The sequence below is a fragment of the Telmatherina bonti genome (genome assembly GCF_933228915.1).
Source record: "Telmatherina bonti genome assembly, chromosome: 11".
Lineage (NCBI taxonomy): Eukaryota > Metazoa > Chordata > Actinopteri > Atheriniformes > Telmatherinidae > Telmatherina > Telmatherina bonti.
The window spans coordinates 12588610-12649557 of NC_136629.1; the positions used below are offsets into that span (position 1 = coordinate 12588610).

At 43.7% G+C, this 60948-nt stretch overlaps 4 protein-coding genes across 5 annotated transcripts in view; 2 read left to right on the plus strand and 2 right to left on the minus strand.

Moving 5' to 3' along the window:
- The window catches only part of zswim8 (zinc finger, SWIM-type containing 8), a 50681-nt gene extending 43616 nt beyond the window's left edge, over positions 1-7065 (plus strand). Inside the window, exons 21-26 of the mRNA XM_079249291.1 lie at positions 1253-1750; positions 1848-2025; positions 2155-2328; positions 2417-2536; positions 4095-4273; positions 5452-7065. Of these exons, the coding sequence (XP_079105417.1) occupies positions 1253-1750; positions 1848-2025; positions 2155-2328; positions 2417-2536; positions 4095-4273; positions 5452-5655 (1353 nt within the window). The 3' untranslated portion in view covers positions 5656-7065. The remainder of the gene's footprint in view (positions 1-1252; positions 1751-1847; positions 2026-2154; positions 2329-2416; positions 2537-4094; positions 4274-5451) is intronic.
- A 4470-nt stretch (positions 7066-11535) lies between these two features.
- Positions 11536-17404, minus strand: LOC306762184 (barrier-to-autointegration factor-like protein). 2 transcript variants are annotated; one of them, XM_079248601.1, is made up of 4 exons: positions 17270-17404; positions 17092-17180; positions 13154-13284; positions 11536-11796 (listed from the first exon to the last, which is right to left on the minus strand). In XM_079248601.1, the coding sequence occupies exons 3-4, from the start codon at positions 13277-13279 to the stop codon at positions 11650-11652; spliced, it is 273 nt and encodes a 90-aa protein (XP_079104727.1). In that variant the 5' UTR covers positions 13280-13284; positions 17092-17180; positions 17270-17404; the 3' UTR covers positions 11536-11649. The 2 variants fall into 2 exon arrangements, with proteins under 2 accessions (XP_079104727.1, XP_079104728.1); XM_079248602.1 differs by having other exon boundaries at positions 13154-13323.
- A 1341-nt stretch (positions 17405-18745) lies between these two features.
- pygb (phosphorylase, glycogen; brain) lies at positions 18746-36590 on the plus strand. Its single transcript, XM_079249121.1, has 20 exons — positions 18746-19095; positions 20578-20679; positions 20906-20984; positions 24419-24522; positions 24597-24728; positions 24804-24915; positions 27768-27850; positions 27924-28067; positions 28149-28241; positions 28371-28517; positions 29427-29590; positions 29679-29793; positions 29864-29965; positions 30038-30185; positions 31617-31675; positions 31757-31898; positions 32040-32247; positions 33123-33257; positions 34506-34572; positions 35546-36590. Exons 1-20 carry the CDS (start codon positions 18853-18855, stop codon positions 35708-35710), a joined length of 2544 nt encoding a protein of 847 aa, XP_079105247.1. The 5' UTR covers positions 18746-18852; the 3' UTR covers positions 35711-36590.
- Positions 36591-36772: 182 nt separating this feature from the next.
- abhd12 (abhydrolase domain containing 12, lysophospholipase) lies at positions 36773-60482 on the minus strand. The gene is made up of 11 exons (XM_079248974.1): positions 60188-60482; positions 48989-49110; positions 44664-44769; positions 44335-44485; positions 42481-42526; positions 41816-41948; positions 40554-40591; positions 40030-40135; positions 39056-39173; positions 37125-37252; positions 36773-37051 (listed from the first exon to the last, which is right to left on the minus strand). The coding sequence occupies exons 1-11, from the start codon at positions 60358-60360 to the stop codon at positions 37015-37017; spliced, it is 1158 nt and encodes a 385-aa protein (XP_079105100.1). The 5' UTR covers positions 60361-60482; the 3' UTR covers positions 36773-37014.
- Positions 60483-60948: the final 466 nt, after the last annotated feature.

Sequence of the window (60948 nt, forward strand, 5' to 3'; positions counted from 1 at the left end):
ATGGTGGGTGTAAAACCAGAACAGGCTGTAAACATGATGGGTGTAAAACCAGAACAGGCTGTAAACATGATGGGTGTAAAACCAGAACAGGCTGTAAACATGATGGGTGTAAAACCAGAACAGACTGTAAACATGATGGGTGTAAAACCAGAACAGACTGTAAACATGATGGGTGTAAAACCAGAACAGACTGTAAACATGATGGGTGTAAAACCAGACAGGCTCAGAACCTCCTTCATTTCTGTCCTGTGAAGCTGAAGTAGCACAGCAGAGGAGAAACATGGTTTAGAACTGCGTGAGCACACATAAGGCTTAAAGCTGTTGCTTCACAATTTGTCAGTGACGAGTCGGTCTTGTCGTTTCTGTTACTGTCAGAAATGTTGGGCTGAAGCTTGTTTTTAGAATTTTTTTGGCTCTAGAAGCCTTAATCTGACATCATCTCAACGTGAAAGGGGTCAGCGAGAGCGGAGGATGACACGCTTGGGATGACAGGCTAGGATCTGAACCTGGGCCAGCTGTGTTGAGGAGATGTTTCCTCAGTATGTGGGACGGCATGCTGCCCCAGAAAACTGGACTTTGCAACTGGGAAATCTGCAAAGTGCCATGATGACGATGTGACGGGGTCTGCAGTCAAAATGAAACATCCTGACTGAGTGATGACGCTGGAGACCGAATAGGTTCAATAGGTTGTCGTGTCATTTTTTTTCCATGAATTGTTTAAGTCCCAAAGCTTTAGTTGTGTAAAAATCTGGAAAATAGGTTTCAGTGCGGAGGAAGTAACTCCAGTCCCCCTGCAAACCCTTCATGTTGCTGTTCAGACCTTCAGGATCAGAGCAGCTTTTCTCTTTGCTGTTTGGCCAACAGAAACATCCATCCTTTAGTTGGAGTCGTGCTTCAAGAAATCAGATCAGACTTTTACCTGCATTTAAATGGGATCAGATTTAATCAGCATTCAGGCCTGAGTTAAACATCTGACCTGCAGCTGCAGGAATGAAGCGTCCAGGTTTCCTTCACAGATTAAACTCCTGCACTCATGAACAGCAAACTCAGGGATTTTGACCTCATTTTAATAAAAACAGACACTGCAGAACATCCTTCATTTTCATGTATTATATTGTGCTTAATATGCAAATACGACATTGTCTAATTAATTATACACTTTGATTCAGTGGAAATGAGATGAGCTTGCAATATAAATTTAAAACTTTTAAGAGACTAAATTTTCCTTCCCTGTCTTTCCTGTTGTTACCAGGACAACGTGATGCTGGAGAAGGCCTGCATGGCTGTGGAGGAAGCAGCTAAAGGTGGAGGTGTGTACCCCGAGGTTCTGTTCGAGGTGGCTCATCAGTGGTACTGGCTGTATGAGCAGTCAGTGGGTGGGGGCTCCAGCCAGCAGCGGGAAACCACTGGGCGCTGCGGGGCCAACGGGGGTTCAGGCAGGAGGCCCCCAGATCCAAGCTGCATTGTCCTTGACAACGGAGGCAACATGGAGTCTGCGGGGATGGCGGCGGTCACCGCCTCCGTCACCGCAGCAGCCGTTGTCCCCGTCATCTCCGTGGGCTCCACAATGTACCAGTCCCATGCCATACCCGGGCAGGCCATGGCTCATCCCCACAGCCAGGGTCTCCACCCCTACACCACCATCCAGGCTCATCTCCCCACCGTCTGCACCCCTCAGTACCTAGGCCACCCTCTGCAGCACGTCCCTCGGCCCACCGTCTTCCCCGTGACCGGAGCTTCGTATCCGCAGGTCAGAACTTGTCCTTGGGTTCGTTCAGCATGACGGTTTGCCGGTGCAGGTTGCCTCAGCTGATCTGGTGTGTGTGTGTGTGTGTTTGTGTCCTCAGGGAATGCATCCAGCCTTTATAGGAGCCCAGTTTCCATTCTCAGTGGCCACCGGCCCTCAGCCTCCTCTGGCAGCTACCGCCGTCACTTTCCCTGGTGTTCCGGTCCCGTCTATGACTCAGATCGCCGTCCATCCCTATCACACAGAGACGGGCCTCCCCCTGAGCACCACAGTAGCAGGTCAGTACTGTGCTGGTTGTCAGCTAAACCGTTCAGTACCAAGGACTGTGGAGTCAGTGTGTGTGTGTGTGTGTGTGTGTGTGTGTGTGTGTGTGTGTGTGTGTGTGTGTGTGTGTGTGTGTGTTACAGTGGGCAGCGTCCACTCCAGCCCAACCATCCAGGCCATACAGGCTGCATCTCTGCCCGCCATCTCCTCGCAGCCTGCCTCCCTGGTGAGCACGCCTTTCCCTGCAGAGGATGAGCAGCATAGCCAGCCCATCAGCCAGCAGGGCCTGCACTACCTGCACTCTGCCTACAGAGTTGGTGAGGAGCGTCATGTCCTCGTATTTTCCTTTAACTTATGCTCTCATAGCGCTGACTGAACACATCTCTGATGGTACTTTGTGTGAAGGTATGCTGGCGTTGGAGATGCTGGGCAGGAGGGCTCACAACGACCACCCTAACAACTTCTCCAGGAGCCCACCTTACACCGAAGACGTCAAATGGCTGTTAGGGCTCGCCGCAAAGCTCGGTGAGTGTTTCGGATTGTGGTGAGATTCTGAACGCTGACGGAAACAGAATATTTTGTTACAGTTGTGCTCATATGTCTTCATCCCCTTTCATTAAAGAAAAGGCTGAATTTACAACAGTCACTCAAATAACTGGAGACTTAAAAAAGGAACAATAAATTTGCAAAAATATATTTAATAATATAAGACACTGTTTTTTTTATTTGAGTTGAAGAAAGAAAAAAAAAAACCAAACAAACAAATGTGTCCTGGACAAATTAGAGACTTTTCTGTTGAACAGTGGGACAAAATACCTGTCAACAGGTGCAGAAGTCTGACTGAGAGGAACAGAAAACACCTGACTGGAGCGGAAACATTAAAGGATTGTTCAACTAAATATTAGTTTATGAGTGATGGAATATGTAATAAATTATCTTATTTATTTGCTTTTTAAAAAAAATATTTCCATTGAACTAGAATTAGAAAATAATGTAATGATTTTCATAAAAAAAAAATGTTATTATTACTTTAGTCAATTTCATCTTATTTTACAGGCAGCTGTTTTTTTTTCCTTTTTAATGAAAGGGTATGAATAAATATGAGCACATCTGTATGCACTCATACTGGAGCACAGCAGAGGGGAGGTAATATGTCTCGTATAAAACAATAAAACATTAACAACCCACTCGAGTGACTCGGTTAAGTTTGGTGAAATGGAACACCAGCACTGATAGAGAAAAGTACAGGATACACACGTGTGTAAGGTTTCCACTAATATGACCTAAAGTATCTGCGGATCCCAAAAAGCCAGGTGTAAATGTAGATAAAAACAGTATTAGATGATTTCCAAATTGCACCAGTTCGTGTTTTATTCCCAGTAGAGCCTAAACAAACCAGGAGCTGTTCTGGAATCTGAGCGTCTAAAAAGTAGCTCCAGGTTGATGTTTAGCTTTGTGTAGCCGCTTTTATCTCAGACCACTTTAAACGAGCCGCAGTCCAGAGGAGCAGTTTCTAGATCCGGATCACATCTCACGTGTATTTCAGGGAGAACTGTGTTCACAGACTGATATCTGGAGTCTTTCTGAGTCCATGCAGTGGTTTCCAGTACAGAATCATGTTGGTTTTAACGAAATGCTGCCTGCAGACGCCAACATCACCTGCATCCCGCCCCAAGCACACAGAGATTCCTCTGAGTCTTTTTATAGTTTGTACACGATAAACGTGGAGGAACAGCTTTTTCGAGGCGTGTTGCTGTCGGGGTAACAAACGCTGGAAAAGCAAACAAGGTTACCTAGCAACAGGTCGGTAACATCGATGGGTTGAAAAGGAGTATTTCAGCAGCCGAATTACTCTGAGACAAACTGGGTGGAGTTCTCTCACAACTAACTGGGAATTTCCTCCAATAATGTCTGAAATGAGGTGTGACTGCGTAACACAATGAGAATGGGGAGCGTGTGTGTTTGGACTTCAGGTTCATGTGTGGAGCGTCTGGATGGAGATGTTTGCTGCTGGTAGTAAACTGGACTGGACTGAACCATCTGCTTTGTTTTAACCGTCACCTCTCCACTTTCATCCCATCAGGAGTGAACTATGTCTATCAGTTCTGTGTCGGGGCAGCAAAGGGAGTCCTCAGCCCGTTTGTCCTGCAGGAGATCATCATGGAGGCTCTGCAGAGGCTGAACCCCGCCCACATCCACGCCCACCTCAGAACGCCAGCCTTCCACCAGCTGGTGCAGCGCTGTCAACAGGCCTACCTGCAGGTGCAGCACTCACACCATTATGTGCAGAAATCTGTGACGTCTGTAACCCACATACATCTGTAAACTACTAACTACTTCCGTAGTGCAGCTGCTGAGGACAAGAAGCGATTAAACTGAATTAATCAATCAATCAAATCAAAGATACTTTATTCATCCCTGAGGGGAAATTCAAGGTTCAAGCCAACTCGTCTAAGGTTTGACATACAGACATGTAACATTAATGACAAGTTTACAGAACCAAACTGAAGCTTAGGCCCCACAGCCAGTTTTAGCGGCGTCGCCTTATAACAGATAAGAACAGAGATACATTAGGATCATAGGGGTTGAGGGACAAAAGGTCATGTAACTCCGGGCCGCGTCACTAGATGACGCAGTCTGGAGAGACAAGGAAAAAACCTCATACACTTAAACACAAACTCAGACAAGACACACACACACAGTCCAGGGAGGCGGTGAGTCATGTGGGAGGGGACCGGGGGTGGTTGAGGAGGGGGGACAGAGCGTCTATGAACATCTCTTCTTCTGTTCTCGGGGGGGGGGGGGGTTGCGCCGGCCCAAGGCCGTTGAGAAGCCGAATCCAGATATGATTGTTGTTTGGGTTCCAGGTGAGGAAAACAATTTGCCCTCAGCCTTGAGTCCATAGCCGATCTCAGGCTGGCAGCTCCAAACAGCCGAATCGGGGGGGGGGGGGGGGGGGGGGGGGGGTCAATTTCCACCAATCCTAGCAGACATCCTCTCCATGTTGTTATCGATTCTGCGTACCAGCTCTGGGACCGACACAAGATGACCAGTCTGGGCTAAACTGGTATCCTGCTTACGGTCGAGTCCGGTCAACGCAAGAGTCTGTGCACTGCAAGCTCGGCCTATTTTGTTTCAGAATTCAAGCAGCCTGCCACGGGTCTGAAGCAGGATTAATTCATTTGATCACCTCAGAAATACGTGAGGGCTCTGTCCCTAACCGGAGCAGAGAGGGGGGGGGGATCTGGAAATCTTGTTTGCTCATGATGGTGGGACATAACGTGAGACTGAGTTCTAAACTCCACCCAGCCTGTATTTAAACGTGTCAGTGTTTACGGGGATGAAGACGGGCTGGCGGACACGCATCCGCTCCGCTGGAGTAGCTTTCCAGGTTCTGGCGTTGGCTGGACGTTCACTCGTGTTCTGTTCCCTCTCTGCAGTACATCCACCATCGGCTCATCCACCTGACGCCTGCGGACTACGATGACTTCGTCAACATCATCCGCAGCGCTCGAGGGGCTTTCTGCCTCACGCCTGTGGGCATGATGCAGTTCAATGATGTGCTGCAGAACCTGAAGAGGGGGAAGCAGACCAAGGAGCTGTGGCAGCGCATCTCCCTGGAGATGGCAACCTTCTCCCCCTGAGCAGCGTCCTGAAGGAGAGCACGCCGACTCCAGCACTGCTCCACTGATCCAGACGCAGTCGTGATGTCATGCTCTGTCAGGGCTGTGTGGACTCTCGCTGCCATCAGCTTCGGTATCCCTGACCCACAGAACCCTTGTTGATGTGTTGGTCCACTCAGAGGTCACTTTCCTGATGCTTTGTTTGTGTATGAGAACACTGTACTCTTTTTCTTTCTCGTCCCCTAAACAGAAGACTGACAGGGATCGTGCTCACTTGATTTCCAGTGTTTTCTATGTTTTGTTATTTTAGTTTGGTTTAGAATGAGACGGCCGAGTGCGAGTCGCTTTCATGCTGCAACATTCCAGTCCAGAGTGGTCGGTGCTGCCAGCCCTCTGTCATCAAACGCTTGTCACCACGGATGTGAAGTTTTGCAGTTTGGGAAAAGAAAACATATTTAATATGAGACATTTTATTGTGAGAATGATCGAGGATCTTTTAGCATTTTGTTGAATCCCTTTTGATACATGTAAATGACTTCAGCTTGTATGCAGAGAGGAAAGCGGTGTGGGGGTGTCGGGTGTGCTGTTGTCATATGGGATCCTATCTTCCATTTTATTTGACCAGCTGGATGACATGAACAAAACTCCAGACCAAGACAAACGGTCACCTGACCACCGCGAAAGGCTCCATCAGCTGGATCATCACCGGTCTGGGATATCATTAAGAATCTTTTATGTTTTTGTTTCCAACCCTGCGAAGGAACGCGACTGCGAAGGTTTGCTTTGTCCAAGCAGATGCTACAGTTCAGCTCAAGTTGTCTTCCCTTGTTCCACAGATTTTAACAGCGTTTTTTGGGAAAATATTCTGCTTCACAGGAGATTTCTGGGCATCTTAAAGAGGAAACCACAGTTATCAGGTACAGAAAAATCCCAGATCAAACGACATGCAGTTTAATTTGACCAAAGAGTGAGTGAAGACAGAAGTTCCATACACAGCTGGTCTTCACAGCATCCAGCACAGCTTAGTTGGACTGCATCAGCCCATGCCAAGTGCACCGGAGCCCACAGGAAGCAGACGTCAGGCCCAGCAGAGGCGCTGGGTAACAAGCACCTCGCTGCGCTCAGCAGCACTCGGATTGAACCAGCAGGTTCCAGCGGTTCGGAAACGCCCTGGTAATGCATGGTTCCCAGTTCTCACCTGACATCACAGGTGTGTGTGAATGGCGCCTTTCTTCAGTGTGGTTCGCTCTCACCCTGGTGCTGATACTACATGATATGTTAATGCTCTCTGTCTTGGCAGCTGGTGGTGTTCAGAGCCCATCTGATTGGCTCTGGACCTCACAGGAGGAGTTGACTTTGTAGAAAATGTACTGTGATATTTTTGTATTCCTCTGAGTGTAGCTTGATTGAAGGGTTCTAAATGTACTTATTACAAAAGATTCTAATTTAGAGAGAAAAGATTAAAAAAGCAATACTAAACTTGTAGAATTTACTTAATAAAGATAATTTCAAACTCTGAAGTCGCCTGACTTTTATTCTTTCTTCCTGCTGAGACTGGGATGGAGACGCTGAACTGACAACACAGTTTTAATAAATGGACATGAGTGAATTGAACATGATTTTAACTTCAGAAAGGATTTGATAAGAATAAACTTAACTGAAGTAAATTCACTCAACAGGAGGAAACCTACAAACCTGTAAGAGGAATAAAAATGTGAAAGTTGAACACAGATCAGTCGGTCTGATCTGTTACTCTGAAGTTACTTATTATTTCTCCTCATAATGAGCCGGAGATTGCTATCACATAACCCGTTGCTGACCTCTTCTGACAAGGTGTAAATCTTTTGGCTCCAAAGCACCTTTTCCAGTGTGGATATTCATACACATTTCAGACCAGTATTCCCAGTAAATCCTGCCGCAACATAGATGACATTCCACTTTTACTAAAACCACTAAACAATAGCTTAGTGAAGGAAAGGTGGCAAATGGATTAAAGTGGCTCTATTATGCACATTTCAGTCTAATATATTTTAATATGCAAGTCCAGAAGGGCAAGAAATAATCAGGCATTTTTCACAAACCTCTTCATTTTGTATTGATCCTCTCAGATCAGCCTCTGCAAGAAACAAGAGAACAGAGAAAGCTCAGCCCCATGTCCTGCCTGCTTTCCTATGATAAATCCAAATCTAACATGGTCTTTCTTAAGATCTAGAAAAGGCAGAAATTTAGATAAACAAAGGAAAAGATCATCCCAAAATACACTGATGAAAATACAAACATAAAAACATGTGATCTGTGATTTCAGTGTGAATGAAACAGAATATAAAATTCAGTCAAAGACAAAATGACTGGAGAGGAAATCAGATGATGGAAAAATTCCATTGATGACCTTAAAATAAATCTCCTTGGCTTTTGCCATGGGAAGATTTAAAAAAAAAAAAAAAAAAGATCTTAAGTATATTAAGTCCTTAAAAAAGAAAAAAACAGAAATCTGAGCAAAGAGAACGGATTTAGTTCTTTGTTAAATATTTCTCTAATTGTGAAGTTACTCCCTTTTACCAAAAGCGAAAGAGGATTTGGGGTTAAACCATTCTGATGCAGATGAGATATCATGGTAAGGATTTGTTTAGGAATGCCATTGAGAACTTTTTAAAATTAAGTTTAGTCAATGATTTTGAATTTGGCACTAAATTCCTCAAACGGGAGCAGCTTGCCATTGCAGTCCAATAAAACAGACCAACTGCCTTTCTTCAACCAATTTAGTGTAAACAGAGATTCACGGTTATGTCAATTATATCTGCAGTTCCATATTGGCATATTGTCGGGACTAAAGTTATGTTTGTAAACAATTTTCCAATAAAAAAAGAGTTTGTTGATGAAAACAGGAGAGTTTGGGAGTATTTTCAGGTTATAATCACAACTAAGGAAAATTTAATGCTGTCTAGTTTCATAAAAATGTTATTGAGAATGTGAAGCCAAATTGGTAACACTTCTAAATCACAAAATTTGCTTCGTTTTTCAGAAACTACTGAGGAACGAATAAGAGACTAATGATTCAATAATGATGAACGAAGCATCGTATTCCCGTCACATCGGATTGATTAGCTATTGATTAGTGGATGATTACATAATGATCAGTTAATCATTATAAAAACCCGATCAGAGATGAATGATTCAATTATGATTACCGAAGCTTTGTATTCCAGTCACAGTGGATAATTAGCGGATAATTACCTAATGATCAGTTAATCATAAAAAAAAAAAAAAGACAAAAACCCGATCAGGGACTAAGTAACGATTTATTAATGCTTACCTAAGCTTTGTATTCCCGTCTTGTATTTGTTTTTGTTGCCTTAGACATGGTTTTAACCAGTTCATTTTGATGGTGCCATGAACACAAAGTCAGTTGCTTTAATACCGCCTGCTTCATAATTTTGGATCATTTTGCTCTTTTTTTATACGATTAAATTGACCTTTCTACCTTTAAAGTTAAAATTTGCTTGATTTATTCGCTTTATTGCTTCATTGGGTATTGATCAGGACTGAGCGGCGTAGATGAAGCAGGAGTGGACTTCAGTCTTGGTAAGTAATGTCCGACCAATAATAGATAAATCTAAGACCAAGAGTTGAGATAAGCTTTTCATTGATTTATCCAAGTTTTCCCTGATATTAGGACTGGTTAATAGATTCATTTCTTTGGTAATTTGATACTAAATTGTTGTTTTTACTGAGATGGAGTGAATGGCTGACAAGCTGCAATCATGAATAAGTAAAAGTTCACGTTTATTGACATTCAATTTTAAGACGCTTTTGAGAAGAACTGTTTCAAGGATTTTTGCGCTGCTTTGGTTTTTAAGCTTCAAAAAGTGTTGTTTGTGCTGTTTTGGTTTTGAAAAAAATTAAAACATATTTCAAAAGTAATTCCCCCCTGATATCATCTAAATTGAGCAAAAAATGGTCTCAATTGTTTGTGCTGCATTAGTGCTGCTTTGGTTTTTAAGATAAATTCATTGTGGGACAACAACGTCACGCAGCCTCCGATATCGTCCAAATTCAGTAGTCAGACAAAGGAACCAGAAAATAGTGACACAGAATCAGAATTAGGATTTTCTCCTGCATAAATTATCAAGAATTCCAGCTTGTAGTTCAGTTTGTCAAATGGACACAGTTTATTCCTGAAGAGGTGGAAGGGTTCTTTAAAAAAATAAAAAAAATAAAAGAGGACTAGACCATTTTGAAGCCTGGCGTCTGGACTCATATTAAAAATGAGCATATCTGGAAAGAGGATAAAAGCCACTGTACATTTGTATTTAAGAGAGCTACGGTCTATATTCATCACAGACAATATATGTAGCCTTCACCCAACTTCCTAAATTACAAGCAATGCAGATACATACCATAAAGTCCATTATTTTCCAGTTAACGGAGTGTGTTTCAGTGACAGAAACGCAGCTTATGCTAACATGGTTAACATAGCTTTAAAGGACAAGCGTGTTATTTGTCCATAAATTTCACAACAATAAACTTTATAAGAAATAATGAGTACTTGGCCACATCTGGGCTGCTCAGGCACATCTTTGTATTTTATACCAGCAGCAATATCAGGCCAAACTAATGCAATTTACTCGTTACTAAAAACAGATTAAGGAAATTTAAACACTCACTCGTTTCATGGATGCACTTGCTCTCGTAACAGGAAAACTAACAATCTAGTGGAACTTGACTCCTCATCTTTACTAAGAAGGCAGTTCACGTATACCTGCACAGTCCTCCGCAGCTGCCACGGAACAAGTTTGGGAAAATTCACCAGAGAAACGGCAAATTAACCACATAAAGGGCAGCCTTCCTAACACACTCACTAGATCAATATAATAATCATTTAATGCAATGATCATCCAATTGACATTTGTTATCTCTTAAAACCAAAGCAGCACAAATGGAACTTTTTGCAGGACAAACGATTGAGACAGAAACCAGCAGTTTGTTCTCCAGGACAGGTTGCGGCCGGTTTTCGATGCATCAGTCGAACCGAACTTTCTTCTCATGGGGCTTCGAGAACTGCAGTGGGATTGGTCGGATGTTTTAAGTGGGCGTGGTTAATTTGGACTAGCATGAAGAGGACAGCTGCAGCTTCTGCATTTTGGCTGATAGGATTGAACAGATATCTTTAAGCAACCGCTGATCAAGATGGTGAGAAAGCATGAATATTCTTACAACACGGCATTTAAAGACACAGAACCAGTTGCACGCACAAGCCACCCTGCTGCAGGAGAAGTTTCTCGTTAAAAATGAACCAAACCAGATGAAAAAATTTTTTCCTTGGTTTTGCAGCCTTGCAAGCACAAAGTTCAAGCTTCTTATGGAAGATTTTAATGGCCAACAATAAAACATGTTAAAGGTAGAGTATCTAAGATTTTCAATATTTTCCAAATAAATGAATAAAATAACTACAATCATAATTAGATAGTTTTTTGAACATGTAGGTTCCAGTCTGTCCATATTTGATGCGTTATTAAATTACAAGTTTAATTAATGACAAAGACCCTTCTTAAATGTTTGCATACCAGTCAAAAAAAGTGCTTGTTGCCATTTGTCATTAAACTTGTAATTCAATAACGCATCAAATATGGACAGACTGGAACCTACATGTTCAAAAAACTATCTAATTATGATTGTAGTTATTTTATTCATTTATTTGGAAAATATTGAAAATCTTACCTTTAAAGTCAAATACCATCTCATTTATCAACACTGTCAGCCTGAACAGGTCCAACATGCTAGTTGTACCATTCATCAACCCTCAGTCACCACGGTATAAAGTTTTACCAGGAAACAGCTGAGACAACGTTTTTAATTCATTTCAACACTTAAAGCATGATTCTAAAAACAGGCAAACACCGGCAGTGACATCAGTTGTCCAGCAGGAGAACAAACCAACAACCGAGTCAGAGACAGTGAGCAAGCTGAGGAACGGTGGGTGGAGGTGGAATGTCTAATGGGGAGGAAGGTGGGGCTTCAGAGGAAGGCATCGCACCATTCCTTCAGGCACTGAGCGCACGATCCGGCCTGGCGAGAGTTTGCTCCGCTAGCGTCTTTCAGCCAATCGGTGAACATCTCACTGTCTTTCTTCAGCAGAAGGAACTGACCCAGAACCACGGAGGCCTGAAAACAAACAATAAGATAAACAAACATCACACAAGCAAGGAAAAAAAGATCCAACATGAAAACCGAACACGGGAAGCAGTTAGAAAAACCGAGAAGAGGAACAGAAAGGGGGATTTATCCAGGCAGGTTCACTTCAGAGCAGAACGTCAAAAGACTTAAAACATGTCGGTTTGACACCGGGATTGTTCATTCACATATGAGACACTTGTGTGTACACTAGGGTGGCTATTTATTCATATGAACGTGCAAACAGCTGTGCAGACAGCAGAAAAGATGGACGGAGCCTCTGTGACGTCACCCATAGGTTTCTGAAGAGCTGAATGGATGCTCATTGGGCGGTTCCTACTGTCACCATCTTGGCAGCGTCACGCGTGTCGTCTTGCCAGGAAAATACAAAACTGGACAAAGAGGTAGAGATAAGACGGAGGCTGTGAGTGAGGAGTGGATGATTGACATCTAGCGAACTCTGACCTGCCTGTAGCTAAGAGCTAACCGGCTAACGGAGGTGGGCGGATTAAAGCCAAGTCACGCCGTTACCTGGCTAAAACCCGCAGTTGCTCTACAGCAGGGGTGTCCAAAGTCAGTCCTCGAGGGCCGCTGTCCTGCAGGTTTCCCATGTATTCCTGTTCCAACACATCTAGCTTCCACTAAATGGATCAAACAGCCAATGACGTGCACAACTGATTAAGCTGTACAACTAATTAATTTAAATCAGGTGTGTCTGAGCAGGGATACATAGAAAACCTGCAGGATTCTGGCCCTCGAGGACCGGAGCTGGACACCTCTGCTCTACAGTCTGCCTTCTCCTCTGCTTGATATTGGTACCTGTCAATCAAAAAAAACATAACCCCAATTATGCCAATCTTCAAGATTAAATTACTTTTAAAGGGATAGGCTAATAAAAAATTCACTCCCCCCACAGTTGTCATGACCTATGAAACCTAAAATAGATTTTTGAACCAGGCTGTAAACATGTTTATTTCTGCTGTGAAGTTGGTCTTTTTAACATGGGAGTCTATGGGGATTTGCTCCGTTTTGGAGCCCCTAGTGGATGAAGGGGAAACTGCAGTTTTATACACTTCCGCAAAGGCTTCACTTTTAACCACCGGAGGTCGCGGGTGGCTGTGTACTATCAGGGCCGAGAGCCTTCCATTTACATCCCCAAGCCACCACTTCTTTCCGCTGGAAAGAGATGAAATAAAGGCATTGATGAATGAGGGACACCCTAAAACAATTCCTGGAAAACTGAAAAGAAAAATCCAGTGAGGACATAAATAACAGAAAAAAATCGGTCACTTGACTCCTGAAACGACATCAACAGCATCTTAGAGTTTGTTTCAGGTCTTGTGTGCACCTTGTCAAAGCCCTGGTCCTCCAGCTTCTGCCCCAGAGCCTCTCCAATACCCGACAGGGCCGTCACTGGTTTGTCTCCCATCGGCTCTGCGACAAAATCCCGGTGCTTCTGCGATGTGGTCGACATCCCGGCTGCAGGAAACAGTCCCAGGAAGTTATTTCTGTCTTTATCTATCCATAAAGATGGAAAATAAGAGCTCATTTGCATTTATTTTGAATCAATAAAACTTTTTTTTTTTTTTTAAAGCAAGAGAAAACATGAATAAAGTCACATTAACCACATTACATTTCTTCTTTTATAACATCCACAAACTGCAGTCATGTAATCCGCTGATAAAACTTTTTTTTTAAAGTTGTTTCAAAGGAGCCAAATTTAATCTGTTTTAACCTGAATGGAGCGGATTAGAATACAATCAGATCTAATCAATCAGAATTAGAGCAGCTAAAACCTTCTGCAGGAGGTAAAGTCTTTGCTTCCATGAGAGAATACAAAAACAAATGTCAGTGATATCAATTTAAAATGAAAGAGTAAAAGTCAGAATAATGCAGACTTTACTTCCTGAATTACTGTAAATGAGATTCAGTAGAGTAAGCCCATTTTCTTTCATCAGAGCTCGTTCAAAATGCACAAACGTGTGATTTTAAACATCTTAACATTAATTTATGTTTCAGTTACCAAAAAAAAGGAGAAAAGCATGTCAAACTGTGACATGTTGTTTGAGTTCATTTCTCCCAAAGTTATTAAAATATTCTCGAATAATATTTAACAATTTTGAAGGGAATGAAAAAATCAATATTTTATTCTGAAGCTTTCTTTGTTTGTCAACTATTTTATTACAAGAAAAAGTATGACGAGGACTTTTTGTCTGAACTGGCCCATTCCACTGAATGGGTGCCATTTCCGTCCCAAGGAAATTATATGTATAAATGTGCATAAAATTAATCTAAAAACACATTTTCTTATTCAGAAAAATGTTTTGTACGATGGCCTAATGACAAATTTAAGATTTGTGCTGGTTCAGATCTGCCTTGAGCAAATTAAATCTAGCTTTTCCCATCTGTCCTCTGTTCACACTTTGGAATAAAATACAATATATAATATATATTATATAATGTATCAATAATTCAAATTTTCTGTTAGCTTTTTTTATTTTTAATTTTTTTTAAATATTCCATCTATGCTTCACAAAACTAATGTTTTCAAAACTAATTCATATGCTTTTGATAAAAAGGCACATTTTAGTTGTGTCCCTGGCTTTTCACTCAGTCCTGTTACCAAGACATATTTCCCTTCGTCAATAATTTGGCACAATCTACAATCTCACACGTACAACAGGAAGTTACTTCAGTTAAATCTTCTGAATGCGATGAAGAACAAAAGCAAGTTCTCTCACTCATTCTTCTGGATATTTTAATCTTTTTTTTTTTTTTTTTACTAAGGGTGGCAAATCAAATCGGAAAAATTTTCAAATTAAATAATCCATCACAAATTTTTGTCATTTTTTCGTTTATATTGATCTTTTTCCTTGTCTTCTTGAGTATTATAGCAGCAGAATGATGATCTAGCTACTGTGTTGTTTGTTTTTTCCCAATTGAAATTAAGAAAAATGATGAGCAAAAAAAGTTTTGTACATTATATTTTGTTTTTAAGTCTACAAAAAATCACTAACATCAAAGAATCGTGAAAATTGCAATTTAAATTTAATCGGCACCCAAAAAAATCGGAATCAAATCGGGACAATAGCATATCATCGCAGCCCTATTTTTACCATGACTGAGGATGTTGGTCTGAATATGCTGTCCTGTTGCTTAAACTGCACATTTATCAGGTCTTTATTTTAAAAATAGACAATTTTGGTGAATCACTAGATTGTGCTAAATATCCTCTTGCTATTAGCAAAGATGTAATGTGACTATATTTAATGTTTTTTGCTAACTAAGCCAAAAACTCAGTCCTGTAATGAGAGTAAAATGGCTGAGTAAAGTCCATTGTTTCAATGATTTCTTTTATTAAATACTTGCTTATATAACAGTTTCATGTGATTTTTAAGTTCTAAATTTAAAATTAGCAGAATTTTTTCAGATCCTAGATCAGTTTTATAATGTGAACTAGAAAAGCACTCGGAGAGTGCAAACCTCCGCCAAGCACAATGTTAAGGAATCTTTTAGAAAATTCCTGGATCCAAGCAGTGATCTAGATCACCACCAAAATTAAACCAGTTCTTCCTTTCCACTTTTCTAACAAGTCTGAAAAATTTTATTTAAATCCGTCCATAAATTTTTTAGTTAATTTTAACATAAACAGAAGAACGCCGGTAAAAACATAGCCTCCTTGGCGGATGTAACAAATGCTTACGGACAGCAAAACCACCACTTAGTGCCACAGAAAAACTACAGAAATACAGTGTGATGAAGTATAATGGTGACCTGTACTCAAGTGTCGTCACAGATACAAGTTTAAACATGTTGAGTTAAAACACATGTTGATGTCTGCGTGCACAAAATTGGGATCAACGGGTTTTTCTGGCCTGCAGTGATGCACGGCTATGGTCTCTTTCTGGGGACATTTTGTGCATCATCATACCCCCTGAGGCCAGTCACAGCTCAGGAAGGAGGTCTGGGACAAACTACAGTCTTAGCAACACAAGTTTCTTTTCACACAAAACTCGCATGTACACACATACATACTTGCATCCACACACACTTGAACACATAGTATATGCTCCTGGTGTTCATTGTTCATTCCTGTTACACTTTGTGAATTCCAGTTTCTTAAATGCTCTTCTAAAGATAAATGAACAAAAAAAAAGAAGAATTTATTCAGTTATGTTTGGTCCATCATTTCTGTTGAATAGATTACATGATAATAAATATAATTAATTTGAGCTTTGGGTTCTTGAAATTATGAATATTGCATTTAATCTTTAGAAAAAAAAACCCAAAAAAAACGCAACTTCGGGATATAAGTATTATTTTTCAATAAACAATTATTGAATATTTGAACATATAACCAATTAATCTTTTAAAAGAGACACTTTAACAGGGAAAAAAAAAAAAAAGAATCACTTGAAATGCTTTGAAACTTGCTCTTTAAATGCAACATTAATTTTGGTAACAGAACTGAAAAACTGCAGCAAATCTTTGTTTCAAAATCTATATAAATAATTAAATAAAGTAAATTAAGATGGACCATGTGGTTATGTAGATTACAATGTTTAGTTTTAAAAATAATTTTTTGTGGACTTGTAAAATGGAAATGGAACTCGTTTTGGTAAAATAATCCAACTATTCTTTTACAAAAATGCATAAATGAATGTTTAGTTGTTTAACTCAACCAGTTATAATTTATTTTCCTCCCTTTTGGGAGTCCCCCCCCAAGTCTGTTTTGAGTGTTGGGTTAATAGAAACATGAAACAAAAAAATCTGTAAAGTAAGAAAAATAACGAAAAAGAAAAAGATAATTATTTGAACTGAACAATAAAAGTCGCACATTTCCTTTCTTATAATATTCCAAAATAATAGTATCTGTTTCCCAGATACTTTTCAGTATTTCTCAAAGCTCTGTGATGCTTAAGATTCTACATGCATGTGGTCTTTAAAAAGAAAAAAGAAAAAGTGCATTTACCAATTTTTGGTTTTAAAACTAAAATGTTTAAGGACCAACTGAATTAAAGTGACAGACAGCAGTCTTTTATCCGACCAGAGTAATAAGAAAACCTACAAACACTTAAGTTCTTTTAAAATCTAATTTAAAAAAAATCACGCTATAGTTCCACATTTATCATTTGCTGATTAAATTAATCATTATTCAACTGATTTAACATTTTTGGCACAACTTTGATTCCATACAAAGTTGCAAACCCCGTTAAACCAGTGGAACCAGCTGCTGCTCTCTCTGCTGGACCCCAAAAAACTCACAGGGTGAGGATGGTTCTGTACCTGCTGGACGTGGACTTCACCTGCTGGTCTGGACCTGCACCTGGACCTGAATCTGGACCTGCACGGGTTCACGTGCTGTTGGACAAACGCTGTAGAAACACGTTGTACTAATATCATCAGCTGACCTGAAAGCAGTAGCAGCTCAAAGAAAACATGTTAAACAGCGCGTGACACTTACCTGACGCGGCCCCGCGTGTCACGACTTACCTGCTCCGAGAGAACACCTGAAACTCCTCACAGTTTCACTAAACTTATGTTAGCGTCAAAGCGGGGTGTTTCGCACAAACAGACCCGAGCCTGGTGACTGACGCTGTGAGTCTGACGTCATTACGTAAAGTTGAAGAAGCTGGAAGCGTAAAAGATGAGTCACTTCACGGAGAAATTAAGACCCTCTGTCACTTTAATCTAAACACACTCCATCTTCATGAGGTTTTCCCCCAGCCTTGGTGTTTAGTGTGATTTTGTTGATAACATACTAATAAATGCAAAATAATCCTCTGAGTTTTAACAGGTATGGGGTCACTAGGGCTGTGACAATGTGCTTTTGTCCCAATTCGATTCCAATTTTTTGGGTGCTGATTCGATTTAAATTGTGATTCCTCAAATTCTTTGATATTGCTGATTTTTTGCAAATTAGAAACAAAATAAATGTATAAAACTTTTTTGTTTGTTTTTTGCTTGTCAGTTTTGTTAATTTCAGAGAGGAAAAAACAACACAGTAGAGAGATCATTATTCTGCTGCTATAACGCCCAAGATGACAAGTTAAAAGATCAATAAAAACAAAAATGACAAAAAAATTTATAATGGATTATTTTTATTTATTTAAAAAAAATCTATTTTTTCTTTTAAACAAAAAAATCGATTTTAAAATTGTGAAGCAAACCTCATAAATGCAAAATAATCCTCTGTGTTTTCATAGGAATGTTTCAACCAGCTGGCCTAGAGACAGTAGGCACTAGGGGTGTGACGATATGCTTTTGTCCCGATTTGATTCAATTCTGATTTTTTTTGGGTGCTGATGTGATTTAAATTGCGATTCTCAGAATATTGCTGATTTTTGTAAATTCAAAACAAAATAAATGTATAAAACTTATTTTTTTTGCTCGTCATTTTTGTTAATTTCAGAGAGGAAAAAACAACACAGTAGAGAGATCATCATTCTTCTGCTATAACGCCCAAGAAGACAAGTTAAAAGATCAATATGAACAAAAATGACTAAAAAAAATTTATAATGGATTATTTTTATTTATTGAAAATTTTTTGTTGTTGTTGTTAAAAAAAAAAAAAAAGGTTTTTTTTGTTGAAAAAAAAATCGATTTTAAAACCGATGGACTGGCGAGCTGTCCAGTACCCTGCCTTTCGCCCCAAGACTGCTGGGATAGGCTTCCGCTCCAGCTGAATTGGATTAAGCAGTTAGGAAAATTAATTAATGAATGATTGAATGAATAAATGAACGATTTTAAAATTGTGAAGCAAAAAAACCCGATTTTCGATTATTCGATTTGATTTTCCCACCCCTGGTAGCAACTGGTTGGCGGTTTTCACTTCTGAAAAACCATCAGAGTGAGACCTCTTTTAAAACGTTCCACACTAAGCTCCGCCCTTCCCATGTCAAGTCTCCGCCCCAGAACATCGGGAAGTACGTGCGTGGGCGGGGCTGCCGATGTTCTCGTGCTCCACCTGTCAGGTGTTCGTCGGCGGACCTCACTCGTTGCTCAGGCCGAACCTCGCACTCCTTCAGCCGGTTGTTCTGGGAAAACATGGCAGCTCCGCTGACCGACCACGAGAAGCGGAAGCAGATCAGCATCCGAGGCATCGCGGGGCTCGGGGACGTGGCGGAGATCAAGCGAAGTTTTAACCGACACCTGCATTTCACGCTGGTGAAGGACAGAAATGTGGCAACACCTCGGGACTACTACTTTGCCTTGGCCCACACCGTCCGGGACCACCTGGTGGGCCGCTGGATCAGGACCCAGCAGTACTACTACGAGAAGGACCCGAAGGTACCCCGGCCGTGTTTCCTTGTTTCCTGCCTGCAGAAAGTTGCAGAAGTCGGCAGACAGACAGAAAGTTCCGTGACTTTCTACGAAGTGCAGCCGATTGGTTTCTGGATGTTGGAGCATTAAACGCGGATTCGGCATAAATTTCACTGCGTTTTATAGAAAATGAAAATAAAGCTGGAAAACTTTGCCTCCTGCAGAGGCTTGTTGACAGCAGAGATGAGAAGTTTAAATCATGGTTTCCTGGTCATGCATTCATGTTTACTTCTACAAGGCATGCCGATTTATTCAGAGGATATCAAGAATAAATTAACATTGTTTAATACTTTATGAAATTGTGTTATTATCAATACAACCATAAATTACTATATCTGTCAATGGAGTCTGGCTTGACTTTAGAAATGACCTTCGTGGCATCCTGAAAGGAGAAAGTGGACAAAGTTCTGTCCAGTTTTCCAGATGAAAGCACAGTTTCCTTTCTGTAATAATTAAATATGAAGTTTTTCAGTATTTTAATAAGTTACATGAGACTGAATTAAGTTAGTTTGAAGTTTATTTCCATGATTTCTAATCCTGACGAGGAAGAAGGCAAGCAGCTGGGAGTTTGGGGTTTTGTTAGGTTCAGCTGCAGAAAAATAAAGCGAACTTTTAATAAGTGGAGGGAAAGTTTGTTTCTCTAAAGTCTTGACTGATTTTACGCCTGGTCCTCCAGTAGTTTGAGTCCAGAAGAAATGAAGGAGCCGAAGGATGACAGCAGCATGATCTGAGGGGACACAAATTGCTGTCCTGTGACCAGGAAGTGGTCTCGGTTTGTTTTTTCAGTCCTGAAAGTCTACGTTCATTTTCTACGTTTTATCATAAAAACTTCCTGCTTTACAGCTTTTCTGAGTTTAGTGACCCAGAAACACTGAACAGGTCTGATTTACATCAAAGGCTAACTAGCAGACTTGTGCAGAGTTTGATGTGAAGCTCTGCAAATGTCTGCTGATTAGGTCTGATGTGTATCAGGTGTGTTGCAGCAGGGAAACTCCTAACATTTGCCGGACTGTGGGTCTTGAGGACCGGAGTAGCCTACTCCTGAGGCAGACGATGGCGGCGCTAGTTAGGGGGCGCCGGTGATCCAGCAGAGTTTTGAGGATTAAACGTGTTTGTTTGGATTTTTAATCTTTTTTTTTTTCAGTTTTAAAGTATTATTTCTGATTGTTAGGTGAGATCAACCTGAAAATCCGATTCTCATCTGTTTTATTGGTTACCATGGTGACAGCCTTCCCAGCTGATCCTCAGCTAGACTTAGTGTGACTTTCTGGCCCATCATGGTCTCCTGGTTTTGGTCGTGAAGATTTGGACTGGTGTGAGTGTAGACTGGGAACCAGATGTGGTCTGTCTGGTGACCAGGACTGGTTCTGGATCTGGTCCAGTTCAGGTTCCTACTGGGGAATAAATGTGAGGATTTATATGAATTCTATATGATTTAAATGTCTCCAGAGGGTCTACTACCTGTCTCTGGAGTTCTACATGGGCCGAGCTCTGCAGAACACCATGGTCAACCTCGGCCTGGAGAACGCCTGCGATGAAGCCATCTACCAGGTAACAGCCCTGGTGTGTGTGTGTGTGTGTGGGAAGCACTGGTGTGTGTGTCCTCTTACGTTTGAAAGTGTGTTGAAGCTTTTCAGTGTTTCCTCCTTTAACTTCCTCATAGTTTGAACTCAAAACATCACACACTGATAACAGGACTCTGTCTGTGTGTGTGTGTGTGTGTGTGTGTGTGTGTGTGTGTGTGTGTGTGTGTGTGTGTGTGTGTGTGTGTGTGTAGTTGGGTTTGGACATTGAAGACCTGGAGGAGATAGAAGAGGATGCTGGTCTGGGAAATGGTGGACTGGGACGGCTGGCAGGTGATATTTTAGATTTTTAATGTGAACTATTACTTGAGTATAATTTAAGCAAAGTAAAGATACTTTTACTTAAGTACAAATTTTTCAGTACTTTTCCATTCCTGCCATCCAGAAACCATTAAAACTGGAAACAGACTCAACATATCTGGTGTTGTGAACAGAATAAGGGGGAAGTAGCAAACAGCAAAGAATGTGAAAATAATATCATATCCACCGATCTGCATACACCCACATCTGCACACACACTTGCATGTTCATACTTTCATACACACACAGAACTAACGTGCTTCCCCATAACTCATGCAGGGATGTTGCTGGTTATACAGACCGACAGTCAACTCTTAGGGGAAGAAAATAAATAAATGAATACCTGCATAAACCAGACTGAGCAGCTTTACACGTCTAAAATTGAAGCGGTCTGCTGCCTCAATGCCTGTTTCTGGAATTGGTGAGATTACAGGTTTTGTTAAAAGATGGAGCCACACAAGTCTTATGAAACCTCTCCTGGTGCAGCCTGTCCGATTCTGGTGGAACAATGTCTGCAAAGGTTTTATAGAGAGGAGGGGGGAGGTTCACATGAACATACATGAACAAGCAGCCGGACCAGCTGGTAAACAGAGCTGCAGATCACTGCCGTGTTCCATGTAGTGGCGTTCATCATGACTCTTTTGTTTCTATTTCCTGGTTAAATAAAGATGAACAACTGTGGCATCAGGTAAATTCACCTTTCACCAGAAAAAGTTTTACATTAGGCGTCTCCACTGTGAAAAGCAGAACAAAAAAAGAAAAAAGTGCAGCTTTAAATTCATTTTAAGTTTTCAACAGTATCTTAGTTACAGTAGGACTTCCACGCTTCACTCTGCATCAGATACCAGGTTAACGTGTTGAAGTCAATGTTTCACCACAGAAAACTGGATTCCAGTAAATACACCTTTCCAGAGATGAAATGATGCGTCCATCAGCTGGTGGATGAGCAGCTGAGATGCAACAGAACAAACCCACATAACACTTATAATACTGATATAAAACAAAATGCTGCAGTGCGTTTCAGGATACCGACTGCACAAAATGTCAGTGTTAACTCTGAATAAACAGGTTGCAGCAGCAGTCTGTTTCATGCAGCTCAATACAAAGAAAATAAACATAATAAGTATAAAGCATGAAGAATTGAACATTTTTCAGTTTTAACAAGCATGAGAGACCAGTACAAACTAAACTCCGAGCATAGTCAAACTGTTCTCCTGGCAGTGAAATCTAAAATGACTCATTCGTTCATTCATTGATTCATTATCCAAACCACTTAATCCGATGAAGGGTCGCGGGGAAGCTGGAACCTATCCCAGCAGTCCTCGGGCGAAAGGCAGAGTACACCCTGGACAGCTTCTAAAATGACTCACGCCTGTAAATCTGTAAATACGTCTCGTCTCGTCTTCGTGCCGCTTTTCCAGGGTCGGGTCGCGGGGGCAGCAGCCTAAACAGGGAAGCCCAGACTTCCCTCTCCCCAGCCACATTTGCCAACTCTGCAGGGGGGGTTCCCAAGGCGTTCCCAGGCCTGCCGAGAGATATAATCCCTCCAGCGTGTCCTGGGTCTTCCCCAGGGTCTCCTCCCAGAGGGACATGCCTGGAACACCTCACCAGGGAGGCGTCCAGGAGGCATCCTGACCAGATGCCCGAGCCACCTCAACTGGTTCCTCTCGATGCGGAGGAGCAGCAGCTCTACTCTGAGCCCCTCCCGGATGACTGAGCTCCTCACCCTATCTCTAAGGGAGAAGCCCGGCCACCCTGCGGAGGAAACTCATTTCAGCCGCCTGTATACGAGATCTTGTTCTTTCGGTCACGACCCACAGCTCATGACCATAGGTGAGGGTAGGAACGTAGATCGACTGGTAAATCGAGAGCTTCACCTTCTGGCTCAGCTCCTTCTTCACCATGACAGACCGGCACAGAGTCCGCATTACTGCAGACGCCGCACCGATCTGTCTGTCGATCTCACGCTCCATCCTTACCTCACTCGTGAACAAGACCCCGAGATATTTAAACTCCTCCACTTGAGGCAGGACCTGACTCCCGACCTGGAGAGGATAAACCACCCTATTCCGACTGAGGACCATGGTCTCAGATTTGGAGGTGCTGATTCCCATCCCGGCCGCTTCACACTCGGCTGCGAATCGCTCAAGTGAGAGCTGGAGATCACAACCAGATGAAGCCAACAGGACCACGTCATCTGCAAAAAGCAGGGACCCAATCCTGAGGCCACCGAGCCGGATCCCCTCAACACCTCGGCTGCGCCTAGAAATTCTGTCCATATAAGTTATGAACAGAATCGGTGATAAAGGGCAGCCTTGGCGGAGTCCAACCCTCACTGGAAACGAATCAGACTTACTACCGGCAATGCGGACCAAGCTCTGACACCTGTCGTACAGGGACCGGACAGCTCGCACAAGGGGGTCCGGTACCCCATACTCCCGGAGTACCCCCCACAGGAGCCCCCGGGGGACACGGTTGAATGCCTTCTCCAGGTCCACAAGGCACATGTAGACTGGTTGGGCAAACTCCCATGCCCCCTCCAGGACCCCAAAGAGGGTATAGAGCTGGTCCACTGTTCCACGGCCAGGACGAAAACCGCACTGCTCCTCCTCAATCCGAGATTCGACTATCCGGCGGACCCGCCTCCCCAGGACCCCTGAATAGACCTTACCAGGGAGGCTGAGAAGTGTGATTCCCCTGTATTGGGGAATCACACTCCTCAGTGTGATTAAAAAGGGGGACCACCACCCCAGTCTGCCAATCCAGCGGCACTGCCCCCGATGTCCACGCGATGCTGCAGAGGCGTGTCAGCCAGGACAGCCCCACGGCATCCAGAGCCTTAAGGAACTCCGGGCGGATCTCGTCCACCCCCGGGGCCTTGCCGCCAAGGAGCTTTTTGACCACCTCAGCGACTTCAGCCCCAGAGATAGGAGAGTCCACCCCTGAGTCCACCAGCTCTGCCTCCTCATCGGAAGACGTGTTGGTAGGATTGAGGAGGTTTTCGAAGTACTCCTTCCACCGACCCACAATGTCCCAAGTTGAGGTCAGAAGCTCCCCATCTCCACTGTACACAGTGTCGATGGAGCACTGCTTCCCCTTCCTGAGCTGCCGGATGGTGGACCAGAATCGCCTCGAAGCCGTCTGGAAGTCTTTCTCCATGGCCTCGCCGAACTCCTCCCATGCCTGAGTTTTTGCCTTGGCGACAGCCGAAGCCACATGCCGCTTAGCCTGTCGGTACCCATCAGCTGCCTCCGGAGTCCCACAGGCCAAGAAGGCCCGATAGGACTTCTTCTACAGCTTGACGGCATCCCTCACTGCTGGTGTCCACCAACGAGTCCTGGGGAGCTCTGTTGAAGGTGAGAGTTGAAGGAGGGTTGACTAAGACGTCCTCTTCTTGTCCTCTGCAGCTTGTTTTTTGGATTCCATGGCAACGCTCGGCCTTGCAGCGTACGGTTACGGGATCCGTTACGAGTTCGGCATCTTCAACCAGAAGATCAAGAACGGTTGGCAGGTACGGCCACTTGCACGAGGTGGGCTCTGGATGCCATTGGCTAAACAGTTGACATGTTGCTCCGCCCCCTCTAGGTGGAGGAGGCGGATGATTGGCTGCGGTATGGAAACCCCTGGGAGAAGGCGAGGCCGGAGTACATGCTGCCAATTCATTTCTACGGCCAAGTGCAGAACACAGAGAGTGGGATGAAGTGGGTCGATACTCAGGTGAGATCCACACACAGACACCGGGGGGGTTAATGCTCAAAGCTGAAACGATTTATCAACCAATCACTTGTTTAGGTGGTGATGGCGATGCCCTACGACACTCCAATTCCTGGTTACCGTAACAACACTGTCAACACAATGAGGCTGTGGTCTGCAAAAGCACCTAATGACTTTAATCTGCAGAACTGTACGTTTGACCACTCATCAGTTCTCTCACACACACACACACACACACACACACACACACACAGACACACACACACGCATGCATGAACACACGCACATGAACTATATCTCTTTTCACTGCACACCTTTTCACTTGGTGGGGTCATTAGCTCTCATGGCTACCACTACTATGCAGATGACACTCAGCTTTTCCTGTCCTTCCCAACGGAAGACACAACCATTTCACTAAGAATATCATCTTGCCTTGCTGATATCTCTGCATGGATGAAGGCTGGCCACCTTCAGCTCAATCTGTCCCAGACCGAGCTCATTGAGGACAGTTACGATGTTTTCTTAATTTGGAATTAAACAATTATAAATTAAAGTATTCAGAATAACCGTATTCCCCTGTGGGTTTACATGAAAACGCATCCTTACTTAATTCCACTTTAGAGCTGCGTGTTGGGAAGGGTTCCTATTGGACTGAGGGCAAACATGACGTACTGATGTGCACAGGAAATAAAATATGCTTCCTGCTTGTCGTCTTTTCAGTCGTAACATGGAAAACTACATAATGAGAACCAGTTTTCCCATTATTTAGATAATAATTTTGAAGGACCAGCTTAACACGAGCATGCTACTTCACTTTTTTCTACAACTGAGAACGAGATGTAAAATAGACCACTGACCACGGGAGGCGAAACAACGCACGGACGGGAAAAGGTAAGGAGCATGTGCGGAATGATCGGAATTAACTTAATCATTTCGGATTTAAAATGTGAATAAACCAGCCAATTACTTTGTAATCAAGTTTAATTCCAAATTGACTTTTTCATTCAGAATTAGGTGCCATTTTTTACCCTTTTATAGCGGATTTACCTTTTATTCGGAATTAAAACTCATGTAAATAAGGCCATTGTCTGTCCAACCAATCCTTCCTTATCAACTGCAAAGTTTGACTCGATTGCACTTGTACCTATGTCTGCTTCCTGGAATCATGCTGCCTTGTTGCATGTATTTGCTAATTTTCTCTCTACAACATCAAGAGAATCAGACCTTACCTGACATAACACACGACAGCTTTTGGTTCAAGCTCTGATCGTTTCACGCATCAATTACTGTAACTCCTCACAGGCAGGTCTGCCTGCATGCTTGGTTAAACCTCTGCAGATGATTCAGATGCTACAACACATCTGGTCTTCAACCAACCCAAAAGAGCTCATTTTACTCCGCATTTAATAGCTCTCCACTGGCTTCCAGTTGTAGCACATCAAATCCAAAGCTTTGCTTCTGGCTTACAAAACAGTGTAAACCTGTCTACCTGTCACTCGTCAATCCAGAGCTACACTCCCTCTCCACAGTTTCGCTCTACCAGTGAAAGACAGCAAGCATTACCACCACTATGTGGGGTTAAATCAATGCAGACTTTCTCACAATTCTTCAATATTGTCGGATATGCGGCGGATTTTTGTAGATTAAAAACAAAAAATGCACAAATCTTTTTTTACTTGTCATTTCTTGATTTCAATTTGGAAAAAACAACACAGTAGCCACACCATCATTCTGCTGCTATCATGGCCAAGAAGACAAGTAAAATGATCAATAAAAACAATAAAGCTAACCAATTTTTTAATGGATGATTTTTATTTATTTAAAAAAATATTTTTTTTTAACCCCCAAAAAAATTTATTTTAAAATTGTGGAGCAAAAAAATCCAGATATTTGATTTTTCTATTCAATTTTCCCACCTCTAATAAGCTGTGTTTTTCCAAGACGATATCGTGTGATGAATCATGATCTCATAATTGAACAAGGCGACTATTGCCGGGAGGGGATGGAAAGAAAACACAAAAACTGCGCTGCGACCATAGAATGTATATAGAGATGGACGTAGTCTCCGTGACGTCACCCGTAGGTTTCTGAGGAGCTGAATTGAAGCTCGGTGGGCGGTTCCTACCATCGCCATCTTGGCAGAGGCATGTGCGTCATCTCACCCGGAAAAAATACAAATATGGGCAAAGAGGTGGAGCTGAGAGGGGGGCTGTGAGCGTCATGGTGGGTGATTGACATCGAGCGAACTAAGCTTTATGTAGTTAAGAGCTAACCGGAGATAACAGGACCTAACCAGCTAACGGAGGTAAGCGGGCTAAAACTAAGTCACGTTGTTAACCGGCTAAAAACCACGGTTGTTCTACGTTCTTACTTGAAGCGGGAGATCGGGTACCTGTCAATCAAAAGGACACGCCCCTAAATATGCAGAATTTTGAGATTAAATTACTTTTTTAGTGCGAGTTAGAAAAAAATTCACTCCCCCCACAGTTATGAAGGTAAACCTGAAAAAATTTATTTTTGAACCAGGCTGTAAACATGTTTATTCCTGCTGTGAAGTTGGTCTTTTTAACATGGGAGTCTATGGGGATTTGCTCTGTTTTGGAGCCCCTAGTGGATGATGGGGGAACTGCAGTTTTATGCACTTCCGCATAGGCTTCACTTTTAACCGCCAGAGGCTCCGTCCATCTTTCATATACGGTCTATGGCTGTGACGAACAATACACAGAATCTGCGTCCAGCTGGACTCACAGCGGTATGATTGGCCCTTAATTATGACTGTTTGTTTTCTTGTTCGTGTTGTTCTCACTCTCAAGTGTAAGTCCCTTTGGAGAACAGTGTGTGCTAAATGACTAGAATAGAACACACACTTGTTAACGTGGAAGTTTGTCTTCCTTAGTTTGTCTTTTTGTGTAAAAGTGAAGTCGGGACATGAAGAACCATTTGGACCAGGAAGCTTGAAGGCCACATTCAGAACCACATGTGGAGATCTGGTCCTGGTTCTATTCTGATTCTGTCCTCTGACTGTCACTCTGTCTGCTGCAGTTAACATGGGCGATTACATTGAAGCAGTTCTGGACCGAAACCTGGCCGAGAACATCTCCAGAGTCCTGTACCCCAACGACAACGTGAGTCTGAGCCGACCCGAACATCCGGACTGCCGAACACACTCCGACTGATGGGATCTATTTGTGTTTGTAGTTCTTTGAAGGGAAGGAGCTGCGTCTGAAGCAGGAATACTTTGTGGTCGCCGCCACGCTGCAGGACATCATCCGCAGGTTCAAGTCCTCCAAGATTGGCTGTAGAGACCCTGTCCGGACGTCTTTCGACACGTTTCCTGAAAAGGTGAGAAACTGAAGAAGAAGAAGAAGAGAACAGCTCTGCTCTCACTATAAAACTTCGCGTTTCTTCTTCTGTGGTTGTCAGGTGGCGATCCAGCTGAACGACACCCACCCGGCTCTCGCCATCCCAGAACTGATGCGGATCCTGGTGGACATTGAGAAGCTGGACTGGGACAAGGTCTGCGTTAGAGACGTGAGGACACATCAGGGTTTTTAGAGCATGGGACTGATCTCTGTGTGTGTGTGTGTGTGTGTGTGTGTGTGTGTGTGTGTGTGTGTGTGTGTGTGTGTGTGTGTGTGTGTGTAGGCCTGGGACATCACCTGCCGTACATGTGCGTACACCAACCACACGGTTCTGCCCGAGGCGTTGGAGCGGTGGCCCGTTTACATGTTCGAACATCTGCTGCCTCGACACCTGCAGATCGTCTACGAGATCAACCAGAGACACCTGGACGTAAGAATGCCAGAGTTCTACTGGGTTCTGTTGAGTTCTACTGGGTTCTACTGGGTTCTGGACATAATTTGCAGGGTTCTCTGCAAGGTTGTGTAGCATTCTTTCGGGTTCTTTTGGTTCTGCAGTGCTCTGTAGTGTTTTTGCCGGGTTCTGTAGCGTTCTGTTGGGCTTTGCTGGGTTCTGTCAGACCGTCTCCAAGCCTCTGTAGCATTCATTTGGGTTCTTTCAGGTTCTGTAGCATTGTGCTTGGTTCTGTCGGGCTGTGTAGGGTTCTGTCGTGCTGTGTAGGGTTCTGCTGGGTTTTGTTAGGTTCTGTAGTGTTCTGCTAGGTTCTGTCAGGCTCTGCTGGGCTTTGTAGGGTTCTGCTGGGTTCTGTCAGGCTGTGTTGGGTACTGCAGGGTTCTGTTGGGATCTATAGGGTTCTGCTGGGTTCTGTTGGGCTGTGTAGCGTTCTGCTGGATTCTTTAGGGTTCTGCTGGGTTCTGTAGGACTCTGCTTGGTTCTGTTGGGCTGTGTAGGGTTCTGCTGGATTCTGTAGAGTTCTGTTGGGCTCTGCTGGGTTCTGTAGGGTTGTGCTGGGTTCTGTCTGGCTGTGTAGGGTTCTGCTGGGTTCTACTGGGTTCTGTCGGGCTGTGTAGGGTTCTGTAGGACTCTGCTGGGTTCTGTTGGGCTGTGTAGGGTTCTGCTGGGTTCTGTAAAGTTCTGTTGGGCTCTGCTGGGTTCTGTAGGGTTGTGCTGGTTTCTGTCTGGTTGTGTAGGGTTCTGTAGGGTTGTGCTGGTTTCTGTCTGGTTGTGTAGGGTTCTGCTGGGTTCTGTAGAGTTGTGCTTGGTTCTGTCTGGCTGTGTAGGGTTCTGCTGGGTTCTGTAGGGTTCTGCTGCGTGCTCTGAGCCTCTGTGTTTGCGTGTTAGAGGATAGCGGCCATGTTTCCGGGCGACGTGGACCGTCTGCGGCGGATGTCTCTGATCGAGGAGGGCGACCCGAAGAGGATCAACATGGCTCACCTGTGTGTGGTTGGATCTCACGCCGTCAACGGCGTGGCTCAGATCCATTCGGACATCGTCAAGAACACTGTGTGAGTTCACGGACGCGTCATGTCACCGATGATCTGGTCTGCGACGGCGTTCTGAGACCTTCGCCGTTTGTTTCTTCTTCTTCTGCAGGTTTAAGGACTTTCACCAGGTGGATCCTGAGAAGTTTCAGAACAAAACCAACGGGATCACTCCGCGCCGCTGGCTGCTGCTGTGCAACCCGGGCCTGGCCGAAGTCGTCTCCGAGGTAGGTCTGCGCGGGTTCTGCTGCCGTTGTCATGGCAACCAGTTCGAGCTTGTCGTCTCTCTGTCTGCAGAGGATCGGAGAAGGTTTCCTCACAGACCTCCATGAGCTGAAGAACATCCTGCAGTTTGTGGACGACGAGTCCTTCATCAGAGATGTGGCAACAGTCAAACAGGTGCAAACTGGTCCACCATAGAGATCCAGTCTGGTCTCTCTGTCCTCTAACAGCCGTCCTCTGTTCTCGCAGGAGAACAAGCTGAAGTTCGCCTCCTTCCTGCAGAAAGAGAACCAGCTGAAGGTGAACTCAGACTCCATCTTTGATGTCCAGGTGAAGAGGATCCATGAGTACAAGAGGCAGCTGCTGAACTGCCTCCACGCCATCACGCTCTACAACCGTAAGACGCCAGAGTGCTCCTTCACGCCTAACGTCAGTACTTTGTTTGTATTGTGGTTATAATGAATACTGGCCAAAGACAAACCATGAGGAAGAAACACCGTGAGGGATGTGAGGTGGATCACTGCTTCGCCTGGAGGATGATGACATGAGGAAGCTGAGATGATCTGCAGTCTGATGTTGCAGATATTTATCTTCGGACCACGTCACAGACCTGAAACAGTTCTGTTTAAAGTCTTAAACGGCTGATTCTGGCCCTGGATCAGTCCTGGTTCTGCTGGATTTTAGCGTTTCGGTCCTTGTCAGTAAACACCTGGAGACTCGGGCTCTTAAAACCATTGAGCAGGTCTGGCAACTTCGGAGTGTTGCTGGACTCAGATCCGACTTTCAGCATCAAAGCTTCACAAAGAAGCTTTTTACCACGGAAACGTCAACAGGATGAAAAGTTTAGACTCCCAGAAAGACCAGTACAAACTCCAGCATTCATCTCCAGACAGCATTACTGCAGTGGTCGTTTGCCAGGAATTCCCAGTAAAACCATTAGACTGGATTACTGGAATTGTCATTTACCAGTACAGTGGCCTATTGGATTAGTCATTTAACAAGACTTCCCAGTAAAACCAGGAGACTGGGTTACTGGAATGGTCGTTTAACAAGGCTTCTCAGTAAAACAAGGAGACTGGATTACTGAAAGGTTTGGACTAAACATCTGCAGCTCATCGAGATGCTGCAGCTGGTTTAACTTGGAACCTGTTCATACTGGTTTCCATTCAGATTATTAAACCCTACTGGTGGTTTACAGAATCCCAGAATGCATCTGTGATACATTCAGAGAATCTAAAGCAAATTCAGTTTGTTTTTCACAGAACAGTTTATAAACAGTTTGCTGTACAAATAAAACACAAAATAAAAAACTAAAATATGGACGATCCGAAAACTGCAGTAAATACAAAGTAATAATCACAATAAATAGGTAATAAAAAAACAATAAATACACAATAAAAAAAATATAAATAAAATGAAATAATCAGTAAATAAAAAAGCAACAAATGATTTAAAATAAACCTGCAGAGCTCCTAGATCCAGACTCAGATCAGCGAGTCCAGACCACGGACCACACAACAGTCCAGTCCCAGGATCAGACCAGAGTCCAGACCGGAATCCAGACCAGGGACGAGACCAGAGTCCAGTCCTGGGACCAGTCCCAGGATCAGACCAGGGACCAGACCAGTTACTAGACCAGATTTAACTTATTTTTGCTTTTCATCATTTTAATATTCCTTTTCTTCGATTTCTTTGTGATTTTTCTTCTTCTGTCTTTTTAAAGTTTTCTTGGATGTTTTTAATGTTTCATGTACAGCGCACACGTGATGAGATGAGACGTAAACTTGCCGTCTGTGTGGAGACTGAAGTTTTTCTTTTTCTTTTTCAGGGATCAAACTTCAGCCCAACAGGCCATTTGTTCCCCGGACGGTGATCATCGGAGGGAAGGTGCCGCTTCCTGTTTCCTAACTAAAGTTAGAAAACTGCCTGCGTGAGTCTCATGTGCTTGAACTGTGTCGCCCCCTGCAGGCAGCTCCTGGGTACCACATGGCAAAGATGATCATTAAACTGATCACATCGGTGGGTCAGGTGATCAATAACGACCCGGCAGTGGGGGACAAGCTGAAAGTCATCTTCCTGGAGAACTACAGAGTTTCACTGGCTGAGAGAGGTGAGACCTCAGAACCATCACAGTCCTGGATCTGGACCCATTTCAGGGTTTTTCTTCAGGCTTTGTGTTGTCGTGGGAACCCAACGGTAGTTTACACACAGATGCAGAACCTTCACACTGATTCTCCCGGTTCTGGTCCAGTGATCCCAGCTGCAGACTTGTCCGAGCAAATCTCCACGGCCGGAACCGAAGCATCCGGGACAGGAAACATGAAGTTCATGCTGAACGGCGCGCTGACCATCGGCACCATGGACGGTGCCACGGTGGAGATGGCCGAGGAGGCTGGCGAAGAAAACCTCTTTATCTTTGGCATGAGGGTGGAGGACGTGGAGGAGCTAGACAGGAAGGGGTGAGGTCACTTCCTCTCCTCACAGAGATGAAATTAATGGGAAAATAATCAATGAAAATTCCATTCAATGTCACTAAGGATCGTTTTTTATCATCACTTTCCGTCAGGTTGTCAAATATTCAATTTACTGTTTTGAACTTCAAAATAATTACCTTTTATATGGTATTTAAGTCGTTTACCTTCACCTTTTATCATACCTGTCAAGTATTGGATATTAAAATACGGGAAATTCTCTGACATCTCCATAGACTCCCATGTTAAAAAGACCAACTTCACAGTAGAAAAAAACATGTTCACAGCAGAAATATACATGTTTACAGCAGAAATAAACATGTTCACAGCAGAAATATACATGTTCACAGCCTGGTTCAAAAATCCATTTTCAGTTTAATAGGTCAGGTTTACCTTCATGACAACTGTAGGGGGAGTGAATTTTTTTGTAACTCGCCCATTTAAAAGTAATTTAATTTTGAAATTCAGCATATTTAGGGGCGTGTCCTTTTGATGGACAGGTACCCGATCTCCCGCTTCAAGTCAGAAGAACATAGAACCGCGGTTTTTAGCTGGTTAACAACGTGACTAAGCTTTAGCTGGTAAGCTTTAGCCCGCTTCCCTCCATTAGCTGGTTAGCTCCTGTTTTCTCCAGGTTAGCTCAGTTAGCTCTTAGCTACAGGCAGCTCGGAGGTCACTCGATGTCAATCATCCACCATGTGATTAAATTAGTTGTAAAATGTAGAAACACAATAAAGTTGCCAGCCTGAGTTTTAGAATCCATTGATGAAACAGAAACCACCTGATTCACGGACATCTGCCGCTGCTACATCTTATATCATCTCTACGTGCTCTGAAATGACACCAGTACCTGTTACCTGCAGTTACGATGCCACAGAGTACTACAACCGTCTGCCGGAGCTGAAACTGGCCATGGACCAGATCCAGACTGGATTCTTCAGTCCTGCAGAACCAGAACTGTTCAAAGACCTGACAGAGATGTTGATGAAGCATGACAGGTAACACCAGCTGAAACGTCAGCTGAGCTTAGCAGGAGATGGGAAGCATCAGGACGCTGGATGCCAGGCAAACCCGGTGGTGCTGGTTTAAACAGAGACTGGAAGTCAGAGCTCAACACAGTAATGGGCAAAGTTGGTCCTCAAGAGCTTCAGTCCTGCAGGTTTTTTATGTTTCCTCTGGATGCACATCAATATCTGGTGCATTGGAGCAGGGAAAACAGTGAAAAGCTGCATGACTCCTCGAGAATCATAGTTGCCCATCCCTGACTTACAAACGCTCCCAGTAGGTGGAAATAGTTAATGTAGCTTCACACAAGGACTTGTAATGGATAGGAATTGCTAGCTTAGCTTAGCATAGGTGGAAACTGTTAGCATAGTGTTGCAAAAGGAATTGTGACAGGTAGAAATCATTAGCATAGTTTAGCATATGCGGAAATTATTGGCACAGTTTAACACTAAGACTTAGTATGAGGAAATTGTTAGCATAGCTTAGCACAAACACTGTTAGCATACAAACTGTTGACGTAGATTAAAAAAAAAAAAAGGAGACTGCGCATTCATTCCGCATATGCGGAAATTATTGGCACAGTTTAACACTAAGACTTAGTATGAGGAAATTGTTAGCGTAGCTTAGCACAAACACTGTTAGCATACAAACTGTTGACGTAGATCTTAAAAAAAAAAAAAGGAGACTGCGCATTCATTAAGCGTTAACGCAATTCAGTACAAACACTAGAAGTAGGTGAAAGCCCTTAGAGTAGTTATTAACTGTTAGCGTAGCTCCCAGTAGGTGGAAATAGTTAATGTAGCTTCACACAAGGACTTGTAATGGATAGGAATTGCTAGCTTAGCTTAGCATAGGTGGAAACTGTTAGCATAGTGTTGCAAAAGGACTTGTGACAGGTAGAAATCATTAGCATAGTTTAGCATATGCGGAAATTATTGGTACAGTTTAACACTAAGACATAGTATGAGGAAATTGTTAGCGTAGCTTAGCAAGGAGTCTGTACTGGAAAACTGTTAGCATAGCTAAGCACAAACACTATTAGCAAACAAACTGTTGACGTAGATTAAAAAAAAGAGAGGCTCTGAGCATTCATTAAGCGTATACGCAGCTCAGTACCAACAATAGAAGTGTGTGAAAGTCCTTATTAACTGTTAGCGTAGCTTAGCACAGAGACTGCCAGAAGTTTGTATCTGAATTGAACGCAATTATTTCTGACATTCTGTCCGACGTTGCCTCTGCAGGTTTAAGGTGTTTGCTGATTATGAAGCCTACATCACTTGTCAGGCGAGAGTTGAGGAGCTGTACAAGGTAATCCAGTCTCTTTTCAGAGCACAAACCTTTTTGGGAAAGTTTTTTTTTTTCAACAAAAATATTAGTGGAAGCAGGAGGTCAAGGTGTACACAGAGATCAGGTACATGTTGCTCTGAGACAAATAGGAAGTGATTTTTAAATTTCTTTATTTGTATGAGGACTCGGTCCCGCCGAGGACATGCATGTTAGGTTAACTGGTAACGTCCTCTTCATGAAGTTTCATTATTAGCTGCAGTTTGCAAGATTTATTTATTAAGATATATTAAGAATCAGAAAAATGCCAACATTTACAAATATGTTTTAATTCAGTTTAAAGCAGCTGACAGATAAATGTAACGTCATGTGAAAGATGATCTCACAGTAAACAAAGTAGGCTACTGCGCAGCTACAGTTTTTCCTCTGGAATAAGTTTAGTTTTCTATTTTTCCCTTTTAATTTCCTGTGTTTTCATTATCTTCAGTTTAATATGAAAGCAGACTTATTTTAGGGAGAAACTGTCTGACAAAAGGAGAAAGCATTTTTTCTGTACTAAAGCAGTTTCTTCTAGATTTTTAATAAAGTATAAAGTAATATTTAAAGTAATATAAAAAAAAAGTCATTTAAAAATAAAAGTAATGAATTAAAGGTAAATAAATAAAGTAATAAAATAAAGTCACATTTAAAATAAAGTATAAATTACTATTTTAAGTAAAATAATAAAAGGTAAATAAGTAAAAGTAAATTAAAGTAAATTAAATTAAATAAAACAAATAAAAGTAAAGTAATAAATAAAGTCACATTTAAAATAAAGTATAAAGTACCAGTTAAAGTAATGAAATAAATAAAAGTAATAAATAAAAGGTAAATAAGTAAATAAAAAAAAGTTAAAGTAAAAAAACAAAATAAGTAAAGTAATAAAATAAAGTACTATTTAATAAAGTATTTTTCATTAATTTCACTTCTGATGTTCCATGGACTTTTCCCCCTGTAGAACCCCAGAGAGTGGACCCGGACCGTGATCCGGAACATCGCTGCCTCGGGGAAGTTCTCCAGTGACAGAACCATCTCCCAGTACGCCCGCAAGATCTGGGGCGTGGAACCATCCGACGTGAAGATCCCGCCACCAAACGAAGCGCCTTTCGACTCGCGGAGTTGAAAAGTGGAATGCAGAGTATCGGATGCAAAAACCGTCATTTTCCTCCTCGAATGTGTACTGCATCCCGTTAGCAAGAAGCGATGCCATTTTCCTGTTTGTGTTGTGGGATTCTGAACATTTTCCTGGTTCTGGCAGCTCATCCAGATAAACCCAGTTTGGTCTGTAACCAAGTAACAACGTGGCGCTTTTCCAGGTTTCGGTGACAAGTCTGAACAGACTCGTAAAAGCAACGCGAACATGAATCATGAGACCACGGAGCGAATGTCCTTCCTGCGAACAAACCTCAGAAAGTTCACTCGAGTGGTTTCAGGCCTGAAGAGATGAAGTCATCCAGAACATCTTTATGAGCCTCGTATCGTTTTCTGCTCCTCAACAATCGTCCGTAGTTGTGAAACTGATTTTAAAAGCCCAAAAAATTTTTTGTCTCCTTATGAAAACTTGATGAATCTGTTCTAGACGCTCGTTTATTTAAACATCAGGAACGTGAAGATGTTCAGATTAATATCCGCTGGTTAACGTTAACTAACCATTCACCTCTCATCATCCCGTCCTGCTGACTAGTTACAAGTTCAGTTCTGGTGTCGCATCCAGAACCGAACTCTGACATAAAGAATGTTTCGGCTCATCCAATCAGGCGGCAGCATGAGCTTCAGAACTCCTGCAAATCCGGACCAAGGGTCCGACCCAGTAGAACTCAACTTAATCCCACTGAGCTAAATGTTCCGGCTTCGCTTTTAAAAAGTAATTTCCGGCTTCATTCAGGATCAGATGGGATAAAAATGTTTGGTTTAATTCAACGCTGACGTTCCTGAAACTCCCAGAATCCCCCTCAGCTCGGCCTGAAGGTCCCAGACAGGACGTCCGCATTAAAAAAACAGTTTTCTCCTCAGATTTTATACAATAAAGTCCAAATGGAAACCAGTGACGTTGTACGAGTCATGTGACATCAGCTCCACCTGCAAACATTCACACCTCCTTCAGCTTCCCTGTAAAATGCGTAAAACAGACACGAGGCTACATAAAACAAATATTTAATTCATATTCAAGTCATAACAGGCTTTCAGACCCCTCCGTCAGGAGTCAGACGTGATGAAGAGGAGAAGAAACCATGCAGAGGATGAAGAGTCGGCGGCTCAGCTGCCGAGAATAAAAACCAAAACAGATAAAAACTTTTTTTTTTTACAGAATAAAAACAGTTGCCATGGTTACCCTGTGTATATGAGGGGAGGGGTGGGAATGCTAACAGAGGAATGACGTGCTCAGTCTGATTGTTTGGTGGCGTGATTGATGAAGAGTCCTCTTCGTCACGGTGTGATGGGATGAGCTGTGCCGAGGAAGTTGCTGAAAGAAGATAAAAGGTGAGTGAGGCATTCAGGGAGTGTTGGAACGCGTTCAAGCGGCCGTGAGTTGGTACCTGAGGATGTTTGGCAGCTCCGGGCTCCTGTAGATGAACTTGTGTTTGTAGGCGAGAGAAGACGGGAAGGAGACAAACTGGACTTTGTGACCGCTGAGGCTCTTGGACTGCGAGGCCATGTTGTAGAGCTGCGGGACGAGAAGGTTCAGGAAGCGTTGCATTAACCACGTTCCAAAACGTTTCATCTTCAGCAGCAGGAATGTTCATGGCTGCAAATGTTCAGCTTTCATTTGAGTCAGGTGCGTTGAAGCAGGAGCACAATGAAAACCTGCAGGACTGTTGTCCCCCTGGATCCAGTGGGACAGTCCAGGTCTACAGGGAACTAAAGGTTCCCCTCAGATGTCGAAATAAATCCACATCACACACTGACTCCTGCGCAGTTGACATTTTAAACTGTTTTTATTACGGCTGTGACGATATGCTTCTGTCCCGATTCGATTCTGATTTTTTTTGGGTGCCGATTCGATTTAAATTGCAGTTCTTACAATTCTCCGATATTGCTGATTTTTGTAGATTAAAAACACACAAAAAAAACAAATTGAATAGAACTTTTTTTTTTTTTGCTCGTCATTTTTCTTCATTTCAATGAGGAGAAAAAACAACCCAGTAGACAAACCATCATTCTGCTGCTATAATGCCCAAGAATACAAGTAAAAAGATCAATAAAAAAAACAATAAAAATGACTAATTTTTATAGTGCATTCATTTTATTTGGGGGGGAAAAAATCAATTTTGAAATTGTGAAGAAAAAAAAATCCCAAATTCTGATTTTTCCGATTCGATTTTCCCACCCCTAATATTTATTGTGACATCATACATAAAATATATTTACGTCATACATATAATCATAAATCAAACACTTGATTTATTAGCTAGATGTCGCTAACCCAAGTCAAACTGAAGCTAGAGTCTCAGGAGGTAAAAGAAAATAAAATGTTTCGTTCTGAAACAAGCTCAGAGAAAAAAAGAACAACTGCATTTTAACGAAGCGAAGATGCTTAAAAAACAGAACTGAGAATCATTTCAGAACTGAGAATCATTACAAAGATTTCATGGAGTTTAAAAAAAGTGGGAAAAACAGGCAACTGATGTGAATTTCTCTACAATCCGACAGGAAAAGGATGGATGGGAGGAGAACATGGGGGGGGGGGAGATGTAAAGTAAATAAATGTAACAGATGGAAAAAAAACCACATTTGGCTTTTGAAACGTCTCATTTCTCTATAAAGTTTATATAAATAGGAACTTGTGTTTTTAGGAAATCATTTGTTATATATATTTTGCATTTTTGTACATTTTTGTTTATATTTCTAATATTTTCCTGATAAAGTTCGTCGTCGTGAGTTTTCACACGCATGCCTAGATCTTCAGGCTTGTTAAACAACAGTTTGTCATTTTATTCCTCGGTCTAAACAGCTTCTGGTCAGCGGCTCTCATTTGCTTTCTACATCATCTGAGTCGCGTTGTAATTAATAAATCTGGATTTCTGGGTTCATCTTTTAAAGAAAAAGATTTTATTTATTTAGGTTTTTGGACTGAAATGAAAAAGTTTCCTTCCTGAAACTGACGTTTTATGTAATAACTCTGCTTGTAGAAGTTAAAGAGGAATTTCTTTCCGGTATGGGGACCTCAGACTACAGAAATGCTGGATCTGACAGCTTTGCCTGAGTGAAATGTAATGAAACAGAGACCAGCAGGACACCAGCAAGCCAACACGTTATCTGTCAGGCTCCAGACACAACATTATTCCGAAACATTTGACCTATAACATCCTGTTCTGTCAACATCAGGAGCTCCAATCATCATTTTCCAGTTTTATTTTTGTTCTCAGCAGCTAACTGTGCCTCATAAGGACGTTTTTCATCCTTATGTGGACCGATCGGACTTTAATGGGTAAAAAGTTTGAATCAGACGAGCCTAGGCGACTCGTACCTTCTTTCCGAGGTGAAATGGAACCACGCTGTCATCTTCGGCGTGAAGGATCAGAACCGGGCAGGAGATGTGGTTCACGCTGCAGAACAGAACACAGTTAGAGCTGCATTTCCTCCTCCTGCCACTAGAGGTCGCCACACTTCAGATCAGACAACATGTCAGCGTTTCTGACCCGGACCTCAGACCAGTTTGGACTTTGTCTGGATCCTGAGCAGCTTTCAGCCTTTTCACAGAAACTCGTCTGTTTCAGGATTTAATTCCTCAGAAACAAACTGGATCAAAACCAGCAACAGGTCTGAGACCGCCACCACATCAACACACATTTAAAAAAACACTTCAAACAGCTCCAGCAGGAAGAAACGTTGAGAAAATAAGAACATGTCAAAAATAAAGTTTCTTATTTCGTCTGGAGAAGTTCTGACCTGCACAAAAGTTTCCTCTATCTGCAACGTTTCCCCGAAGCTCTGGACCAGGCTACAGATCAGGATCTGCACCAGGCTCTGGACCAGGATCTGGACCAGGCTACAGATCAGGATCTGCACCAGGCTCTGGACCAGGATCTGGACCAGGCTACAGATCAGGATCTGCACCAGGCTCTGGACCAGGCTACAGATCAGGATCTGCACCAGGCTCTGGACCAGGCTACAGATCAGGATCTGCACCAGGCTCTGGACCAGGATCTGGACCAGGCTACAGATCAGGATCTGCACCAGGCTCTGGACCAGGATCTGGACCAGGCTACAGATCAGGATCTGCACCAGGCTCTGGACCAGGCTACAGATCAGGATCTGCACCAGGCTCTGGACCAGGCTACAGATCAGGATCTGCACCAGGCTCTGGACCAGGATCTGGACCAGGCTACAGACCAGGATCTGGACCAGGATCTGGACCTGGCTACAGATCAGGATCTGCACCAGGCTCTGGACCAGGATCTGGACCAGGCTAGAGATCAGGATCTGCACCAGGCTCTGGACCGGGACCAGGCTGATGACGGCGTTACCATGGAGAAGGGATGACTCTTGGCCTCCTCTCGGATGTTGGTGAAGGGAGACTCCAGGATCAGAGCGTCAGGAGGACTTCCTGAAGAAGAAACATGAATTCAAACCGTTTACAGATTTAATGATCGCTGATGATGATAATGGTGATGATGATCCTACAGCTTCACATCTGAACGCTCAGTCTGAACCATTTTCCCAGAATCCTTTGCTGCGTCAGACCCAAATTAACTCCTTCATGTCTGCCCCAGAAAATAACAGATATGTTAAAAACAGGTTTTATTTTAAAAAGCATGTGTAGATGCAGAACGTGTCCACCAGAGGGCAGAAGACACGCGTCAGGTGGTACAAAACAGGGTTGAGAAACATCAGATATGTTCCAAGTGTTTAATCCTGAGCTGGAGACCGTAAAACCACAAACACACAGCTGTTCCACCGTTTCCTTTTACGCTGATGCAAACACAGAAACTCTGCACTGAACAACCAATCACAGCTTGACTAACCTCTGTCGCACAGCCGCCTCACCAGGTTCGTGGCGACCCTGAAAAACAGAACGATCAAGTTTAACATGGACATCCAGCTGATCCAGTTTGTGCTGCAACTGAACAGAACCAAACAGAATTTTATATCTCGTTCTTTTGTTACATTTTTGCGAGTTTCATTTTATTCTTTGTTCGGTCAAACCCGATGTGGAGTCGAAAACCCACTCAAGCTGCCGTTTCTGGATCGTTCTGACGTGGCGTACAAACCATGAGTTTCTCCTTTTTGTCCCGTTACCATTTCTCTCCCTTTTCTTCTGTCCATTTCCTTTTATCCTCTCTTGTCTTTGTCTTTAACATTTCTTTGTTAAATCTGATTAGACCTTTATTTAATCAGAATAAATCCCACTGAGATGAAATTAGCTTTTCAAAGAGAGGTCTCTTAGCAACGCAGCAGTGATGCCGACTTAAATCTCCTGGATGGGACATAAACAGTAGGGCTGTGACAATATGCTTTTGTCCCAATTCGATTTGATTCAGATTTTTTGTGAGCCGATTTTATTTAGATCGCGATTCTCACAATTCTTCGATATGGTTTATTTTTGTGGATTAAAAACAACAACAAAAAAAATTCATGAAACTTTTTTTGCCATTTGTGTTGATTTCAATTAGGAAAAAACAACACAGTAGTCAGACCATTATTCTCTGGCTAATGGCCAAGAAGACAAGTACAAATATCAATAAAAACAATAAAAATGACAAAAATTTCATAATGGATTATTTTATATTTATAGAAAAAAAAATTATTTTAAAATTGTGGAGCAAAAAAACCTGATATCCGATTTTTCGATTGGATTTTCCCACCCCTAATAAATACCCTAAACTTCCATAAATCACGTGAAGCAGGGATCCCCAATCCTGGTCTTTGAGGACCGGTGTCCTGCAGGTTTTCCAAGTCCCCCAGCTGTAACATACCTGATTCAAATCAGTGTGTATTCAGCAGACAAGTGCAGAGCTTGCCTGAGTCTGAACCAGGTGTGTTCCAGCAGGAGCGATTGGAAAACCTGCTGGACATCGGTCCTCGAGGACCAGGGTTGGGGATCCTGACCTAAAGGGTAAGCTATACATCCCGATCTACCTCAGAGTTACACACCAGACATGGTTGATGTAAATGATAACGTTTGGAGGCGTCAGAGAGGCAGTGGAGTTTTAAAGGTTAAATCTAAGGTATATAGGTGAAGGAATCAGAGGTTTGAACAGCTGATGAACAAAAAAGTCCACATTACCCTGTTCCCAGAGAGTGTCCCCAGATATAAAGCGGCAAAGATTTTTCTATCCGTCGTTTCAGCCAATCGTAAATGAAGAGCGCGTCTGATGTCATCCCCCCTTCCGACGGTGAGCCGTCTGAATCCCCCCAACCTGCAGACATGAACACAAAGTGAGAAAATTCAGGAAAAACAGAGATGACTGGATGATAAACGATCCGTTTATGTTCCATCTGGATGAAAATCTAAAACGAAGAACGAAAGATGTAGCGAAGTTAAGGAAAAAGAATGTGTTTCACATCAAATCATTCAGACTGTAAGAAAAATCAGCTGGTCATCTGTGAAGGAGTCAAAAGAAGTCTGAAAATGGAGATTAATGTTTCTATGGTTTAGAGAAGAGACAACAGAAGCAGGACGAACACAGAACCCTGAGGAACCCCCCAAAATGAGAATCCTGCTGAAGATCTGCAGCCAGCAGAGGAACCAGAGAAAACATGAGTCTGCTTCATCTGAACGTGACTTTAAGATCCAGGAGGATTAAAAGCACAGACTCAGCTGCTTTCAGGAGATCATTAAGCTCCAGCCGTTCCTGGACTCTAAAACCAGACCAGAATTTCTCCTCCTGACAATGACTGGTTCTGGTTCTGGTTTGTCCCAACACTGGCCGAATGGCACCACTTCCTCACCTCTGTAATCGAAGGTCACCACGTGGTATCCTAACGAACTGAGGACCTAAAGGAAGACAGAGAGAGGAGAGTTAAGCAGAAACGTGAATATGCATTCAGCCTGACATCCTGAAAAAGTTCCCAAAAGCTGTTACTGGTTTTTATACCTGTATTTGTTTTTACTGATGCTCTTGCAGACTCTTCATACTGGACACAATGCATCGATCCAGCAGAACAGAACCTCTGTTTACTGTGTTTATTCATAATCGTCGCTCCCAGAGCAAAAGAAAACTAACTGGACAAGTTGGAAATGATGCAATATTTTTACAACTTAACTACCTCCCTGATTATACAAAGGATTTAAACAAAATCCCTCCTGAAGTCTTTAACATTTTGGGTCCACTGGAAGCAAACCTGATTAAATTTATCCCTTCGAAGCCGGTAAGACGCAGGAAGCCTCTTCATGACAAACATCTAGCAGGCAGCATCACACAGTTATTGAGTTTCTGATGCGTCTGATTGGAGCCATTTTCTATTCCAGGTTTTTTTTAGCTGGCGTTAATAACAAAGTTAAATATTTCAAACTAAGAGAGGACAGAGTTACGGGCCTTACACACAGACCGATGTGAATTGCAAATAATCTGACAACAGCGTGCTGATGCTGCAAAAGACAGAAAGAGGTGCAGAGTTCATCCTGTTCTGGAGAAGAGAGGAGAACCCGGGGAGATTCGGTTTAATCCAGGATATGAAGCTGGTCCAGGACGTCTTCAAGACGCCCTTCAGGACAGACTTTAATACAGACTTCAGGACGGACTCCAAGACGGACTCCAAGACGGCCTTTAGGTAGGAAATTAGGACGGCCTTCAGGGCGGAGTCCAGGACGGAATTTAGGGCAAACTCCAGGACGGCCTTTGAGACGGAATTCAAGACGAACTTCAATACGGAGTTTAGGACAGACTCCAGGACGGACTCCAGGACGGCCGTGGAACAGGTGGAGGATCTGCTTTAGCAGCTGGTTGCTTTAAGAAGCAGAGAAGAAATAATACAGACGCTCGGCCGAATGATACAAAGTCAGAATGAAACAGCAGCGACGCCTGCATAGATCTATCAGTCTACACGCCTTCTCTGATCGGTCGATTATATATCAGATGCAAATACGAAGAAAGAAGTAAAAAAAAAACAACAAAAAAAAACGACCTCAGTTGGAAAAAAAACATAAAACTCGCAAAATGTTTGGATGGACTTTCCCACAGACGCACACTGATCCATTATTGCCAAGCGAATTATTCGGAATATTTAACGTAGGTGTGTAAAGACCTTCATTCTCATTACCTATTTATCTGATAAAATGGATCTGTCAGGAATTTCCAATCGAAGGAGATTTGTGGTTAGAAAACATTTGTGGATAATTTTCCTGCAGGAAAGACGTTTCGGAGCGACCCAGACTAGCCTCCGGGTTGCCAGACCTCCTCCAGCAGCCCTCTATGCTGGTCTCTTTGTTGGACCGGCCAATAAAATACCTAATCACATTTTTCCAACAAAATTCTCTCTTAACTGGCTGAACAGTTTACATATCAGTTCCCAGTGCTTCCCAGTGCTCCCAGTTTCTTTCTAACATAGAAGCTGTTGATGGTTTGTTTGCCAGAAGTGATAAAAACCTGGCAACATTTTTCTGAACCATACTGGTGTTAAAGGCCATTTCATTGCATCTGTTTCTCATGTAGGTGAAGAAGTCTCTGTATGACGATGAGCTGATCGTGTTTGCAACCTGATCAATAACTTTTACACTCGGTAAGAAATCTTACATCAGCACGATCAGAAACAATCAGTTTATCATCAATAAGGGATTATTTTAAGGTGTGTGTGTGTGTTCACCTTGTAGAGCTGCACTCTGTGGTCTCCTCCTCTGGTCCCTGCGTTGCCATGGAGATAGAGAATGACAGGGTGGGCGGAGCTGAACGTGGAGTCGTACCAGTCGCCATCTTTCCCCTGAGCTTCTCTCCACATCTGAGCTGGAACCGTGTGCCTGAAACAAACCGTAGCTTCAGTCCGAGTCCTGAAACCAGAGACTTCTACGTTTTCTTCCGATGCTTCGCGCTCGCAATGAAAACAGAAATATTTACGTCGGCTCTTCAGCGTTGTCTTCTATCTGCTTGTTTTCTATAAACCAACGTGAATCATTGCCTGTTTCAGGATCGTCTTACCAGACTCCGATCTTGAGTCCGGTTTCGGGCTCCATGTAGAAGTTGTGGGTGTGGTTGAGTCCCTGGTCCAGCGGCCGCTTCAGGTCGATGAAGTACGGCATCCTGACTGATGGGGGAAATCACAAACACGTCACATGAAGCTGGAGCCTGGAGATATTCTTGCTGTTCATACTTCCATCGAAACACTTCAGTGATCCGCCGAGTTCAGGGGCCTCATTTACGAAGCTGTCGCACGCACGAAACCCGGCGTACGCCAATTACAGTCAACTTTTAGGATTTACAAAAACACGACTTGGCGATAAAACGTCCCTACCTCCACGCCAACTCTGACCCTGGCGTCCGCACAAAGTCTGGAGAAACGGGAAACAGCGACGCCAAAGGCAGAAAATAAAACCAAAGAAATGGTGTGAAATTTGAGACATTTGTTTAAATTCAAGTATGAACTTTGAATGTTGTACATTCACAGCATTTGGAAAGATTAAGTAAATTCATATTTGATGTTGTTCCTCCACCACGTAAAACATCAACCACTAAAATCTGTTCTGAAACGAAGCAGTTCTACGTGTTATAAAAGCCACTTCACACAGTTAATAAGTCGTACAGAAACGGACATCCTAATAAAGCTCAAAATGAATATTTGCATTAAAATGAGGTGGTCGCCCATCATCAGGCTGATCAGGGTGTTTCCCCGACCTGCAGATACAGACCATGAAGTGATGGTTGGATATAAAATGCATCCAAATGCATAAAGGCGCCGGGCTTATCTGTCCCTGCTGCTGAACATGGAGACTCTGGAGTCAGGCTGGCACCTTCCAAAGGGAAGTGACGGACAAGTCGGGGCTGCTCGTTTTCTCAACCCAGAGTGCAGAACAGAACTCTGTACGCCACAACCAGACACGCCGTGGTGTAGCGGCCATCGGGCAGATGGAGGCCGGTGGAGGTGCCTCGATGCCCAGGAGGAAACCTGTTGTACAGCTGCAGATGTGTGCAGATAGTGGAGACGCTACATAACATGCTACTAAATGGAAACGTGTCATGTTCACCTGCGACAAGCGCTGTTACAGGTAAACATCTGCGCTTCACCTGCACAGTCATCCAGTCTGATTGTGTTGTCAATCATCCTCTCACGTTGGAACCAAACGCTGCTGCTTTACGTCTAGAAGTGATGCAACACATCAGAGGTGGAGAATTCTGATTTAAGTTTATCTTTAGTGTCATTTCTCTCAGGGTGGTGTTTATTTCTCTCCATCTCCTGCACCTCCTCCTTGATGGCAGTTATTGGTTCTTCTGCGAGGACACCGCAGCTAGGGTTCAAGGTGGAACCACTGCCCCCCCCTCTCCAACCACATCTGCAGTGCTGCAACCCAGCAGGGACACACAGGAACACCAGTATGTTCCCAGTAAATAAACTGGAGTCAGAAACGTCTCATTTATGTTTGTTCATTTTATAATATGAAACAAAGGAATGAACCACTTTCAGCTTCATCTGGAGCATTTTGTTCCAGCGCATCTCTGGACTCCTTCATTTTCCCCGCCAGCCTTTAATCTGTGGCAGTGGGCAGCGGCCCCCCTTCCCCCCAGGTCTGCGGACGAAGATGCACTCTCTCCCTACGTTTTATTGTCTGACCACTTTATTTTTACTTTCTGGATAAGTCCAGTCGCTGATGAGACAAGCTTCTGTTACCTTCTGACATTCCTCTGCCTTTCTGGTGGTGCTGATGTCCATCCCGTCTCCACCAGATAGTTTGTTTTTACATTTTACAACAATATTTGTTAGAATTTCTACCTCATATTCCAGAAAATTCCTCTTTTTTGCCATTTTCCCTGCAGAACCGTTATGGAAATGAGATAGATGAATATTTATCAGGGGTGTTCACCTGACCTTTTATGGCCAGCATGTGGGCGTGGCAAGATGTTCCCTCACGTGCACAAAATTTAGTGTTGACGCTGCAGGTATGAAGCGAGCGGACCCTGCAGGTGTGAAGCGAGCGGACGCTGCAGGTGTGAAGCGAGCGGACGCTGCAGGTGTGAAGCGAGCGGACGCTGCAGGTGTGAAGCGAGCGGACGCTGCAGGTGTGAAGCGAGCGGACCCTGCAGGTGTGAAGCGAGCGGACCCTGCAGGTGTGAAGCGAGCGGACCCTGCAGGTGTGAAGCGAGCGGACGCTGCAGGTGTGAAGCGAGCGGACGCTGCAGGTGTGAAGCGAGCGGACCCTGCAGGTGTGAAGCGAACGGACCCTGCAGGTGTGAAGCGAGCGGACGCTGCAGGTGTGAAGCGAGCGGACGCTGCAGGTGTGAAGCGAGCGGACCCTGCAGGTGTGAAGCGAGCGGACCCTGCAGGTGTGAAGCGAGCGGACGCTGCAGGTGTGAAGCGAGCGGACGCTGCAGGTGTGAAGCGAGCGGACCCTGCAGGTGTGAAGCGAGCGGACCCTGCAGGTGTGAAGCGAGCGGACGCTGCAGGTGTGAAGCGAGCGGACCCTGCAGGTGTGAAGCGAGCGGACGCTGCAGGTGTGAAGCGAGCGGACCCTGCAGGTGTGAAGCGAGCGGACCCTGCAGGTGTGAAGCGAGCGGACGCTGCAGGTGTGAAGCGAGCGGACGCTGCAGGTGTGAAGCGAGCGGACCCTGCAGGTGTGAAGCGAGCGGACGCTGCAGGTGTGAAGCGAGCGGACCCTGCAGGTGTGAAGCGAACGGACCCTGCAGGTGTGAAGCGAGCGGACGCTGCAGGTGTGAAGCGAGCGGACCCTGCAGGTGTGAAGCGAGCGGACGCTGCAGGTGTGAAGCGAGCGGACCCTGCAGGTGTGAAGCGAGCGGACGCTGCAGGTGTGCAGCGAGCGGACGCTGCAGGTGTGAAGCGAGCGGACGCTGCAGGTGTGAAGAGAGCGGACGCTGCAGGTGTGAAGCGAGCGGACGCTGCAGGTGTGAAGCGAGCGGACCCTGCAGGTGTGAAGCGAGCGGACCCTGCAGGTGTGAAGCGAGCGGACCCTGCAGGTGTGAAGCGAGCGGACCCTGCAGGTGTGAAGCGAGCGGACGCTGCAGGTGTGAAGCGAGCGGACCCTGCAGGTGTGAAGCGAGCGGACGCTGCAGGTGTGAAGCGAGCGGACCCTGCAGGTGTGAAGCGAGCGGACGCTGCAGGTGTGAAGCGAGCGGACCCTGCAGGTGTGAAGCGAGCGGACCCTGCAGGTGTGAAGCGAGCGGACGCTGCAGGTGTGAAGCGAGCGGACCCTGCTGGTGTGAAGCGAACGGACCCTGCAGGTGTGAAGCGAGCGGACGCTGCAGGTGTGAAGCGAGCGGACCCTGCAGGTGTGAAGAGAGCGGACGCTGCAGGTGTGAAGCGAGCGGACCCTGCAGGTGTGAAGAGAGCGGACGCTGCAGGTGTGAAGCGAGCGGACGCTGCAGGTGTGAAGCGAGCGGACGCTGCAGGTGTGAAGCGAGCGGACGCTGCAGGTGTGAAGCGAGCGGACCCTGCAGGTGTGAAGAGAGCGGACGCTGCAGGTGTGAAGAGAGCGGACGCTGCAGGTGTGAAGCGAGCGGACGCTGCAGGTGTGAAGCGAGCGGACGCTGCAGGTGTGAAGCGAGCGGACCCTGCAGGTGTGCAGCGAGCGGACCCTGCAGGTGTGAAGCGAGCGGACCCTGCAGGTGTGAAGCGAGCGGACCCTGCCGGTGTGAAGCGAGCGGACCCTGCAGGTGTGAAGCGAGCGGACCCTGCAGGTGTGAAGCGAGCGGACCCTGCAGGTGTGAAGCGAGCGGACCCTGCAGGTGTGAAGCGAGCGGACCCTGCAGGTGTGAAGCGAGCGGACCCTGCAGGTGTGAAGCGAGCGGACGCTGCAGGTGTGAAGCGAGCGGACGCTGCAGGTGTGCAGCGAGCGGACCCTGCAGGTGTGCAGCGAGCGGACCCTTCAGCAGAAACTAGGTTTAAATGGTGTCAAGTTTTAAATTCTATTGATGTGTTTTCAGATTTCTTCTGGCTTTTGTCAGAGTTTTTACTTTGACTTTATGTTTTATTGTTTTTCTGATAAATTCTCGATCTACGTCAAAATTTTGATGCTCAAATGAATATTTCAACTAAATTCTTGCTCAGTTTATTTTCTACACATTTCATAGATGGAAATATATTTATTCTCTTTTATCACATCTGAGTGTCACCAGATCAGCTCAGAGTTTATGCACAGAACTGCCGTTAAACCCGAGGTGGAGGGGGGAGGGGGGGCTCCAACCTGCTATCAGAGCTATAAAAACCCAACAGAAGAATAAAAGTCCATCTGTGTGTTCAGAAGATGGACGGATGGGAACACTGGGACCATGAACCAGCAGCTGTTGGAAACACTCACCGAAGTTGAGGAAGACAAGTTTGGCCTGGATGGATGGAAAGATCTTGATGATGAAGGGGATGGAGAAGTAGACGAACAGCAGCACCAACACGATCCTCTTCAGCTTTCCCACCAAGCCCAACCTGAGGAAACACCAGACACCACACCATTAGCCAACGTCGGGAAACCTTCACGTCTGCAGCAGCTAGCACACATCATGCTCTTGTTATTCCTGTCGGGCTGCTGCAGCTCCAGATAATCTCATCTAAATGTTTTTCATCTTTACAGTTAAGTTTTACTCTGAGTTGATGTGAGCGCCACATCTTCATCCTCTGTCAGACGTCAGTCAGCAGGAGGGAAACTCAGAAAAACCAGCCGACAGAGAAGCTGAAGGGAAACAGTTAAAAGTTCGCTTTGTTTCCTCACGTCCAGTGCAGCCGGGACGACTCAGATCAGCTGGTTAAATATTAAAGAGCCATCTGAACCTGCTCCGTGTGTCAGCTGATCATTCATGTCACATGATCCAGCAGCTCTGCGAGTCTGAATAATTCATGGCAGCAGAGTCAGCGGCTCTCAGGTCACAGAAGCATTTTCAGGTTCAGTCATCTCTGAACAGAGGGAACCAGTCCAGTTTCACCAGTAGCCGTGTTCCACGTCTGAACATGTTTTAATGGGACAAATCTCACTTTTTTAACAGTTTATGTAAAAATATCATCATGTGTGATCTGAAGAAGGAGGAAGCTTTAGATTAAGATGAAATACTGATGTAACGATTCACCGAAATATCAAACTTCAATAGTTTTCTGCAGTCCAGTTCAGGTTGCTGGGAAGCTGGCGTTCATGCCAGCAATGAGCAGGTAGACCTGGACAGGTAACCAGTCCATCACTGGTCCTCAAACATCATTATAAACCTATTATTCTATTCTACAGTCATTTAACAGAAGCTTTTATCCAAAGCGACGTACATATATACCCAGATAGGCACAACGGGGGGCAACTTGGGGTTCAGTGTCTTGCCCAGGGACACTTCGGCACACACTCAGGAGAAGCCTGGATTCAATCCCCCAACTTTGGAGGTGAAAGTTGGAGGATCGACTGCTCTTCCTCCTGAGCTGCAGCCGCCAAGTCCGAACTGGAGCTAGTCCAATTCTACGCACAGTGAAACCGTCTGAACCCTCTGAGACAATCCTGTCGTTTCACTCTGAAGGTCAATATAATTTACTGTCTTTTTTTATGTAAAGACATGAAAATGAGTTAAAAACAGCTGAGAACTTACAGACATCCAATTCAAAGAGCTGAAAATGAATTAAAATGATAAAACAGAAGAAAATAAATGATGAAACGATGTGAACATCAGGACAGAAGCTGCCGCCTGGTTCCTGTTTGGTGATTTAGATCAGATTTATTGAAACTGATCTTAATCGAATTCATATCTTCCATTGTGTGATGAGCAGCGGTGAAATGTGTCCCACATTCTGACCTCTGGGACCAGTTTCCTTCCCAGCTTCCCAAAGAACAATCGGCTCCATCAATGACTTTATCAAACCGTTCTTGGACACAAGAACTCCATGTTCTTTATCCGGATCCACGTTCCTGATGAGATCCACATTCACCAATAGGTTCCCGATCAGGACCTGCAGTCGTCTTTTATTCCCATACTTCCAGTAAAGACAAAGACTAAACTCCCAACAGTCAAATAACTGGAGACTGAGTATGAGGAGAGGATTCTGATCCAAACATTTTGGATAAAGGATCCAGGTCCAGACGCTCAAAGTGGTTAGAAGTTAAAGGCCTTTAATTAAAATGGGCAAGAATCATTAAAATACACCGACGCATATCGGCTTACGCCTTCTTCAGGGTGTATAGTGACACAAACAGTCAGAGTGGTTATAATAATCACAGGTGTGCACAACTGGCACCATGTAGCACTATATTTTTGGCCTCTAGGGGCATAAATAAATACTACACAAGCCACCATTTTTCTGGCTTCTAGGACACCGTTTCTCAAATGGGGATACGTGTACCTCTGGGGGTGCTTCAAGGCATTTCAAGGGGTACGTGAAATTTTTTTAAATGCACAGTGGCATAGTGGTTAGCACTGTGGCCTCACAGTAAGAAGGTTGCTGGTTTGATCCTCGGCTTTGGACAGTGGCCTTTCTGTGAGGAGTTTGCATGTTCTCCCCCGTGTATGCGTGGGTTCTCTCCCGGTACTCCGGCTTCCTCCCACCGTCCAAAGACATGCATGTTAGGTTAATTGGTTACTCTAAATTGCCCATGGGAGTGGGCGTGAGTGGTTGTTCGTCTCTGTGTGGCCCTGCGATGGACTGGCGAGCTGTCCAGGGTGTACCCTGCCTGTCGCCCAAAGCCAGCTGGGATGGACTCCAGCTTCCCCTAACTAAGTGGTAACGATAAGGAAAGAATGTTTAATATATTCCAATAAATGTAAGTGTATATTCATAAACTGAATTTACATTTAGTTTTACACCATTTCCTTCCTCCCAAAATCCCACATTCCTACGTGAATTGAACCCCACGCGTTACGAGCCGAATCATATCTGTCAGTCACTGTCGCCTTGACAACACAATGGAGTCCTGGTTGAAGGGTAATAGAGATGTGCAAAAAACAAAGTTCAATAAGCCAAACACAAAAGTACTTTGCAGCGGTTAGGGGTTACTTTGCTGAAAAAATATGTTACGAGGGGTACTGTGTTGCAAAAGGTTGAGAACTTCTTCCTGTAGAGGCACATTGATAGATATGTACTGGAATAAACACAGTCAGCAAAGCTGTCTAACTGTCTGTGAAGACCCAGTCAGAAATGTACAAGAATCCACAGACATAACATGAACTGAACGGTGAAATTTAAAGGAATAATACGAGAGGATTAAGAACTACAAAAATGAAGTCCAGCTGAGTTGACAAGAATACTAAAACCAGACAGAGTTGTCCCGGACCATGACAGAAACCTGCCGACAGGTTCAGAAGCCGGCAGGGCCGTGACGACACGCTTTTGTCCCGATTCGATTCAAATTTTTTGGGTGCCAATTTGATCTAAATTGTGATTCTCACAATTTTTCAATATTGCTGATCTTTGTAGATTAAAAACAACAAAAAAAAAAAGTACAAATATTTTGTTGCTTGTCATTTTTCTTGATTTTACTTAGGAAAAAACAACACAGTAGCCAGACCATCATTCTGCTGCGATAAAACCCAAGGAGACAAGTAAAAAGATCATTAAAAATGATAAAAATTACAAAAATTTTTATAATGGATTTTTTTGGGGGGCGGGGGGGGGGGGGGGGGGGGGGAGAACAAAAAAAAAAAAAAAAGTCGATATTTTAACAAAAAAACTATTTTAAAATTGTGAAGCAAAAAAAAATCCAAAGTTTTTATTTTCCCACCCCTGGAAGCCGATCGAGCTCCAGAGAACGATTGTCGTTAATCTTCCAGGTCATCCTCAAATGTCTTCGTCCTTTTTCATTAATGAAAAGGCTGGACTTACAACAATCTAAAAAAAAAAAAAAAAAAAACAATAACTAAAGAATTTTCTAAATTATAATTTAGTGATAAAAGACACTGTTTTGTCATTTAATTCAGTTGAAGAAAAAAAACAAACAAATGGGTCCTGGACAAATTAAGACACTATTCTGGTGAACAGTGGGACAAAATACCTGCCAACAGGTGCAGAAGTCTGAAAACACCTGACTGGAGTGGAAACATCACAGGATTGTTCAACTAAATATTAATTTATGGGTGATGCAACATATTTTATTATAAATGCAATGATTTTCATTAAATCTTTATTTATTATTACTTTATTACTACTCAGCTTATTTCCCAGGCAGCTGGATTTTTTCCTTCTTTAATGGGGGGGTATGAATAAATCTGAATAAATCTGAGGACGACTGAAACCACGTTCGCTGCAGCGATCTGCGAGTTTCCTGTTGCAGTAACCAGACCCTCTTCGTGTCGTCTTCCCCCCATGTGGTACCTGAACCGGTCCAGAGGGTTCAGACCGTGATAACGGATCAGAACGCCTCTCAGGTCTGAAAGTCAGGAAACAAAGGTTTTCGCAGCAGCACACACACACACACACACACACACACACACACACACACACACACACACACACACACACACACACACACACACACACACACACAGGGCAGGTTTATCAGAAGTCCTGCTTCCTGTTTCCATCCAGCTCCGACCCACATGGCTGGAACAACCTGAACCAGAACAGGGAGACCAACAGAACCAGAACTGGGAGACCAACAGAACCAGAACTGGGAGACCAACAGAACCAGAACTGGGAGACCAACAGAACCAGCGGTTCTGTGCCGTGCTCCAGCTCAGAGCTCATCCTGTTCCTGAAAGTGTGATCATGACTGAACGCAGCAGTCTGGGTCAAAGTCTCATTCAGCGCCACATGACCTGAGCTGAGGTCCAGAACGCTGACTCAGAACCCAGACTTCTGCCTTTCAAATGCCGGTTTGAAGAAGTGACGCTGGAACGGCGTGCGGCGCATGGCGGCGTGCCGATTCAGCAGCAGTGACATCACTTCCTGTCAGATGAAAGTGATGCTGAACAAGCAGCGATATGAAAGCTGCTCTCATTATGTTGCCGCGCCGCCCGGTAATTTTAGATCCAGTTAATGAGGTCGTCTCACTGCAACAGCTACACACACACACACACACACACACACACACACACACACACACACACACACACACACACCTGGGTTATGAATTGAAAAATACTTCCTAACTCCCAGAAGGGAAAGTCGTGGCGTTGTCGATTTTTCTACCAACATGATGACTCGGCAGCTTTTCTAACCCGATCTCCACATCTGGATCATGACTCCAGACATGGTTCTATGTGCAGGACCCTTTTGATTCCTTTTTGTTGTTTTTTTGACAAACAGACTTGTGCAGGTTCCACTGGGGTTCCTCTGAGATGTAGAAGCCAGATGGATTATGTTGCTGAACGCATCCCATAAGATCTCTGTTCAGGTTCTCTGATGAACCGACCTGGCCCTCGGACACTCGTCTATTATTTATAGTCTGGTTCTTGGTTGGGATTAAAGGACAGACTTTCTATTTATACACATATGTGGGCGTGACTGTATGCTTCTGTGTTAACAGGACAGATTCTGTACTCTGTCCCTGATCAATATTATCTATAAGATCCAGTTTGGAAATACTTTAACTTAGATTTATAAAGAACTTCAACACAACGCCAGTTGCAACAAAGTGCTGAATATAGATGTAAAACATGTAAAGATAAAGTCCCGAGTGAAATCAGTATAAAAGCAGTAAAATACTTTTTTTTTTAAATAAAAAAACAATAAAAAAGAAAAGAAAACTCATTCTGGATTGAAAGTCAGGTCATAAAAATCGTTCTACCTATCCATCCATTCATTTATCTATCCATCTACCTATCCATCCATCCATCTACCTATGCATCCATCTACCTATCGATCTATCTATCCATCCATCCATCTACCTATGCATCCATCTACCTATCCATCCATCCATCCATCTATTTATCCATCCATCCATCTATCCATCTACCTATCTATCCATCCATCTACCTATCCATCCATTTATCTATCTATCCATCCATCCATCCATCTATCCGCGCATCTACCAATCCATCCATCTACCTACCTATCCATCCATCCATCCATCCACCTATACATCCATCTATATATCCATCCTTTGACCTACCTATCCATTCATCCATCCACCTATCCATCCATCCACCTATCCATCCATCTACCTATCCATCCATCCACCTATCCATCAATCCATCCATCTACCTACCTATCCATCCATCTTTCTATCCATCCATCATCTACCTATCCATCCATCCATCCATCCATCTACCTACCTATGCATCCATCTACCTATGCATCCATCCATCTACCTATCCATCCATCCATCTACCTATCCATCCATCCATCCACCTATCCATCCATCCATCTATCCACCTATCCATCCATCTACCTATCCATCATCTATCCATCCATCCATCCACCTATCCACCCATCTACCTACCTATCTATCCATCTATCTATCTACCTACCTATCCATCCATCTACCTATCCATCATCTATCCATCCATCCATCCACCTATCCACCCATCTACCTATCTATCTACCTACCTATCCATCCATCTACCTATCCATCATCTATCCATCCATCCATCCACCTATCCACCCATCAACCTACCTATGCATCCATCTACCTATGCATCCATCCATCTACCTATCCATCCATCCATCCATCCACCTATCCATCCATCTACCTATCCATCATCTATCTATCCATCATCTATCCATCCATCTATCCATCCATCCACCTATGCATCCATCTACCTATGCATCCACCTACCTATGCATCCATCTACCTATGCATCCATCCATCCATCCACCCATCTACCTACCTATCCATCCACCCATCTACCTACCTATCCATCCATCTACCTATGCATCCATCCATCTACCTACCTATCCATCATCTATCCATCCATCCATCCACCTATCCACCCATCTACCTATCTATCTACCTACCTATCCATCCATCATCTATCCATCCATCCATCCACCTATCCACCCATCAACCTACCTATGCATCCATCTACCTATCCATCCATCCATCGATCCACCTATCCATCCATCTACCTATCCATCATATATCCATCCATCTATCTATCCATCATCTATCCATCCATCTATCTATCCATCCACCTATCCATCCATCCACCTATACATCCATCTACCTATGCATCCATCCATCCATCCACCCATCTACCTACCTATCCATCCATCTACCTATGCATCCATCCATCTACCTATCTATCCATCCATCTACCTATCTATCCATCCATCTACCTATCTATCATCCATCCATCCATCCATCCACCTATCTATCTATCTATCATCCATCTACCTATCCATCATCTATCCATCATCTACCTACCTATCCATCCATCCATCCATCTATCCATCCATCATCCATCCATCCATCCACCTACCTATCTATCCATCCACCTATTCAACCATCTACCTATTCAACCATCTACCTATTCAACCATCTACCTATTCAACCATCTACCTATCCATTCATCCATCCATCCATCCACCTATCCATCCATCAATCCACCTATCTATCCAGCCATCCACCTACCTATCCATCCATCCATCCATCCATCCATCCACCTACCTACCTACCTACCTACCTATCCATCCACCTATTCAACCATCTACCTATCCATTCATTCATTCATCCATCCATCCATCAATCCACCTATCTATCCAGCCATCCACCTACCTATCCATCCACCTATCCATACATCCATCCATTTATATAGAGAAGATGCAGTAACTTTTGGACCCCCCTAAACCTGACCAGAACTGGATTCTGACCCTAAAACTGAATCAGAATCCTACTGAACCACTAAAACTATGAACTTGTTTGTTGAGGGTTCAGGATACAGTTGTAATTTGTTAACTCTGGTTTTTATCTGGGAGTCTGATGGAAATGGAATTTAACCTAACGCGCAGAGAGACGTTCAGTGTTGTGAATGAATCCAAACAGAAGAACAACCTCATCTAGACAAATGAACGACTGAAAGCGAATGAACGTTTCTGTGTGGAAGGATTTATTACAAGTATCAATGGACCTGTAAATGTTCTGGTTCAACAACAGACCTCTTCACTACGGGTGTATGAAAACTTTAATATATCGAAATATCACAATATTGTACTGATATTCAAAAGCACTGTATTGATTATATCAAACAACCGATCTTTACTGATGAGATTTTCATTTATTTATTCATCTTGTAGATAAAGATCAGCTTTAACTTGAATCACAAAGTGTTAAGTTTTTTTTATTTATTCTGCAGTAAAATGAAGATCCTCTGTTCTTATTCAGTTAGTTGATGTAAAACATGCAACAGTGTTCAGTGTTCACTACTAGCAAAGAAAAACTGCACTTCATTATCTTGCTTATAGTATCCTGATGTATCACAATATATCGTACTGATGGCCCGTATTGTGATACATATTGTATGTACAGATTCTTGCCAATACACACCTCTACTCTTCATCGTCATCTTCACACTACGGTCACACTGCAGGACAAAGTAGCTGAAAAACTATGTTCTTACTGGTATGTGACCAGTTCTTTTTATGGCAGTCTGAACAGGACGAAACTGAACCAGACCAGTTTTACATGCGGTACCAAATATTTTTCAAAGTGGCCTCAGACATCATCCGACGTTTACGTCAACAGCAGGGCCGGATGAAAAGTGCACAGGCCCCTGGGCCCAGAGCTTTTCAGGGGCCCCCTTCCTCACCGCAACTTTGTGAAAATTGTGAATGATACACTGTGAAACAACATTTCTAACACCGCTCAGCCAATGGTATCAATAGCAATACACTACACATTGTGGTGTAACTATCTGGCTTTTATGTACATTTTGTTTCATGTCCAAACTGATGGTGTTTGATAATCCGGCCTTGGTTAACAGGCGTCAGAGTTGTAGATGTAGGAGGTGGGACGCGACGGATGAATGAATGTAAAAATGGAGGCAACAATATTTACCACAACTGTTTTGGCTTTGAAACTGACACAGACATGTGTAGCATCAATATTTACCTCCTTCAACACTACGTTGCGTCTTCCTCTTGCACATCCATCATTTTAGGATGATACAGTTCATACTGCAGTCTAGTGTCTTTCCTGTCCTTCCACTCCAACCAGTTGAGGCAGATGGCTGCCCTCCCTGAGCAGGGTTCTGTCGGAGGTTTTTTTCCTGTTAAAAGGGAGTTTTTTTCCTTCTGACTGTCGCTGTGTGCAGCTTAGGATGGGGGATTGGATCGAAGTCATGACTCGACGCAATCAGTTGGTTTCTATTATAGGATATGTATGAATTAGCTTTAAATGACGTGTGTGTTGATTTGTGTATGTAAAGTTTGTGACAACATTGTTGTGAAGTGGTGCTATACAAATAAAGCTGAATTGAATTGAATAGTGGCGACACATCTAATTATAATGCGAACAAACACAAAGAACAATTAATCGCAGAAGTTGTCATTAAAACCTGCAGCGCTAATGTTGCATCAGAGCATTAGACCAGGATGCCAAACGCAACACGTTAATGACTCGCTGCCGTTATGTTAAAACCACTATTCTTAGCCTCCCTCTCAACAAAACGTCTGAAATGAAGGAATAAACAATACATGGTTCTACGTAAAGATGCAGCGTGTCACAAGATAGATCGTAATACATAATACGTAATACATCTCGTTCTAAAAACTGTTTATTTTAGTATCAAACTAAAGGAAACATTTCTAGCTCACTGTGGCTCTACACACATTTAGCCGCCACCATTTTTCCTACGGTCTCTCTGAATGGACAAACAAGCTTTAAACCTGCAGCAGCAGCTTTGTTTGTGTCTTAAAAGCACCACAAAGGACAACGGTACACATGTAGATACCAGTAGCGCATCATGGCTGCACCTGGACCCACTCACATATAAGTACACTTTTATTTAGATTAGTTTAAAAGGAAGGCTACAAGCTTTGCATCCTTCGTGGCCTCTCCTATCCCAGAATTCATTGCACGCCTGTTGAATGAGAAAAATGAATGAGCGGCAGAGCGCTGGTGTAAGAACCACACCAGCAAGACCGGTTTTTATTTTTAAATACACGCACATATTTGTTCAAGCAGACAATCTGGGATGACAGCGACATTGTGTCCAATAACCACAAATTAATTTAATAACGTGTCTAACCAGGATTATTTTCACTGAAACAGCTTGACAGGATGAGCTGTCATGAGCTCGTTTAAACTCTCCTCATGTTGATCATTTAGACACATAGGTAAATGAAAATAAATTAAATTAAAATTACCTCCACCATTTTCTGTCATTTAAAAAAAATATATTCACGTTTTTAAAAGAATGGGATCACTTACTGGATAAATGTGGCATTTGTTGTTGCTAGGCAACGGAGGGTAGTTCTCGTACACTCTGTAGGTCGTCTCATTTCTCCGACGGTAAACATGTTGACGTAGAACACTTCGTGGTCTAGGTTGTCTGCACACAGACCCTGACACAACTACTATCTCCACAGAGCCTGAACTTTTTATCCAAAAGTTGTCTTAAAGTTGTAAACTGCGCGTGTGTGTCGGTTCTGGTTCTGGTTCTGTTTCAGTGCAGAACGGCACCGCTGCTGTTATCAGCTTCAGGTTTCTCTCAGCGATTAATGACACATGATGCGTTACAGAAGTCTGATCCGATTTGTGGTCAGATTCACCGGTTAAACTGCACTGAGCCTGTAATGAGGATTAGACTGAGGAAGAGGAGTTGGAGGAGGAAGGTGGGTTAGAGAAGGAGGAGTGAAGCTGGCTGGACAAACAGCAGGTGGCTGCAGACGATCTGATCATTTGTTTCCTTCCAATCATCAATAATCTACCTGCTAAATGACTGGTTCAGTGTTTGGTTTATTTTATGCTACATGTCAGCAGCCTCCATCATCATCATCAGTGTAGAGACACAACCAGTAAGAGGTTTAACCTCCTGACGGGGCTGAAGTTCAGGTTTATAAAAGGTGACAGCTGGTCTGAGCTTCCAAGTTCAGGTTGTCTTCAAACCTTTTGGACTTCAGGACTTTTTATCCAGGACTTTTGCAGAAAGCAGCGCCCTGATGTCCCGTGTCCTTTCAGAGAAACGCCGCAGGAGTCGAGTTAAAACTTTATCCAAACAAGCAAACTAGACGTCTCAGACCGTCAAGCCTGTATTTTTCAATCTAATCTGCAGTTTCTGGTCCAACCAGCATGTCCATCCCAATAAAACCAGTTAGACTAGTTGGATCAGAGCCAGAGTTTCATGCAGGTTAATGTTCTAAGAATCCTGTCGAAATAATTTTTTCCCCTCATAAATATCAAAATATTAAAAGTTCAGTATCACAGGTTTGATTAAATTTCAGTTTTTCTGAATTAATTATGTTTAGGTAATAATTATTTGATTTATTAGATCATTTAATCTCATGATCATTATACAGTGTTGAACATGCAGCTTCTGTTTTTTTCCTGAGTAAAACTAATTTAACTTCTTGGTTCTGGTTTTTATTTGTCCTTCAGTCCCCCCCCCCCCCCCCCCCCCCCCCCAAAAACTCAAGGCTAGAACACCTGTCCTGGTTCGGGTCTTACCTCCTGAAGGGTTTCCCCATGTTCTGCTGCTCTCCCGGGCCCTGCCGGCTGCCGGTTCCGGCCCCCGCTGGCCCCTTGCAGGGACGCTGCTTCAGGTCCGGGTCGCTGTCCAGCAGAGCCCCGGCGATCCCGCTGTCCTGCTCCGCAGTCAGAGAGTTATTCCGCTTCCGCATCACTGGAAACACCGAGGAGGAGGTATTAACCGGAGGAAAGCGGCTGATTCACGAGCCTGTTAGCGGGGAGGAGGCCGTGAGCCTGCGGGGCGACGGAGCGCTGAGAGCCGGTCAGGACAGGAGACGAGTCCCCGCTGTGCCCGTACTGAGATCTGCAGAGAGCAGCTGATCCAAAACCGACACTGCTGCAGCCAATCACAGCACAGCAAAACAACCACGTGTCCACGTCGTGCTGCGTCTACGGCCTCTGGGGAGCGTCGGAGAAACGACTACCAAAACAAACCGGTTTCAGAGAAGTAAAAAAAAAAAGCAAAAAAAAATACGCGCTTTCATATCCAACACGTGACTTCTTAATATCTGATCATCTTATTTTTGTGGTTCTATTATCAGCGAATATGCAGATCAATTTCCTGCTAATTTGTCAGAACTAAATGTTCTGATTATATAAAACCAATTTATTATTATTATTATTATTATTATAATATAAAACCAATTACTAACTACTATCATATAAAACTAAATTATGTCTGATAATCCGTTTTATATATATATATATATATATATATATATATATATATATATATATAT

Excerpts from the sequence above, each read along its gene's own strand:
- pygb (XM_079249121.1), top strand. The coding sequence starts at position 18,853 with ATGGCAGCTCCGCTGACCGACCACGAGAAGCGGAAGCAGATCAGCATC. Across the intron at positions 29,966-30,037 it reads ATGTGGCAACAGTCAAACAG|GAGAACAAGCTGAAGTTCGC; the intron begins GTGCAAACTGGT and ends CTGTTCTCGCAG. Across the intron at positions 34,573-35,545 it reads GAGTTGAGGAGCTGTACAAG|AACCCCAGAGAGTGGACCCG; the intron begins GTAATCCAGTCT and ends TTCCCCCTGTAG.
- LOC306762184 (XM_079248601.1), bottom strand. The coding sequence starts at position 13,279 with ATGTCGACCACATCGCAGAAGCACCGGGATTTTGTCGCAGAGCCGATG. Across the intron at positions 11,797-13,153 it reads AGGACCAGGGCTTTGACAAG|GCCTCCGTGGTTCTGGGTCA; the intron begins GTGCACACAAGA and ends GTTTGTTTTCAG.
- abhd12 (XM_079248974.1), bottom strand. The coding sequence starts at position 60,360 with ATGCGGAAGCGGAATAACTCTCTGACTGCGGAGCAGGACAGCGGGATC. Across the intron at positions 49,111-60,187 it reads ATGGGGAAACCCTTCAGGAG|GTTGGGCTTGGTGGGAAAGC; the intron begins GTAAGACCCGAA and ends GTGTTTCCTCAG. Across the intron at positions 44,486-44,663 it reads GGACTCAAGATCGGAGTCTG|GCACACGGTTCCAGCTCAGA; the intron begins GTAAGACGATCC and ends GGTTTGTTTCAG.